The sequence below is a fragment of the Papio anubis genome, chromosome 4 (assembly GCF_008728515.1).
Source record: "Papio anubis isolate 15944 chromosome 4, Panubis1.0, whole genome shotgun sequence".
NCBI lineage: Eukaryota > Metazoa > Chordata > Mammalia > Primates > Cercopithecidae > Papio > Papio anubis.
The window spans coordinates 140723447-140783150 of record NC_044979.1 but is presented as its reverse complement, the minus strand read 5'-3'; the positions used below and the strand labels follow the sequence as shown (position 1 = coordinate 140783150).

The 59704-nt window shown below is 50.6% G+C and overlaps 2 protein-coding genes across 2 annotated transcripts; both read left to right on the top strand.

Moving 5' to 3' along the window:
* Window positions 1–10608: 10608 nt before the first annotated feature.
* On the top strand, window positions 10609–11671 carry LOC110742689 (myosin type-2 heavy chain 1-like). Its single transcript, XM_021935149.2, has one exon. The coding sequence runs from the start codon at window positions 10829–10831 to the stop codon at window positions 11282–11284; it is 456 nt and encodes a 151-aa protein (XP_021790841.2). The 5' UTR covers window positions 10609–10828; the 3' UTR covers window positions 11285–11671.
* An 18413-nt stretch (window positions 11672–30084) lies between these two features.
* LOC101018419 (myosin-16) lies at window positions 30085–58584 on the top strand. The gene is made up of 20 exons (XM_021935150.2): window positions 30085–30511; window positions 31666–31770; window positions 35795–35881; window positions 36103–36248; window positions 37058–37148; window positions 37602–37658; window positions 38644–38730; window positions 40115–40360; window positions 41526–41643; window positions 43872–43999; window positions 44855–45051; window positions 46572–46704; window positions 49133–49349; window positions 50089–50225; window positions 50321–50424; window positions 51722–51914; window positions 53837–54040; window positions 55349–55474; window positions 56821–56991; window positions 58086–58584. Exons 1-20 carry the CDS (start codon window positions 30299–30301, stop codon window positions 58410–58412), a joined length of 3087 nt encoding a protein of 1028 aa, XP_021790842.2. The 5' UTR covers window positions 30085–30298; the 3' UTR covers window positions 58413–58584.
* Window positions 58585–59704: the final 1120 nt, after the last annotated feature.

Here is a 59704-nt window from a genome sequence, read left to right as displayed (position 1 = left end):
AGATCGTGAAAATCAGTCTATGCTAATCACGTAAGTGTCTCTTCCATCTCTCAGTCTATACACATATAATTAGATCTGTGTCTTACACATATAATCAAGCCTTCCTAGAATTAATTGTGGGACTTTGTTTGGAACTCTGCAGGCAGTGAGTGGGCTTAGCAGGGCGGGTGAGGCTGCACCTGCTAAACTGATGGGGTGGCCTCCCTGTCTCCTGGACCTCCCCACCTGCCTGTCTGTCCTAGCTAGGGGGTGAAATGTGAACAGAAATGTGTACCTTTGAGGCCAGGTGTGGTGGCTCACACCTGTAATCCCAGGGTTTTGGGAGGCTGAGGCAGGAGGATCGTTTGAACCCATGAGTTTGAGACCACCCTGGGCAACATAGTGAGACCCCATCTCTACAAAAAATTAGCCAGTGTGGTGGTGCACACCTGTAGTCCCAGCTACTCAGGAGGCTGAGACAGGAGGATTGCTTGATCTCAGGAGGTTGAGGCTGCAGTGAGCTATGATCACACCACTGCACTCCACAGACGACAGAGCAAGACTCTCTCAAAAAAAAAAAAAGAGAGAGAGAGAGAGAAAGAAAAGAAAAGAGCACTTTTCCTTTCTTTGAGATGGAATCTCACTCTGTGGTCTAGGTTGGAGTGCAGTGGCACTATCTCGGCTCACTGCAAGCTCCGCCTCCTGGGTTCAAGCGATTCTCCTGCCTCAGCCTCCCGAGTAGCTGGGATTACAGGCACGTGCCACCATCTCTGGCTAATTTTTGTATTTTTAATAGAGACGGGGCTTCACCATGCTGGCCAGGCTGGTCTCGAACTCCTAACCTCAGGTGATCCTCCCACCTCGGCCTCCTGAAGTGCTAGAATTATAGGCATGAGCCTCTGTGCCTGGTTAACTTTTGTATTTTTAGTAGAGATGGGGTCTCACCTTGTTGGCCAGGCTGATCTTGCTTCTTTTCTCTGCAGCTGACCGCCCCCTCTTCCCGCTTCTCTTGTCCGCTCTTTTTTTCCACCTGCAGTGGAGAATCTGGTGCTGGTAAGACTGAGAACACGAAGAAGGTCATCCAGTACTTTGCCAACATCGGAGGAACTGGCAAACAGACCACAGATAAGAAGGTAGAGCTGACTGGGTGGGCCCAGGGTCTATTTTCCGTCTTCAGGCTTCTGAGACACACACAGTGGCGACCCTTCCATCTTCACAGCTGCTCACAGCTTAGGGCCATTTTACAGATGAGGAGACTGAGGCTTAGAGCGAAGTGACTTGGATGGGGTCACACAGGGAGAAGGTGGCCATAAATCAGGATCTTCTCCCCGAGGACTTGTTCTGCTGCCCCAGGCCATGTCTGTGTCCAGGGGGACAGGTAGCAGAGCCCCTTGTACTTGGCAGAGGAGAAACGGGAAAGTTCGCTGCCTGTTAAGTGGCTTCTGCAGGCCCTGGCTGCCCCAGGGGCACAAAGAGCCTTAGCTGGGCAGCCAGCTAAGGCAACTGTAAAAGTCCGACAGAGGCCAGGCACAGTGGCTCATGCCTATAATCCCAGTACTCTGGGAGGCTGAGGTGGGAGGTCACTTGAGTCCAGGAGTTAGAGACCAACCTGGGCAACATAGCAAGACACCATCTCTACAAAAAACTTTAAAAATTAGCTGGGAGTGGTGGCATGTACCTATAGTCCCAGCTACTCAGGAGGCTGAAGTGGGAGGATCACTTAAAACCAGAAGTTGGAGGCTGCAGTGAGCCAAGATAGTGCCACTGCACTCCAGCCTGGGCAACAGAGCAAAACCCTGTCAAAAAAGGGGCAGGGGGATGTGTAGGGAGGGGTTTCAGACTTGCTCAGAGGGCTCTCTGCCAACAGCAGAGTGAGGAAACAGTAGCTAGGGATCAAGTCCAAGTGGCTGCCCATGTCCCCAGGTGCCTGTCCCAGTGTCATGGAGCCACAGAGGGACAGACGCTGTCAGGCAGGGGCCCTCCTCCCAGGTTACTACATGCAGCCCCTCTGGCCCTGATTTTCTGGCCACCCCAAGGCCATTCTCCTCCTGGGTTCCCAGCACATGAGCCACTGTCATTTGCAAGCCCAGTCCCTCAGCCCTGGCCTCCCAGGCAGCGGCCAACTAACTTTGGGTTTCTTTCTGCGTCAGGGGTCTCTGGAGGATCAGATCATCCAGGCAAACCCCGTGCTGGAGGCCTTCGGGAACGCCAAGACCACCAGGAACAACAACTCCTCTCGCTTCGTAAGTGTGGGGGCTGCATGAGAGGCCCCCCGGGTGGTGAGACAGGTGTCACGACCCCGCCCCAGGTAAAGAAATGGAGGCTGGTTTAAATTAAGGTCAAACGGGTGGAGCAAGTGAAGACATCCCCTTCCCAGAGATGTTTAAGGCACAGCAATCAGAATCAAATTGGCAACGAGGCAAAACGAATTCAAAAGACAAATAATCCCTCGTGGAATTCAGTGCAAGATTTGAAGACTCTTCCTAACCGGTCCAATCAGCCTCAACACCGAGAACTACAAATTGCAAATTTCACAGGTCATTTTGTATCAAAACATCAATTATGAAGCACGTAGAATTTTTCAATGGTACGAAAACATTCTCTGGGTTCTGCAGAGACCCGGACAGGGTTAACTTTTTTTTGTTTTGATTTTTTTTGCCCCTCAGAAATTGGTTTTCTTTGATGTATCCAAGTCTTACATTTCTCAACAAAGAAAAAAACAAAATCTCTATTAGCATAAAAGAAGGAGGCTGGGCACAGTGGCACACTCCTGTAATCCCAGCACTTTGGGAAGCCAAGGCAGGAGGATCCCTTGAGCCCAGGCAGAGTTGCCAGGCCAGCCTCGGCAACATAGCAAGACCAGCCCCCATCTCTATAAAAAATAAAAATTAGCCAGGCATGGCCATGCATGCCTGTAGTCCCAGCTACTTGGGAGGCTAAGGTAGGAGGATCACCTGAGCCCAGGAAGTCGAGGTTGCAGTGAGCTAAGATTATGCCACTGCACTCCAGCCTGGGCAACAGAGCAAGACCGTGTCTCGGGGGGTGGGGGGTGGGGGGTAAAAAGTATCTAATCAGCAAACAGAACCCTCTTTAGTATTAATATTTAAGTCAAGTGGCTTTGATGCAGAACCTTGGCGACAATAAGGGTGGAGGCGCTGGGAGGTCACCTGGGGAGACAGATTAACAGCAGCAAGAAGCTGCAACCTCCTTCCACGCTGGAGGGACATAAGAGAGGTGCTGTCCTAGGGTCCTAGTGGGTTCTTAAACCAGTGCAGCTATCTGGCGGGAGCTGCAGTCACAGAGGCACCCTGAGACGCCAACTAGAGAGGAGCGATGCCCTGTCCTCGTCTCCCTCACTCCCGCGTCTCCTCTGGGGCTTCCCATCGGCAGAGCGCAGTGAGCTTGCACGAAGCCTGGGAAAACAGAGCTGGCAAGGGGGTGAGAGGAGGAACAGAGGTGAGTGCAGACAGGCCCAGGAGCAGCCGAGGTAGAGAGAGAGAGTCCTGTTTCCGGGAGAATTTACTGATGGCTCTGCCATGCAAGCCAGAGAGAGGAATGACACGGAAGTCTCCCCATAAAGAAGCATGGGAGGTGCTCCAAATTCGCATGGTGCCTGGTCTCTACACAGAATTCCAAAGGGTAGCAGCCCTCCTGCTGGCACTTCTCTCCCTGACAAATGCCCCAAACCACAGACCCTAGATTTAGCTCCGAGACCTGTCCGTGTGCTTCTCTGCCTATCTTCGTGGGAAATCCACTACTGCAATAGAGCCCGGTTACATCCCCGCAGGCCCCGATCAGCAACCCTTGGCCAACTCTGGGCCACTTATTGCTCTAAAGCTATGTCCGACCTCCCTCCTGATCCCTCCCCTCTCTTCCCTGCTCAGGGCAAGTTCATCCGAATCCACTTTGGAACCACAGGGAAACTGGCTGGAGCCGACATCGAGAGCTGTAAGTCACGCCCTCCTTGGAGGGTTTGTCTGGGCTGCTACATGATCTGTGAGGCCCAGTGCAGCATGAAAATGAAGGGCTCTTGTTAAAAAATACCAAGAATTTCAGGCCAGGCGAGGTGGCTTATGCCTGTAATCCTAGCACTTTGGGAGGCCGAGGCGGGAGGGCTGCTTGAACCTAGGAGTTCAAGACCAGCTGGGCAACATAGTAAGATCCCATCTCTACAAAACAATGTGAAAAATTAGCCTGGCATGGTGGTACATGCTTGTAGTCCCAGCTACTCAGGAGGCTAAGGCAAGTGGATCGCTTGAGCCCAGGAGTTAGAGGCTGCAGTGAACAGTCACCAGTGGTGACTGTTCTGGGCTTTAAGGAGAGGGGATTCCTGCTTTGAACCTGGGAGGTGGAGGTTGCAGTGAGCCGAGACCACTCCATTGCACTCCAGCCTGGGCAACAGAGCAAGACTCCATCTCAAAATAAATAAATAAATAATCACACCACTGCACTCCAGCCTGGGCAACGCAGCAAGACCTTGTCTCTAAAAATCGTAATAATAATACAGGAATTTCGAAACAGCAACAGAGGAGCATTAAACCAAGTGGGAGGTCCTTCTGATTGCAGCCTGTTAGTGCCCAGGAGGCTGGCCCCATTCCCAGGACGCCCTCCGTGACAGTCAGGTCCCTGGAGGCTGCCTGTCTGGGAAGAGCGAAACGTGGGGCTCACCACCACTGGTGCCTGTTCTGGGCTTTATGGAGAGGGGATTCCTGCTTTGTACGGAGCCCTGAACTCCAGGGAAACAGCTGTGTACTCACCAGGATCTTCACTTCTTTTTCAGATCTCTTAGAGAAATCTCGTGTCATCTCACAGCAAGCAGCTGAGAGAGGCTACCACATCTTCTACCAGATTCTCTCAAACAAGAAGCCTGAACTTGTTGGTAAAGACCTTTATGTCTATCCACCTGCCCCTGACCTTGCTTTTCTTCTTTTCCATAAGGAAAGAATTCCCATGTGTAGGGAGTCTCGTGTCACTCCTGGGGTTCTGTGATAATGTCTTCAGTTTAAAGTGATGTGAATGGGGCTGGGCGTGGTGGCTCATGCCTGTAACCCTAGGACTTTGGGAGGCAGAGGCAGGTGGATCACCTGAGGTCAGGAGTTCAGGACCAGCCTGGCCAACATGGTGAAACCCCGTCTCTACAAAAATACAAAAAAAATTAGCCGGGCATGATGGCAGGTGCCTGTAATCCCAGCTACTCAGGAGGCTGACGCAGGAGAATTGGTTGAACCTGGGAGGAGGAGGTTGCAGTGAGCCAAGATCACTCCATTGCACTCCAGCCTGGGCAACAGAGCAAGACTCCATCTCAAAAACAAACAAAGAAAGTCATGTGAATGGGTTACAGGGAACTTTCTCCAAGTTCTATTTGCACATCGCATCCTCATAGTAGCCAGATGAGGACCACTGTGGGCCCATTTCACAGATGAAGCTTTGAGTACCTGCAAAATCTGGGATATAAACAGGAGATGTGAGGCTTTAAACCATTTGTGTCTGCAACCTGCTGCCTCTGAGCCTGGCGCTCGGGCAGCAGCACGGGGATCAGCCCAAGACCACGATAGGCTCTGCCAGTGCTTGCATGCACAGTCCCAACAGGCCCTCCTCTTGGCAGACACAGCATACACCAGGCACACAGCTCAGAGAGTGGAGGACACTCACCCACTCAACTGGATGCCCTTGTGCAGGCGCCAACATGCTCAATGGTCCACGGCAGACCTCCCCAGACATAAAGTGGGAGGAGGGATGAAGGCTCAGTCTTACACACACACACACCTCCTAACCCAGCCAGAAATAAGGGCATTGAGTACCATTCCCCACCCACAGGTGGGCTTTATTTGTTTGGACAAAGTATACTTTTAAATTAACAGCATTTTGAGATTGGGAGACTTCACATAAAAATGCAATTTTCAGCCAGGTACAGTGGCTCATGTCTGTAATCCCAACACTTTGGGAGGCGAAGGCAGGAGGATTGCTTGAGCCCAGGAGTTTGAGACCAGCCTGGGCAACATAGCAAGACCCTGTCTCTACAAAAAATAAAAAATGGCTCACACCTGTAATCTCAGTACTTTGGGAGGCCAAGGCAGGCAGATCACCTGAGGTCAGGAGTTCAAAACCAGCCTGGCCAACATGGTGAAACCCCATCTCTACTAAAAATACAAAAACTAGCTAGGTGTGGTGGTGCGCACCTGTAATCCCAGCTACTTAGGAGACTGAGGCACGAGAATCGCTTGAACCCGAGAGGCAGAGGTTGCAGTGGGCCGAGATTGCTCCACCACACTCCAGCCTGGTGACAGAACAAGACTCGTCTCAAAAAAAATTTTTTTTATAAATAAATAACAAAAATTAGCCAGGTGTGGTGGTACCTGTGGTCTCAGCTACTCAGGAGGCTGAGGCAGGCAGGCCACTTAAGCCCAGGAATTCAAGGCTGCAGTGAGCTATGATTGTGCCACCACACTCTAGCCTGGGTGACAGAGCCAGACCCTGTTGAAAGACAGACAGAGAGAAAGAGAGAGAGAGAGGAAGGAAAGGAAGAAGGGACGGAGGGAGGGAGGGAGGAAGGGAGGAGAGGTTAGAGATGGCAGAGAAGAAAACCGCATGTCCGCCATTGGTTAACCTGCTTTGCTGCTCTTGGCAGAGAGTTTGCTGCTGGTCCCCAACCCTAAGGAATACCATTGGGTCAGCCAAGGCGTCACCATGGTGGACAACATGGACGACAAGGAGGAGCTGCAGATCACAGACGTGAGTGGGCAGGCAGAGCTGGAACAGGACGGGGAGAAGGCTTGGGACTCTGCGTGCATGGCCACTAGATCGGGGTGGCGGTGGGGACAGGAGCCCACTTAGAGTTGCCAGACAGCTGCCCAGATCTTCCCTGGAGATTTCTGGGGTTGCAGTCAGCGTTTTATTCCAAGCCCATTTTAGCAAGCTGAGTTTCTCTTTGCAGAGTCGAACTAGAATTCCGTGGGGACTTCAGGGGCCATCAACCCCATGCAACTTTTCCTCCTCCCCAGCCCAGCTAGAAGTGACTCTGTCATTCTTCCGGTCCCCACCACACCCTCTGGCTCCTCTTATGACACTCAGCACTCATGACTCCTGTTAGGATTATTTGTGTACTAGGTTCTCTCTCCTCTTGGACAACAGAATCAATTCCTGATTTATCTTTGCCTTCCCCTCACCTAGTACCTGGCATGAAGCCTTAACAATAATAATAGTGCCAGGCACGGTGGTTTACACCTTTAATCCCAGTGCTTTGGAAGGCTGAGGCAGGAGGATTGCTTGAGTCCAGGAGTTTGAGACCAGCCTGGGCAACATAGTAAGACCCCGTCTCTGCAAAAAAAATTTTAAAATTAGCTGGGTGTGGTGGCACGCACCTGTTATGATAACCAGCTACTCAGGAGGCTAAAGTGGGAGGATCACTTGAGCCCAGGAGTTCTAGGCTGCAATAAGCCATGATCATGCCACCACACTCTAGCCTGGGCAACAAAGTAAGACTCTATCTCAAAAAAATAAAATAAAATAACTGGCCGGGCACAGTGACTCACAGCTGTAATCCCAGCACTTTGGGAGGCCAAGACAGGGGTATCACTTGAGGTCAGGAGTTCAAGACCAGCCTGACCAACATGGTGAAACCCCGTCTGTACTAAAAGTTCAAAAAATTAGCCAGGCGTGGTGGTGCATGCCTGTAATCTCAGCCACTTGGGAGGCTGAGGAAGGAGAATCACTTGAACCCAGGAGGTGGAAGTTGCAGGGAGCAGAGATTGTGCCACTGCACTCCAGCCTGGGCAACAGAGGGAGGACTCCATCTATAAATAAATAAATAAATAAATAAATAAATAAAATTAGCCAGGTGTGGTGGCACGCACCTGTTATCCCAGGTACTCGGGAAGCTAAAGTGGGAGGATCACTTGAGCCCAGGAGTTCTAGGCTGCAGTGAACCATGATCGTGCCACTGTACCCTACTCTGGGCAAAAAGGTAAGACCCAATCTCAAAAAATAAAATAAAATAACAATAATAATACCTCCCTTTCTTGAGCACTTACTATGTACCAAGCACTGGACTAAACGTTGTCACATCATTCTGATCTATCCTTATCATCACCATCTTGCAGATGATGAAACAGAAGCCAGAGAGGTTATTGTAAATAAATAAAATGACTATATTGCAGAACATCTGATCTGGGCCCCTTGGAGGAAAACAGAACTCTCCCTGTTCAGGGGATGTCCAATTCCAGCGTCTATGCCTTGCCACAGTGGCCCTTTGGCGTGGCCCCACTGTGGCAGTCCTATGGCCTCCACTATGTAGAATGAGAGGCCAGGGGTCACGTGACTTCATCTCTCTGTTGCTTTGCAGGAAGCCTTTGATGTGCTGGGCTTCAGCGCCGAGGAGAAGATGGCCGTGTATAAGCTGACGGGAGGTATCATGCACTTTGGGAACATGAAGTTCAAGCAGAAGCCCAGAGAGGAGCAAGCTGAAGTGGACACCACTGAGGGTGGGTGCTGGGGCTGGGGCTGCTCAGAGACAAGGTGGCCAGTGTGGGGAGTTCCCTGCTTTCCAGGGCTTTGTGACCATTTCAGGGATACGCCAGCTCTATGTGGCTGCAAACCATGCATGTTCAGACATTGATATTTTCAGAAAGGCACAATTGAGAGTCAAGACGTGATTTTGGTTTTGTGTTGTCGTTGTTGTTTTAATTTGTATTTATTTTTTGAGACAAGGTCTCGGTTTGTTGCCTAGGTGGGAGTGCAGAGGTGCAGTCACGCAATTGTGGCTCACTGCAGTCTCAACCTTTTAGGCTCAAATGATCCTCCTGCTTCAACCTCCTCAGTAGCTGGGACTACAGGTGCACGCCACCACACCTGGCTGATTTTTTTTCTGTTTGTAGAAAGGGGTCTTGCTATATTGCCCAGGCTGGTCTCAAACTCCTACCTTAACCACCCAAAGTGCTGGAATCACAGGCATAAGCCACCTTGCCCAGCTGCCACCTGACCTTGAGCAAGTGTAGAAACTACCACGTCTTTGTTTTCTCATTGGCAAAATGGGATCTCCTCCACCCTGCCTTTCACCCCATCCCTGAACCACAAGAGATGTTGCCAGGTTTCTCCTGGACATGGCAACATCTTCCTTGCACTCACCTGATTTTTCCATCTCTACTCAGTGGCTGACAAAGTCGCCCATCTCATGGGTCTCAACTCTGGTGAACTGCAGAAGGGCATCACCAGGCCCCGGGTCAAAGTCGGCAATGAGTTTGTGCAAAAAGGTCAGAACATGGAACAGTGCCAAAACTCCATTGGGGCTCTGGGCAAGGCTGTCTACGACAAGATGTTCAAGTGGCTGGTGGCCAGGATTAACAAGACCCTGGACACCAAGATGCAGAGGCAGTTCTTCATTGGAGTTCTGGACATCGCTGGCTTTGAGATCTTTGAGGTGGGCTTGGCCTTGCATTTGGTTTTTGCTTTGGGGTGGCAGTCCTCCTTATGTAAGCTACTTTTTTGCTTATATAAGTTATAAAGTTCTCGTTTCTCACCTTGGACCTGGGGCAGACTAATCTCGGTTTGCCACTGGATCTCTGACTTTTGGACTCCAGAAATTTCCAGCTTCATTTGTGTGGTGCCAAGTCATAAAGAATGGTGTGAACTTTAAGGATGGGATGAGTGGTGTGCTGAAGCGAGCCTGTACTGGCTAACAAGATTGTGTTATTTTCAGGAATTCTGTGAGCCAGTTGACATCATGTTGATAGCTTGAAATTAGCCATGGCTTGAATATTTACACCATGGAAATTGGCAAACACTATAAATCAGGAGTTTGGTTTTTAAGAAGAGCTGATTTATCAGCTCACCACATAAAAAAAAAAAAAGCTTGTAAACCCCTTTTATTAGTCCATTTTCAAACTGCTATAAAGAACTACCTGAGACTGGGTAATTTATAAAGAAGAGAGGCTTAATTGACTCACAGTTCTGCATGGCTGCGGAGGCCTCAGGAAACTTACAATCACGGTGAAAGGCAAAGCGGAAGCAGACACGTCTTACATGGTGGCAGGAGAGAGAGAGCAAGGCAGGAGGTGCCAAATACTTTTAAACCATCAGATCTCATGAGAACTCCCTTACTATCACAAGAACAGCATGAGGGAAATCTGACCCTATGATACAATGTGGGGATTACAATTCGAGATGAGATTTGGGTGGGGACATAGAGCCAAACCATATCACCCCTTAAACTCCTTCATCTTACAGATGAGGAGGAGAAAAACTACAGAGAAAAAGACAAACTGCCCTCAGGCATACGGGGTTCAGATCCATAGGGCATTTCGAGTGATTTCCATCCCTGGAAAGAAAATGGTTCTTTCTTCAATGATTTCTATTCAGACTGGGGCCGCATGCAGTGGCTCATGTCTGTAATCCCAGCACTTTGGGAGGCAGAGGTGGGAGGATCACTTGAGCCCAGGAGTTTGAGACCAGCCTGGGCAACAGGGTGAGACCTCATCTCTTTTTTTTATTTTTATTTGTGTTTTTTGTTTTGTTTTGTTTTGTTTTTGAGACAGAGCTTCACACTTTTTGCCCAGGCTAGAGTACAGTGGAGCCATCTCAGCCCACTGCAACCTCCGCCTCCTGGGTGCAAGTGATTCTCCCGCCTCAGCCTTCCGAGTAGCTGGGATTAAAGGCATGTGCAACCATGCTCAGCTGATTTTGTATTTTTAGTAGAGACAGGGTTTTACCATCTACCTGTCTACCATCCAGGGCTGAAGTCTGGTTGCCTGGATTTTGGGTCTGAACATCATACTGTGTGGCCGGAGGCATATGTTAAACCACTTTGTGCCTCTGTAGAGGAGGGAACAGAGAGCTGCTTCTCATAGGGTGCTAAATGGCCATTGTTAGGCACTTAGGGCAGTGCCTGACACTAGTGGGCCCTCTGCAAAGTTTTGTGTTGCTTTTGGTCACTTCATTCAATCCTAGGAGAGGCTCTCTCTGTGCCTGTGCTGACAGCCCTCTTTCTGCCCTCCTGCCACCACAGTTCAACAGCTTTGAGCAGCTGTGCATCAACTTCACCAACGAGAAGCTGCAGCAGTTCTTCAACCACCACATGTTCGTGCTGGAGCAGGAGGAGTACAAGAGGGAAGGCATCGAGTGGGTCTTCATCGACTTTGGCCTCGACCTGCAGGCCTGCATCGACCTCCTGGAAAAGGTGACTTGCTTCTCAAAGGAGGGGCTTGGAGAGAGGCCAGGGCCAAGGGATGTCACTGGCACATGCAGGGAGGTGGCACTTGGCTTCAGGGAAGTCAGTGACACCACTGATGACCTTCCTTGGTATGACCTCTAGCTCCCTATCTGCAAAATGGGTACTGAAGTGACTGCAATGACTACTGTTCATTGGGCTATTGTATGCCACCATTCACTGGATCATCACAACCTATTGTATGTGGGGGAGGGGATACTTTCATTACACCCATTTCACAGATGGGAACATTGAGGCACAGAGAAGGGAACTCGCTTGTCCAAGGTCCCACAACCTGTGAGTGGCAGAGTCAGGCTCTGACCCAGGCAATACAATAGTTTTGCCTATAACCACATCCACATGGAAGGTCTCAGCAAATAGTCCCCTTCAAGAATGTGTATTGTGGGCCGGGCGCGGTGGCTCAAGCCTGTAATCCCAGCACTTTGGGAGGCCGAGACGGGCAGATCACGAGGTCAGGAGATCGAGACCATCCTGGCTAACACGGTGAAACCCCGTCTTTACTAAAAAATACAAAAAACTAGCCGGGTGAGGTGGCGGGCGCCTGTAGTCCCAGCTACTCGGGAGGCTGAGGCAGGAGAATGGCGTAAACCCGGGAGGCGGAGCTTGCAGTGAGCTGAGATCCGGCCACTGCACTCCAGCCTGGGCCACAGAGCGAGACTCTGTCTCAAAAAAGAAAAAAAAAAAAAAGAATGTTTATTGTGGCCAGGCATGGTGGCTCATGCCTGTAATCCCAGCACTTTGGGAGGCCAAGGCAGGTGGATCACCTGAGGTCAGGAGTTTTGAGACCAGCCTGGCCAACATGGTAAAACCTCATCTCTAATACAAAAATTAGCTGGGTGTGGTGGTGGGTACCTGTAATCCCAGCTACTTGGGAGGCTGAGGCAGGAGAATCACTTGAACCTGGAGGCGGAGGTTGCAGTGAGCCGAGCTCGCGCCACTGCACTCCAGCCTGGGTGACAGAGCGAGACTCTGTCTCAAAACAAATAAATTAAATAAAAAAACAAAAGCAAAGAGCACAGGTGGCATTGACGTCCCCATTTTTTAGAAGGCCAAGCTTGCCAGGGGCCACTGTTTAGTGGGATTAGCATTTGGGAAGCTATCTGGTCCCTTCAGATCTCAGTCTTCCCTTCTGTTGGACTCGATGAATTCAGCCTCTTTCAAGTCTTAATGGCCATGGTGTTTAATGACAAGGCCACAGAGCACCAGGCACTGTTCCCAGATGTCACCAGGCACTGTTTCCAGATGTCACTGCACAGAGTCCTGCTTCCTGGATGGCCACGTGGGTGTCTGATGCATCTCTACACTGGCCCTGGGCTCAGTGCCAGTTTGACCTCTTTTGGGACCTGCAACCTCCTCTAACATCACCCTGTTCCCTTCCCTCCCAGCCCATGGGCATCTTCTCCATCTTGGAGGAACAGTGTGTCTTCCCCAAAGCCACCGATGCCACGTTCAAGGCAGCCCTGTATGACAATCACCTGGGCAAGTCCAGCAACTTCCTGAAGCCCAAGGGGGGCAAGGGCAAGGGGCCCGAGGCCCACTTCGAGCTTGTTCACTACGCAGGCACCGTGAGTACTGGCCTCAGGGTCCCTCTGTGTTTCGGGTCCCAGCTGGCTGCCATCACTGCCACTATTGTAGGTACATGCTGACATACCTCTCCAGACACGTCCCGCTTCCACTAGCACAACCATGGTATAACAGGGTGATCAGCCAATTGAAATGAGTGCTGCTCACACCTCCTCATCACTTCTCTAAAGGAGATATCCACTGGGGAGCAGCTGTCAGACCTGTCCAGGCCACACCCTGCCCAGGCCCATCAGACTTGTCCGGGCCCTTGGTTTGACAGCTGAAGTTCAGTCTTGGCCAGAAATGACAATACTTGCAAAAAGAACAAAAAAGAATAAACAACAAAAAAATTCCACAAGCCCATTAATTACTCCCAACTGATAACTTGGCTATCTGACAGCTTGTAGCCACCAAACCAACAAGGTGACATTTATAGAGTGGTTTTTTCACTCGTGACAAACTTAGTCCTTGGGAAGTGGGGAAATTAAGTGCAGCCAGGACTCAGGTTGCATTTGCATAATTAATAGGGGAGGTGACATTCGTCCTGCCAGCTTATGAGAATGCATTTGGTTTCCTCGGGATTTTATTATCGCTGTAAGTGCCAATGTTCCTGTTACCCACAGAGGTTGCTGAGCCTCCATGGGCTTGACTGCCACAAAACAGCAGCCTTAAGACGGAGCTGTCGGGAAAGTCATGATGGCATTGGGCATCAGGGCCAAGGTTTTATGATACCATCAACCATAACCTTAATGCCAATTGCTTGTAAAATGGATTTGGCCGATACTTGGAGCAAACAGCAGGCTTGGGACCAAATTGCAGCTCTCCATCCCCTCTTCCCACACTGAACTGAGAAGAGTTCCTTATTTATAGCAATGGAACATTCAAAGTCAAGTGGGACCTGTGCATTTCCAAGAAGGCCCTAAAATAAGGCACAGAGATGACAAATGTCTTTGTGCTGCACAGGAGATGGCAAGCCCAGAAGTTCTGGCATCTCCTCTACTTACCTCACTTCTCTGTGCTCAATGGAAGGACCTGAAAGACTCCTTCCTCCTTACCCTTGCAATGGGGACCATGTGGCAAGATGGGAAGCAGAAATTAGTGGATGTCCAATTACCTGGATATATGCAGTCCCCAGTGCTGGATGGATGGAGCCCCCTTTCCACCAGCCAATGACCCTACAGTGGTATAAGAGAATGTGCATGCTCCCCTAGCAAGAAGAGACCCTACAGTGTTTCAGGAGGGGCTGCATGCTTCCAAGCGAAGAGATTTCTTCATGTAGCTCACGATTCTACAGCCACGGTCAGTCACTGACAGCAAACCACTAGGCAGAAAAAGACCCAAGGGTCAGGGAGGGTCAGTGTGGCCAGCAAAGTAAGCTGTGCAAGAGAAGGTCACACAGTCCAGGAGAGAGTAGCAGGGGAGTCTGGGTTTATGTGCAAAGCTCAGAGTTGGGGTATCCTAGATGGGCAAACTGCAAACGCCCAAGAAGGTAGATGATGGAGCCTCCAACTCAGATGGGGCTTCAGGGGCATCCCAGGACACAAGGCAAATTATCAGGACAAGAACTGGAGCCCCAGGACATGGGAGTGAAATTTGGTCCTGGGAGTTGAGAACGGGAGAGAGCTGTAAGAGGGGCTCTAGCTGTGGCACCTGAAAGGGGGAGGCTGGATCTCAAAGTTATGCACTCGTGTTTGCCCTCTCCAGGTGGGATATAACATCACAGGCTGGCTGGAGAAGAACAAAGACCCCCTGAATGAAACAGTGGTGGGCTTGTTCCAGAAATCGACTGTGGCAATCCTGGCCCTTCTCTTCAAAGAAGAGGAGGCTGCAGGTAGGGCTGACCCCTTGTTGTGTCCAGTCTCCCTGTGCTGATGCCATTTTGTGGCCAAAATGGAAAGAAGGAACCAAAACTCTTTGATTCAACTCTTGTGGAATGAGTGAGAGAGTGAACCAATGAATGAATGAATGAAAAGTGGCTGAGATAGGCCATGGATGATACTGCAAAAGAGGCATGTAGAGGCAACCTGGGAGCTTCCAATGACTGACCTGATTGCTGGGCACACCTCGCCTCTAGGTGGATGGATACTGCTTTGGAAAAGTTGACACCCAGATGTTCTGGGTTTCTTTCCTGTTTCCCTCTCCCTTGTCAGAAGCAAATGCCAAACTCAGCCCTGCCTCCCAATCAATAGAGGTCATGGAGCTCACAGAGTAATGCCCTGGTGGATGCTGCCCCACCCCATAGGGTTGCCAATTAGTGGGGCCAGAAACACCAGTCTCCCTGGTCTCACTACCAAAGTGCACCTTCTCCTGTGGTCTATGGGTGCTTCTTCCTCCCCAGGCAATGGGAGCTGTTTGTCACCTTGCACCAGAAATCACAAAAGGCTGCACCTTCCCAAGGAGCACAGCAGCTCTTTTGACAATTACGCTGTAGCCAGCCCATTTGACCACTCCCTGGTAGATCTCATTTTCCTCATGTGAGGGTCCCCCTTATCCAGCCCCAAGATAAGCCGTTTTGAATCCAAAGAATGGGTGTGCTTTGGTGCAGCGTGCTTAATGAGGCTGCCTTTCTCCACACTGGGTACTGACGTGAAACGTGCTTGTCCCTTCCTCAGCTGGAAGCAAGAAGCAGAAGAGAGGCTCCTCCTTCATGACAGTCTCCAACTTCTACAGGGTAAGCAGGGGTGCCCCCAACCCTCCCTTTCAATCTTGGGTGGTCTGGCTGCTGCTTCATGACCCGGGGCAGCCTGATTTCATTTCTCTGTCTATGATCACCTCTTTACCTGGAGGGGTCTGTTTCCTTCTGAAGAGGCCACAGAATCAAAGGACCATTGGGCAGAAGAGAGTTTTACAGAAGGCCCAGTCCAACTATATCATTTTTGGATTTAAACCTGGAGAGTAAAGGGATTTGTGCAGTGTGACCACGCGAGATAGCAATGCCCAAGATCTTGTGTCCTAGAGATGGCTGGCAGGTCTTGGGCTGGCTACAACTTCCATGAAGTTTGGGCATTACCTTCCAAAGTGCAGTCTACAAGGAGAGGCTGTCCCAAGGCAGAGTAGGCCACCTCATTGGAGATATCCAAGCAGAGGAGGAGGGAGCATCCATTAGGGAAGTTAACAGTGGACAGGGCTTTGCCCACATAGACCCTACAGTTCCTCCTGGTACTGAGATTCTACAATGAACCAGCTCTTAATCTGGAGGGGCCCCACTTCTTACAAACCACGGCCCCTTGAGCAAGTCATTGGACCTTGAGAGCGGTGCTGCCCAACGGCACTTTCTGCAATGATGAACCGTTCTCTTCTGCACTGCCCAATATGGTAGCCACTAACCACATGTGGCTGAGTTTTAATTCAGTTTTAAGTGAATAAATTCTAAATAAAATACCTCTCCTGGGTGCAGATGTCCTGCAACATCAATGCAAAGTTTCACTCACTCGTTCTCTGTCCTCCAACCCCAGGAGCAGCTGAACAAGCTGATGACCACCCTCCATAGCACCGCACCCCATTTTGTCCGCTGTATTGTCCCCAATGAGTTTAAGCAATCGGGTATGTTGTGGGGTCACGGCTCCCTGCTGGAAGTCCTGAGGTTCTATGAAGTTAGTTTTCATTCCAAATTAAGTCCACCTTTCATCACCAAGGCTGATGGGGGCAAAACAAGGCTCAGAGAGAAATCTCAACAATGGGTCATCCAAGAATCATATTCTAGCTGCTTTATAAAGCAGAATAGTGCCCAACCAGCTAGAAATCAAACTCAGGGGAGCTTTTGGGCATTGGTCAAATGGTGGGGGACCTGGGGCCTCCAGGACAGTGACAGGAGAAGCCTGGGGATGATGGCATAGATGCTCAGTTCAGCTTCCTTGAGTGGCCAGGACTGGCCTGTCCCACCCCAGAGGAGGGATTCTCCATCTTGCACCCTCCCCCTTGGCAGGTGTGGTGGATGCCCACCTGATCATGCACCAGCTAGCTTGCAATGGTGTCCTGGAAGGCATCCGAATCTGCAGGAAGGGCTTCCCAAACAGGCTGCAGTACCCGGAGTTCAAACAGAGGTGAGTGATGTCTCCCTCAGTGCAAGGCTTAGATGCCCAGGAGTTGACCAACTGATAAGTCACATCCCACTGCAGCAGACACAATGGTGCTCTGTCAATACCACCTCACTGTCAGTCACTACCTTAGTACACACTGGCCCAAATTTCAGATGAGATTGGGTATGTTCAGGGAGGTATGGCCATAGATGCTGGCCCAAATTTCAACTACCAGCCCTTGCATTTCTTGGCTGCTGGATGCTTCTTTACCCCTCCTTGGCAAGCTGTCCTGGGAATTAATGCCTCCCTGGAAGGAGCCCTCAATCAGTGACTGAGGAGAGCTGGTGTATAAATACCTCAGCTCCCTCACCCTTCAGGTAGCTAAGTCTGAGACATTTTCCACACATGTGCTCAGATAGCAGTGTGTTGGTAAATGTTTAACAAGGGCTCCCAGGTCCAAAAAAAGAAGCCCTGATTGCTAGTGTCTGCCCATTTCCTTGGTGTAAATACTCGCGCTGTGGCTCCCAGTGATCCCAAGCACCATTAAGCTTTGGTTGCTCGTTGTGCTAACTGCCTCCATAACGTGCTTTTCATTGGCTTTCTGCCCATTCCCCACTCTGCCACTTTCCAGGTAAACTACTTGCACTTGAATTCTTACCTCAGGGCTTCTGGAGGAACACTGGGTAACTAATACCTCCACCTTAGAAATGATCTTCTTCTACCTTCTCTAACTTCCTAGAACATAAGACCACAGATTGATGGATCAGAAAAAGTCACTAGAGGTCACCTTATCCAAGCCCCTCTGAAGTCCCCAGTTGGGGACTTTTGTGTCCAAGATCACAAAGGGGGCTGCTCACAGGTCAGGATAAAAAATAAATAAATAAAAAATAAATTTTTTATAAAAGCTGTTTTCTGATATCTGAGTCAATGCCCTTTTCTCAACTTCTGCCTCTATCAGGAAGGGATTTTGGTGTCTTCATTTCTAGAAACAGCTTCTCCCTATACCCCCAACCCACACCAATGTCCACTCCCAAGCTAGAGCCCTTATTCCAGAGCCTCCTATTGATCTCATCTCTCTGCCTCCCTGGGGCATCTGTCAAACAAGTCTAGTGCCTGTCCAAAGTCCATCCCAAAGACCAGCAGATAACCGCATGAATATGTTTTATGTGCTGTCGGCTTGGGCATAGTGATGACTGTCAATCATCTCTGTCCTGCCAGGTACCAAGTGCTGAACCCCAACGTGATTCCCCAGGGGTTCGTGGACAACAAAAAGGCCTCAGAGCTGCTTCTTGCAGCCATTGACCTGGATGCAAACGAATACAAAATTGGACACACCAAGGTAGGGTCTGGTGGGCGGTCTCCCCCTACACACCTCCCTCAGCCTTTTCCCAAGAAGGTGGGCTTTGGGGTATGGATTCCACCTGGTCACTGACCAATGGCCTGCTTTGGGCAAGTCTGCCAGTTGCTGAGAGCATCAGTTTCCTGAAAAATCAGGGTTGATCATGCAAGTCTCATAGAATTTGGGGAGATTAGAGACAACATGCATAGAACCCAGTTCAGCTCAGAGGGGAAGTCAATCATGGTAGAATATTTCTTAGAACCCTATGCTTTGTTTTGTTTGAGACAGGGTCTTCCTGGAGTGCAGTGGCACAATCATAGCTCACTACAACCTGAAACTCCCAGGCTCAAGTGATCCTCCTGCCTCAGCCTCCCAAGTAGCTGGGACTTAAGGCATACACCATCACACCCAGTTCATGTTTTAAATTATTTGTAGAGATGGGGTCTCACTCTGTTGCCCAGGCTGGTCTCAAACTCCTGGGCTCAAGCAATCCTCCTGCCTCAGCCTCCCAAAGCGCTGGGATTACAGGCATAAGCCACTGCACCTGGCCTGAGCCCTGAGTTTCCAAGAATAAAAAGGGCCAATCAGAATCAAGGTCCCGGATCTGACCCATGGGGAAGTTTGCTTGGGCGGAACCTGGACAATGAAGCACTGTAAGCCCAGCTCTGAGCCAGCGGCTGAGTCGGGACTGACTCAGACAGAGCAGCCTCCTGCTCCTGACTCATGGGGCCTGAGTTGCCTGGGTCTATCCCATTTCCTGGCCCTGCAGCATCCTGGTGGGGTTGTAAAGGCTGGCCAGGCCAGTGGTGCCAGATGTCCTTCCATAGCCGCCCCACCTGCCCCCCACCAACAGACTGTACCCCAACATGATCGCCCTGTGACACAGGAGATTCACTGGCTTTGTAGTCAGGAGAGCCGGCCTCAAAGCCTACCTCTGAGCTGCCTGGAGCAGATCATTTCTCCTTCCAAGTTCTCAAGCATGACGCAGGCTTGGCATGAGAGCTTCCAGCATGCCTGTGCCTTTAATGCATCTGGTCACTCAGCAAACACTTATGGTGCGCCTACTGTGTGCCAGGCACGGTTCCAGGCTCTAGGGACACACAGTGAAGAGAACAGAACGAGTCCCTCACTCCCTGGAGCTTGCTTTATAACACTGTGTGTGTGGAATTGTAACACTGCCCTAGAACCTGCCGGAACTGTTTGTTTTGGCCTCCTTCACAATTAAGATGTGCTGTAAATAGCTCGATTGACTTGCGGGGGACACTCGAGGTTTGGAGACAGGATCGTTGAATACTTGAGCTGGAAAGAATCTTAGAAACCAGCAGGCCCCTCCTTTCCCCACCCACCCTTGACAGATGGGGAACTTAAGAAAGCCTGGAGAGGGGGTGGAGATGGCATGCCCAACTTCACAGAACGAGGCGGGACACAGCTAGTCGGCATCGGGCCCACTGGCGCCGGTCGTGTGGCCAGGGAAGCCGGAGCTGGTATCTCAGAATCTGGCACAGCTCAGAATCTGGCCCATTTACCACCTGGCCAAACAGACAGCATCCTGCTGTTGTACAAGGGTTGCATGAGGCACGTCAGTTCCAGGGGAAGGCCCAGGGCTGCTGGGGACAGCTTTGCTCCCTGAGGACTAGGCAGACCGGCAGCAGGAGCAGAACAAAGAACAGGATGGTTCTGACTGCAAATGGTGTTCCTATGTTTGGAGGTGGCTCAGGTGGGCCCCACCCCCAGCCACATGCTTGTTTCAAAGACCAAACCTCAACGCCAATTAATTTTGAAATATCAGGAAACGTTTTATGACATCAAGCCCGATTTCTCTACCTTGCGATGTCCAGCTCCTTGGGGGCCTTTTAGGGGGCAGAGAGCATTCTTCCTCATCTTTTGCCCACAGTGGCTCAGCTGGGTGCTGTCCTCCCTGGCCCTGTGTGGCATCTTGGGCTCCTGCAGCTCAGAGGTCCCAGGGGCCCTGCAGGCGGCATTCTCCCCAGATAGGAGAGGAGGCCTAGGTCCCCCAAAGGGATAGTGACTTAACCACAGTCAGACACACAGCACATCCAAGGCAGGCTAAGGCCAGAATGCAGGTCTCCTGGCACCTTCTCTCCTTCTAAAAGTTTCTATTATGTCCTATTTGAAGCCTGTAAAAAGGTGTTACATTATGAAACATAATAATAAAACCAGCACCCTGTGAACCCACTGAAAAGCCCAGAATGTCAACCTTACATGTCTTTCCTCCCCCACCCGCTTCCCACCCCCAGGAGTAACCCTGTCTTGAATTCTGACATGAACCATTCTTTTTTTTGTTTTCTTAAGAGACATGGCCTTGCTCTGTCGCCCAGGCTGGAGTGCAGTGACATGATCACAGCTCACTGCAGCTTCAAACTGCTGGGCTCAAGCGATTCTCCCACCTCAGCCTCCCGAGTAGCTGGGACTACGGGTGCACACCTCCACACCTGGCTAATTTTTGTATTTTTTATAGAGATGCGGTCTCAGTATGTTGCCAAGGCTATTCTCCAACTCCTGGGTTCAAGCGATCCTCCCACCTTGGCCTCCCAAAGCGTTGGGATTACAGGCAGAAGCCACACCACCTGGCTCATTTCGTTACCTTTCAAAAATAGCTTGAGCACATATGCCTGCAGGTCGTGCTTGGTTTTGAGCTTCATGGAAGTATCATACTTGACACACCCTCTGTGACATTCCTCCATGACGTGCTTTTATCGCTTCGCCATGTTTCTAAGCTTCATCCTCACTGGTAGGTGACATTGTCACTGCCACACGGTACTGCAGTGCTGCTGTGAACATCCTTGCTCATGGTCCTGTGCAGGAGTTTCTCTAGAACAAAGTTCTCAACCTTGGCTATACATTAGACTCATCTGGGGAGTTTTGTTTGTTTGTTTGTTTGTTTATTTTTTTGAGACGGAATCTCACTCTGTTTCCCAGGCTAGAGTGCAGTGGCACTGTCTTGGCTCACTGCAACCTCTGCCTCCCGGGTTCAAGTGATTCTCCTGCCTCAGCCTCCCAAGTAGCTGGGATTACAGGCACCTGCCAGCACGCCTGGCTAATTTTTTGTATTTTTAATAGAGATGGGGTTTCACCATGTTGGCCAGGCTGGTCTCGAACTCCTGATCTCTTGATCTGCCCTCCTTGGCCTCCCAAGGCACTGGGATTACAGGTGTGAGTCATCGTGTCTGGCCTGGGGGGATTTTTAAAACATCAATAGGCGGGGCATGGTGGCTTATGTCTATAATTCCTGCCTTTTGGGAGGCTGAGGTAGGAAGGTCACTTGAGTCCAGGAGTTCAAGGCCAGCCTGGGCAACGTAGCCAGACTTCATCTCAGAAAAAAATTTTTTTAATTAGCTGGACATGGTGGCACATGCCTGTAATCCCAGTACTTTGGGAGGCCCAGTCTGGATACCGTATCTCTACAATAATAATAATAAATTTAGCCAGGCATGGTGGCATGTGCCTGTAGTTTCAGCTACTCGGGAGACTGAGATGGGAGGATTGCTTAAGCTCGGCAGGTCGAGGCTGCAGTGATCCATAGTGACGCCACTGCACTCCAGCCTGGATGAGAGACAGAGATCCTTTCTCAAAAACAAAAAGAAAACAAACAACAAAAACCAAAAACCCTTCTTTGATTTAAAGCTCCCCCAAGTGGCTGCCATTGGTGACAGCCGGGCTTTTTCAAAGACATGCCGTCTTTCCCCCAGGTGTTCTTCCGTGCGGGCATCCTGGCCAAGCTTGAGGACATGAGGGACGAGCGTCTGGCCAAGATCATGACGATGCTGCAGTGTCGCCTCCGGGGCTTCCTCATGAGGGTGGAGTTCAAGAAGATGCTGGAACGAAGGTAGCACTCACAAACACCGACACAAAGGCCCAGAGGAGCCACACGTACTCAGGGCCAGCTCCACTAGCCACACCGCGTGGTAGGCAAGGAGTGGATGCCAACATCTTTGATGGCACAAAGAACCCCGTGTGGCTGGCCAGGTGTGGTGGTTCATGCCTGTAATCCCAGCACATTGGGAGGCCAAGGTGGGAGGATAACCTGAGGTCAGGAGTTCGAGACCAGCCTGGCCAACATGGTGAAACCCCCGTCTCTACAAAAAATACAAAAATTAGCTGGGCATGGTGGTGGGTGCCTACAATTCCAGCTACTTGGGAGGTTGAGGCAGGAGAATCGCTTGAACCCGGGAGGCGGAGGTTGCAGTGAGCCAAGATCGTGCCATTGCACTCTAGCCTGGGCGACAGAAACAAAACTCTGTCTCAAAAAAAAAAAAAAAAAAAAAAGGAGCCCTGTCTTTCAGATCCCTGTCTCTCAGAGCTGCTGCAACCAAGTTCACACACTAGGTGGTTTCGAATGACAGGAATTTTGTAAACATTTTTTACTGATACCTAATAGATATGCATATTTTGGGTTGTATGTGATAACTTGATACATTCATATAACAAAATCAGGATAACTGGGATATCCATCGCCTTAAATTTTATTTTTGAGGGGGGATGGGGTCTTGCTCTGTGGCCCAGGCTGGAATACAGTGGTGTGATCATAGCTCACGGCAGCCTTAACCTCTTGGGCTTGATCTTCCCACCTCAGCCTCCTGAGTAGCTAGGACTACAGGTGCACAGTACCACACCTGGCTAATTTTTTTTTTTTTTTTGGTAGAGACAAGGTCTCCCTATGTTGCCCAGGCTCATCTCAAACTCCTGGGCTCAAGCAATCCACCTGCCTCAGCTTCTCAAAATGTTGCGATTATAGGTGTGAACCACTGCACCCAGCCCGTCTTCCCTCTTTTTATATGGACACCAGTCATTGAATTAGGGTCCACCTTACTCCAGTATGACCACCTCATCTTAACTAGTTACATTTGCTGAGACCCTATTCCCAAACAAGGTTCCCTTCCTAGGTATTGGCGGTTAGGATTTCAACATATCCTTTCAGAGGACACAGCTTAACCCCTAACAGGAAACAACTAATATAAACCCTCTCTTTACAGTTTCAAGTCACTTTCACAGCCTTCCTCTTACTTGATTCACGTAATGATGCTGTGAGAGGGGCATGGTAGGGCCAGCACCCCCACTTTACAGATGTGGAAACTGAGGTCTGAGAGGTTAAGGAACTGGGACAGGTTCATGCAGAGCCAGGATTAGAACTTAGCAATTCTCACTCCACATACCTGCTCTTCGAATCATGTTTTTCAGCCATCTCCCTAACCTGGTAATTTAAAAATGACCGGGTCCGGCCAGGTCTGGTAGCTCATACCTGTAATCCCAGCACTTTGAGAAGCCAAGGTGGGAGATCACTTGAGCTCAGGAGTTTGAGACCAGCCTGGGCAACAGTAGATAGGGAGACCCCATCTCTACAAAAAAAAAAAAAAAGATAGCGGGTGGTGGTGCATGCCTGTAGTCCCAGCTACTTTGGAGGCTGAGGCAGGAGGATCGCTTGAACCAGGGAGTACAAAGTTCCAGTAAGCCATAATTGCACCATTGCCCTCTAGCCTGGGCAACAGAGTGAGACCCTGTCTCAAAAACAAAAACAAAAAGTTAGGTCCATCCCAGATGACCTGTGATTCACTCTATTTCTTTGTGGCCATAGAATTAGTAATGAATTCCTGTTCCCATCAGCAGGCCACCTGCAGCCCTGGACTGAAGGCAGGGACATCAGTTAGGGGCTGATGTGAGGGATCTTGGCCTGATTCAGCCCAGGGCCTTGGTGCACAGGAGGTCCTCAATAAATGGCAGTTGAATGAAGCTGCAGGGAACAAGACATGGGTGGATTCCAGCATCTTTGCAGATCCGTGGTATTCAGAGACTAATGGGTGATTTCTGGTGGAGGAGGGAAAATGCAGGAGTCAATGACTGGTCTGTCTCAGCCTTGTGCCATCTGGGAGGGACCTGGTTCCATCAGATTTCACTTCAGTTCCTTTATCGTGCTGCTAAGCTCTGACCCCAACGTGAATCTCCCCGCCCCAGACCACATGGGCAATGCTGGGTCTTGAGAAAGCACTTTGGTGTCTGTACAAGATCTGCTGGCTTCTATTTCCAGGCCCTGCTCCTTCCCCAGGGAAGCCAGGTCCTAACACCTTCATTGTAACCCATTCAACCCTGGATTCTTTTCACAGAATGGGCCTGAAAGTCATTCAGCGGAATGTGCGCAAGTTCCTGCAGCTCCGTTTCTGGGGCTGGTGGAAGCTGTATAACAAGGTGAGGGCCAAGGGGCCAGGCCATTGGGGACTGCTACTGCCTGTGGGCTGGGGGAGGGCCCAATCCTGGACGGAGGTGCCCCTCAGGAGAGGCTGCAAGAACAGTTTGAAAATGAGGGCGCCTTAGAGACAAAATCTAGCCTCTGTCCAGATAGAGAGTGCCATACCACCCCCACCAAAAAAAGTGAGCTTGATTATTGACTCCTTGCCCCTGGGCATGTTGAGGTATCTTCAGCTCCAGTGAGGATTGCTTGAGTTTAGGAGCTGGAGGACCAGCCTCGGGAAATAAGGTCTGACCTCTCATCTCCTATTCTTCCGAAACAGCAGTGAGTGTGGTAAGTGAGTCAGCCAGCCGGTAGGACCCACAGAAGTCCCAAGCAGCCAGGCCACCCTCAACCAAGGCAGGAGGCCACCAGCCATGGCACTGCACGTGGGCCCAATCACACCTGTGCTGGGGCCACCATTAAGAGGGAACATGTCCCTGGGCACCAGAGGAGGGAGTCAGGCACCAGGCAGCTGTGTTCAGGAGAAAGGAGGACCCACAGAGGGTGGGGACAGGCTCTGAGTCATCTCGGGTGGCCCTGAGTCCTCCAAAGCTCACAAGGAAGTTTCTTTACACTCCTGTCAAAGAACCGGCTAACAATCAGCACCCACCACAAACGGAAAGGGAGGAATAGTAAGTTCTGCTTTCCCAAATGTATCCACACACAAGCCGGCCCTGGAGGACCTGGGATTGGAGAGGAATCTAGAAGAGCATGTCTCAAAGGCCAGGTGTTGCAGGTGCTGCCTGGCTTTCTCCGCCTGTTCCATGACTCACCTTTCTTTACATTCATTCACTTTTTTTTTTTTTTTTTTGAGACGGAGTCTCACTCTGTCACCTAGGCTGGAGTGCAGTGGCACAATCTCGGCTCACTGCAAACTCCGCCTCCAGGGTTCAAGTTATTTTCCTGCCTCAGCCTCCTATCTGGGATTACAAGCATCTGCCACCATACCTGGCTAATTTTTGTATTTTTAGTAGAGACAGGGTTTTACCATGTTGGCCAGGCCGGTCTCAAACTCCTGACCTCAGGTGATCCGCCTGCTTTGGCCTCCCAAAGTGCTGCTGGGATTACAGATGTGAGTCACTGCACCTGGCCTCGCTTTTCTATTTTGGAAAAAAAAAAAAAAATTCAGACAGGGTCTGACTCTGTTGCCCAGGCTGGAGTACAGTGATGCAATCATAGCTCACTGCAGCCTCAAACTCCTGGGCTCAAGCAATCCTTCCACCTCAGCCTCCCAAATAGCTGGGACTATAGGTGTGTGCCACCATGCCCAGCTAATTTTTAATTTTTGTTGTTGAAGAGACAGGGTCTTGCTATGTTGCCCAGGCTGGTCTCAAACTCCTGGCCTCAAGCAGTCCTCCCACCTCGCCCTCCCAAATGGCTGAGATTACAGGTGCACAGCGCCTACCCAGCTCATTTTTAAACTTTTTGTAGAGAGAGGGTCTTGCTACATTACCCCAGCCAGTTTTGAACTCCTGACCTCAAGTGATACTCCCCAGCCTCCTGGAATTACAGGTGTAAGCCACTGTTCCCAGCCACAAATTTTACTTTAAAAGGAAACTTTGCAGTCTTACCTGCTTTAACCTCATCCTAAGCAAAGATTATCCACAAAATTGTGGATTTGAGGAGTTCTTTTTCATTTTTTAAATTACCTATTAAAGTAACTATTTCACAACTCAAATCAAAGGGTGTCTATGCTTGAATGCATCTCACCAGATCCCTTGGTATACAATTAGACTCTGGGAAGACCCAGGCCAATGGCCTTTAAGGTTCCTTCTGAGCAAGACATGGTAGCAACAGCTGTGAACTCCCCTGCTCGTTACTAATTAGACCTGACAGAGCAAGGTCCTGTTCTAATTAGTTGTTGTCGTTGAGACAAAATCTTGCTCTGTTGCTCAGGCTGGAGTGCAGTGGCACGATCTGGCTCACTGCAACCTCTGCCTCCCGGGTTCAAGCGATTCTCCTGCCTCAGCCTCCTGAGTAGCTGGGACTACAGGCACTCACCACCACACCTGACTAATTTTTTTGTATATTTAGTAGACACGGGATTTCACCATGTTGGCCTGGCTGGTCTTGAACTCCTGACCTCAGGAGATCCGCCCGCCTCAGCCTCCCAAAGTGCTGGGATTACAGGCATGAACCATCGCGCCTGGCCTTTTTATTTTTATTTATTTTTTATTATTTTTTTAATCCTCTCCTCTTAGTATTCTAACTAAGTTCTAATCTTATTTAACAAAGCCGGATAGGCTGGGTCAATGAAAAAACACTTGTCGGCCGGGCGCGGTGGCTCAAGCCTGTAATCCCAGCACTTTGGGAGGCCGAGGCGGGTGGATCACGAGGTCAGGAGATCGAGACCATCCTGGCTAACATGGTGAAACCCCGTCTCTACTAAAAATACAAAAAACTAGCCGGGCGTGGTGGCGGGCGCCTGTGGTCCCAGCTACTCGGAGGCTGAGGCGGGAGAATGGTGTGAGCCCGGGAGGTGGAGCTTGCAGTGAGCCGAGATCGCGCCACTGCACTCCAGCCTGGGAGCACAGCGAGACTCCGTCTCAAAAAAAAAAAAAAAAAAAGAAAAAACACTTGTAGTAGGTTTCCATTGAATAAAAAGTGCTACACAGCGGCAAGGTATAGTGGTTACTGCAACCTTTTCATGCCAGCTTTGCCACTGTGACATTTCAGATTCTCAACAGCCAGGCTGGCAATGAACGAGGTTTATCTGTTATCTTTCAAAAGGGGCGCAGGCTGTCCCTCCTCCCAAATCCGTGTTTAGGTCATTTTCCCTCCTGGGAAATGTATCTATTGACTATGTATCTATTGTATCTATGGTATAATGTTTCTGTGGTTCCCAGGGGATCTGCCCCACCAGCTCTGCTAGGTGTTTTAGGAACCCTCAAGGGATGGGAGGGAGGTCTTTGAGGGGCTTGCAGATGCAGGGCAGAATACGGGTGGTGGGACTGGATGGAGCCTGGTGCTCCAGTGCAGGTGAGAAGGGTCAAGTGCACAGAGAGGTCCCGGTGGGTGTTGCGGGTGCAGAGTAGGAGCAGATGCTCCTGGCTAAATGGCAAAGAAGGTCTAGCCCTATAGACACAGGGGCAGGGTCACCGGCCAGGGTGGGAAGTGTCAGCCCTCCTCCTCCACACAGTGCAGGAGGAGGGCAGGGGCTACATTGTGGAAGGCCTGCAAGGCCAAGTCGAGAGGTAGGACTTCATGTTAGAGAGAAGATGAAATAAGTGAGAGACAGAGAGAGAGAGAGAGAAAGAGTAAGAGACAGAGAGAGAGATACACACGTAGAGAAAAACAAAGAGAACTACACAGAAAATGAGAGAGAGAGAAACAAAGAGAGAGACGGCACAACAGAGAGACAGGCAGAGAGAGAGACAAAGATAGAGACAGCATGAGACAGAGAAAGAGACACAGAGAAAGAGAGACAGGGAGAGAGAAAAACAGAGAGGGAGCAGAGCAACAGAGAGAGACTGAGAAGAGAGGCAGAGATAGGAATGGCATGAGAAAGACAGAGACACAGAGAGAGAGAGAAACAGTGGGTGAGAGAGAGACAGCAAACTGAGACAGACAGAGACAGAAACTGAGAGCGCCAGAGAGTGGGAGGATTCAGTAGGGAAGGAAGGAGGGAGGGGATCCCAAGGCTGTGATTTCACCGGGGCTCCTGGTGTCTACACAACATGCAGAACAGATGTAAGCCATGGGGCACCCAGATGCTGAGGATACCTGACTCCATGTCACTCAGGATTAAAGAGCATCCTAAGAATTGTCCTAGGTGAGGATGGGCCTTCTCTGTTGAGGCCAGGGATGCTTTACACAAGTTCAGCCTGGTGGCGTCTGTGGAGAGGGACCCCACCCCAGAGTTACAGCAAAGCTGCTTCCCACCACAGTGGTGCCGTGAGGTCACACCTGAGGCAGAGACTCCACCGCCCTCCGTCTACCCCCCGGCAAAGCCCATTCTCCTAACGCTCTTTGGTGTTGCTCATTGCCCAGGTCAAGCCGCTCCTGAATGTGGCTCGGCAAGAGGAGGAGATGAAGGCCAAGGAGGAGGAGCTCAGGCAAGCCATGGCCAAGACCCAGGAGCTGGTAAACAAGGTCAAGGAACTGGAGGAGAAGACAGCCACGCTCAGCCAGGAGAAGAATGACCTCACCATTCAGCTGCAGGCTGTACGTGGGGTCGCTGGGGAGAAGGGTGGGGAACCCAGTACAGCCTTGACCCTGGGAGGGAGGAAGGGCGAGCTCTTTTGAAAATCCGTGTCCCTCCAGACCACGGGAAATTCTCCAGGATACAAGGTCACCCTCGACCCAACTACCAAAAGGTCTCCATCCAATTTTTGTGTGTGTGTGTGTCAGAGAGAGAGAGAGAGAGACAGACAGACAGATAGACAGACAGACAGACAGGGACAGGGTCTTGCTCTGTTGCCCAGGTTGGAGTGAGGTGGCTTGATCACAGCTCACAGCAGCCTCCATCTCCTGGACACAAGTGATCCTCCCACCTCAGCCTCCCAAGTAGCTGGGACTATACCACCATGCCCAGCCAATTTTTTGTATTTTTTGTAGAGACAGGGTCTCACTGTTGCCCAGGCTGGTCTCAAACTCCCAGCCTCAAGTGATCCTCCCATTTCGGCCTCCCAAAGAGCTGGGATTACAGGTGTGAGCCCTTGTGCCTGGTCTCCATCAAACTCTTATTTGCATACAGCAGCAGGCTGGGCATACACAGCTACAGGACCTGCCTGCAGGGAAAGTCCAGGGATGGTGGCCACGAGATGGGGTGAGAACAGCGTCCCCTGGAGTCAGGGCTGGGCTTTGCCCTACGAACTTGGCAATTTACCCTCTCCAAGCCTCCTTTTCCTCACCTGTCCAGGGAAGAATAAACGATGTCATTTCTGAAGGATGCCTGACTAAATGTCCCGTGGTGAATTCACTGCTGGGGTCCTTCTGGTTTGCAAAGTTTTTCCTATTCCTTCCCTGATTTGATTCTCACCACCCCCCTGTTAAGACACCCGATTTTCACGTGCGTCATACAGGGTAGAAAAACTCAGTTTGGCAGACATTTAGAGATTTGATCAAAGTCCCAGGCCCCTTAGTAGAAAACCCAGGCCTGGAAGGGGCCCAGTTCCATCTTCAGTCCTCCCTGCTCTGCCATGGCTGTCTCTGCAGCCATGAGTATGTGTGGCACTTGCATTTTCTTTTCACCGTCCCCAAAGGCCTCCAACATCATTTCTCAGTATCCTCTTCAGACCCCTGAGAAGTTGCTTGAACTGATATCCCCATTTTGTTTGTGGAGGCTGAGGCTGGGCAAGACTAAAGTGATGGAAGAATCCTCCTGGGCCAGGTGCAATGGTTCATGCTCGTAAACCCAACACTCTGGGAGGCCAAGGCAGGAGGAATGCTTGAGCCCAGGAATTCCAGACCAGCCTGGGCAACATAGTGAAACCCCATCTCTACAAAAAAGTTTAAAAATTAGCTGAGTGTGGTGGCACATCTGTAGTCCCAGCTACTCAGGAGGCTTAAGTGGCAGGACTGCTTAAGCCTAGAAGGTCGAGACTGCAGTGAGCCATGATTGTGCCACTGCACCCCAGCCTGGGTGACAGAGCGAGACCCTGTTTCAAAAATAAAAATAAAAAACTTAGCTGGGCATTGCAGTGTGTACCCGTAGCCTCAGCTACTTGGAAAGATGAGGTGGGAGGATTGCTTGAGCCCAGGAGGTCAAGACTGCAGTGAGCTGTGATCACACCACTGCACTCCAGCCTGAACAACAAAGCAAAACCCTGACTCAAAAAAAACAAAAAAAAAACAAAAAAAAGGAGCTCAGAGATAGCCCGGCCCCTTGTCCAACCCCCAGGACACATTTGTTCAGCTCAAGGCTGTGTGGTCTTTGCCTGGACCCTGCCTGCCACTGGGGCTCTTTCTCCCAACAGGAGCAAGAGAACCTGATGGATGCAGAGGAGCGCCTGACACAGATGATGAAGACCAAGATGGATCTGGAGAGCCAGATCTCAGACATGCAGGAGCGGCTGGAGGAGGAAGAGGGCACAGCGGCCTCGCTGAGTGCTGCCAAGCGCAAGCTGGAGGGGGAGCTGAGTGACCTGAAGCGGGACCTGGAGGGCCTGGAAACCACACTGGCCAAGACAGAGAAGGAGAAGCAGGTGAGGAGAGGCCAGAGCCCTGCCACGCTTTTCTCAGGCCACCGTCAGGGGCCATACCTGAAGCCCCTATGGTGGCTACGCCCAGTGCCCTGACCACTGACCATATGCGGCGTTTTTTTGGGTTTTTTTGTTTCTTTGAGCTTTTTTGTTTGTTTTGAGACAGAGTCTCGCTCTCACTCTGTCACCCAGGCTGGAGTGCAATGGTGCGATCTCGGCTCACTGCAACCTCCCCCTCCCGGGTTCCAGTGATTCTCATACCTCCGCCTCCTAAGTAGCTGGAACTACAGGTGTGGCGCCACCATGCCCAGCTAATTTTTGTATTTTTAGTGGAGACAGGGTTTTGCCATGTTGGCCAGACTCATCTTGAACACCTGACCTCAGGTGATCTGCCCGCCTTGGCCTCCCAAAGTGCTGGGATTACAGGCATGAGCCACCGTACCCAGCCCACATGGGGCTATTGTCACATCCATTAATTTACAACTTAAAATGCAATTCCTCGGTTGCACAAGCCACATTACAGGTGCTCAGCAGCCATGTGCGGTTAAGTGTCACTGCATGGGACAGCAAAGGCAGAGAACATGACCGTTACTACAGACAGGTCTGCTGGGCAGGGCAGCTGACTAAGGGGACTGAGAGGTGTTCCCATCACTTTGAAGTGTCTACCTTCAGCTGTTGAATTTCTGCCCAAACAAGCAGTTGCTGCCCCTCTGAGCAGCTCCCTGGGGGAAGCCCTGGCTCCTGATGCCATCTGGCCGGCCCCTGGGCCCAAGGGCCCTACCTGCTATTGCAGGTAGGTGGGGTTCTCCAGCAGGGTAAGCGGGGGCTCTGCCTAAACTTGAGCTTCTCCTGCTCTGCTGCACACACAAACCACCAGGGATACTGTCAGGTGCAGACTCTGGCGGGCCCAGCGGAGTCCGAGAGTCTGTATTTCTAGCATGCTCCTAGGGGATGCCACTGCTGACATCCGGGGACCATGCTTTGAGAAGCCAAGGTTCTTGCTGCTCCCCTTCACCCCCACGGTTCTGACTTGGTTGGTCTGAGACATGCCCTGGGCACTGGCATTTCTGAAGCTCCCAGGAGACTCAAGAGTACACCCAAGCTGAGGATTCCCTCCAGCTTTAAGGCTCTACCTCTCTCCCTGCCCTGGTTTCTAGGCCCTGGATCACAAGGTCCGTACCCTGACCGGGGACCTCTCGCTCCGTGAAGACTCCATCGCCAAGCTCCAGAAGGAGAAGAGGGCCCTGGAGGAGCTGTACCAGGTAGGTTTCCCTTGCCTCTTCCTCGGCCCAGCAGCTGGAGCTTGGCACAGTGTGCTTTCCATTGGACATTGGAGCCCCGAGTTCAAATCCTGGCCCTGCTGCCCCCTCAGCTTGGAGCCTTAGGAAAGTTAAGGAATTCTTCGTATATCTCGGTTTCAAGAGTGACATGGGTGTGGCCCCCTTTTACTGCCTTCCTTCCAAGTTTGTTATAAGTGGGGTGACAATATAATTTGTCTTCCAAACTAGGACAGTTTTGAGAGCAAGAGGGGGAGCTATTAACAATTATGAATCAACTAGGCATGGCAGCTCACATCTTTAATCCCAGCACTTTGGGAGGCTGAGGCAGGAGGATCCCCTCAGTTTAGGAGTTTGAGACCAGCCCGGGCAACATGGCAAAACTTCCATCTCTACAAAAAATTACAAAAATTAGCCAGGTCTGGTGGCACGCACCTGTAGTCCCAGCTATTCAGGAGGCTGAGGCAGGAGGATAACTTGAGCCCAGGAGTTGCAGGTTGCAGTGAGCCAAGATTGCGCCATTTCTCTCCAGCCTGGGTGACAGCGAGACTCTGTCTCAAAACAAACAAACAACAAAACAATTATGAGTTAGGTTGGGCCCATGCACACCGGAGAAAGTATGCTCACTGGAGTGGTAGGGATGGAGTGGGGTGTATGGAAGTGCCCCGTGAGCTCAAAAGCCCCAGCAAAGCCTAAGACACTGTGGCAATAACAGGTCATGAGCTCTTGAGGCCATGGGGAGACCCACCGACTTTCCCAGGGCCACTGTCACAGGCTCAGGCTCCTGAATGCAGAGCTGGCTCTGACCGGCCACCAGTGCTGACCTCCAGAGAAACAGGAGCAAAGAGCCGGACAGTGGACCCCTCGTCCCTGTGTTTGCTGACACTGTGAATCCACATGTCCCCTGAGTGCCTCTCCCTGCCGCCTCAGGAACTGCCGCCCTTGCCCTGTGATTTTCAAGCATATCAGACCCAGAGCCTCCTTTCATAACAAACACAGTCGATGAGTGTTATTCACACTGGTTATGTTTTTGTTGTTCTGAGACTGAGGTTCGCTCTGCCACCCAGGCTGGAGTTCAGTGGTGTGGTCTCGGCTCACTGCAACCTCTGCCTCCCAGGTTCAAGTGATTCCCCTGCCTCAGCCTCCCGAGTAGCTGGGATTACAGGCACGCACCACCATGCCCAGCTAATTTTTTGTATTTTTAGTAGAGATGGGGGTTTCACCATATCGGCCAGGCTGGTCTCGAACTCCTGACCTCAAATGATCCTCCCACCTGAGCCTCCCAAAGTGCTGGGATTACAGGCGTGAGCTACCGCGCCCGGCCTCACAGCGGTTATGTTCTGTAAAGTTGCCATAAACACTGAATTAACCAATAATAATTCAATACTGAATTAGCAAATATGAACCACTGCTCCTGGGGAAAATACAGGGTTAGACTCTTACAAGCCTCTGGTCATAATACTTTTTTTTTTTGAGACACGGTCTCACTCTGTCACCAAGGCTGGAGTGCAGTGGTACAATCACAGCTCACTGTAGCCTTGACTTCCCAGGCTCAGGCAATCCTCCCACCTCAGCCTCCTGAGTAACTGGGATTATAGGCACGTACCACCGCACCCCGCAAATTTTTGTTTCTTCGTTTTTGAGACAGAGCCTCACACTGTCACCCGAGCTGGAGTGCAGTGGCGCTATTTTGGCTCATTGCAACCTCGGCCTCGCAGGTTCAAGCGATTCTCCTGCCTCAGCCTCCCGAGTAGCTGGGATTACAGGTGCATGCCACAATGCCTGGCTAATTTTTTTGTGTTTTTAGTAGAGACGGGCTTTCACTATGTTGGCCAAACTGGTCTCAAACTCCTGACCTTGTGATCCACCTGCCTCAGTCTCCCAAAGTGCTGGGATTATAGGTGTGAGCCACCACGCCCAGCCAATTTTTGTATTTCGTGTAGGGTTTCATCATGTTGCCCAGGCTGGTCTTGAATTCCTGGGCTCAAGTCATCTTCCCGCCTCGGCCTCCCAAAGTGCTGGGATTGCAGGCATGAGCCACCGCATGCCCCACCAACATTTTCATCAATCTATCAATACATAATGCATGCAACTATGGTCAATACATTACTTTGTTATGTATGTCTTATTTAAATTGTTGATTCGTTCACACTGAACTTAGGGCCAGCAGCACTATACCTTGCATCTGAATGAAGCTTCTCTCACACACATCACAGCCCTCTTGCACTTAGGGACACTCAACAGCCCTTCAGCACTGTGCTTGGGGGTCATTTTAAGCAGCAAAACCCCCCATAAAAAAAAAAAAGTAAAAAAAGCCATGGCATTAAATACAGCATAAAAATGACATTTGTTTACAGTATGAGGCTGAAACAAAAAGGCAGAGTGTCACTTTGTTCAACCTCAGCAGAGAATGTGCGCATCAAAGTTTCTCCCCACCCCACATGCGTGTTTGCAAATAACCATGAGAAAGTGTTGCGAGTAGTGATTTTGGATTGCAAATATGTTTTGGGGAGTGGGTAAATGGACAAATAGAGAATCTACAAATAGGCCGGGCACTGTGGCCCATGCCTGTAATCTCAGCACTTTGGGAAGCTGAGGCGGGCAGATCACCTGAGGTCAGGAGTTTGAGACCAGCCTGGCCAACATGGTGAAACCCTGTCTCTACTAAAAATACAAAAATTAGCCAGGTGTGGTGGCACACAGCTGTAGTCCCAGCTACTCAGGAGGCTGAGGTATGAGAATTGCTTGAACCCAGGAGGTAGAGGTTGCAGTGGGCCACGCCACTGCACTCCAGCCTTGGCAACAGAGCGAGACCCTGTCTCAAAATAAATAAATAAATAAAAATAAAATAAAATGTAGTACAGGCCAGTGCAGGCCGTGGATCATCCCTGTAATCTTAGCATGAGGATTACAGGAGGATCACTGAGCCAGGAGGATCACTTGAGCCTAGGAGTTTGAGACCAGCCTGGGAAACATAGCAAGACGTTGTCTCTACAAAAAATTAAAAAATTAGCCAGGTGTGCTGGCGTGCGCCTCTAGTCCCAGCTACTTGGGAGGCTGAGGCAGAAGGATTGCTTGAGCCCAGGAGTTCAAGACCAGCCTGGGCAACACAGCAAGACCCTGTTTCTACAAAAACTAGAAAAAAAAAATTAGCCAGGAGGCTGAGGCAAGAGGGTTGCTTGAGCCCAAGAGGTGGAGGCTGCAGTTAGCTATGATCATACCACCGTACTCCAGCCTGAGTGATGGAGTGAGATCCTATCTCAAAAAAACAAAAATTGTAGTGCATATGAAATGAAAAAGAACATTGAGTTACATGTAAAAGGGTGCTAGGCTCTAGGTTTAGAAGAGTAGAAATGGTTGTTTTACTGACGTGAGTGCCTGGGTGGGACATCAGGAATGTGTTCTAGAGAATTCTTCTTCATGGTACCAGATGGTCCAGAGCAAAATGGGATGTCCAGCATCGCTGGAGTCATCCACTAAATGTCAGAGGGGCCTCCAATCACTGTGACAACCAAAAGCACCCCACCTATTTCCCATATGCCCCCTGGGGAACCAGAGATAGGGTCCCACTGTTGCTCAGGCTGAAATGCAGTGGTGCCATCATAGCTCACTGCAGCCCCAACCTGCTGTGCTCGTGATCGTCCTGCCTCAGTCTCCTGAGTAGCTGGCACTACAGACGTGTGCCACCACACCTGGCTAATTTTTGCATTTTTTGTAGAGACAGGGTCTGACTCTGTCACCCAGGCTGGAGTGCAGTAGTATGATCATAGTTCACTGCAGCCTCAACTTTCCTGGTTCAAGCAATTGACCTCCCTGATGGGTGGCTCTGGTCCATCTGCTCGGGCCTCACCCACACCCAGGAGCAGGTGCTCAGTACCTACTCGCTAAAGTCAACTGAACTCCCCAAAGCCTGGGAGCTGCACGGCTCAGAAGTGATGACTGAGGATCAGGACTGTTCAGCTGCTCCCACTGGGCCTCATGGCACTCACGTGTGTATCTGTCCTTCTAGAAAACCCTGGATGACCTACAGGCTGAGGAGGACAAGGTGAACCACCTGACCAAGAATAACAGCAAGCTGAGCACGCAGATCCACGAGGTAATACCCGTTGCCATGGCCGCCTTTACAACTCCAAGGCCAGATCCCTCTGGGGCCACGGGGTCCGAAGATAAGTTTTGAGAACTGGACCAACACATCCCCCAGGGCGTGAGGGCCCTTCTGATGCCACAGCTAAAGGATCGGACCCAGTCTGGTTCCTTCTTGCCTTCTGACCTCAGTCTCTCCTCGTCTACCTTCTCTTGCTGTTCTTGTCTCCGTAGCTGGAGGATAACTGGGAGCAGGAAAAGAAAATCCGGGCGGAGGTGGAAAAGGCTCGTCGCAAAGCTGAGAGTGACCTGAAGATGACCATCGACAACCTCAATGAGATGGAGCGTTCCAAGCTGGATCTCGAGGAGGTGGTGAAAAAGTATGTCTTGTCATTCATTTGTTCTGTCCGTCACAATTGTAGCAATAGCTGGAGTTGCCTGGCGGGAGCCAGTCACTGTACGGAGGGCCTCACATACATTCATGCATGTCCCAAGCACCTGCCAGGCATGGAAGATATGCAGAGAGGTAGGGGCTGCCCTGTCCACAGGCAACACTCAACGTCACACAATACCTGGTGGGCACTGGAGAGGAGGCGAGCACCACTATCCCAGGGAACACTGAGGGAACACTGAGGACTCAGCAAGGCAGGGAGGCATCATAAAAGCCTGTGACCAGGTCGGGTACGGTGGCTCATGCCTGTAATCGCAGCACTTTGGGAGGCCAAGGCGGGAGGAGCTCAAGACCAGCCTGGGCAATGTAGCAAGACCTCGTCTCTACAAAAAAATACAAAAATTAACTGGGCACGATTGTGGCCCCAGCTACTAGAGAGGCTGAGGTGGGAGGATCACATAAGCCCAGGAGGTCAAGGCTGCAGTGAGCCATGATCATACCACTGCACTGCATTCTGGGTGACAGAGCAACACCCTGTCTCAAAAAAAAAGTGTCACATTAGTAAATGTGTGAATGAATGAATGAATGATGAAATGCTTGAGGAGCTCATTCAGGAGTCTAACTGTTCTGTAGCGTGGGACCTTCTGGGCTGTCACCACAGAAGGCCAGAAGGGGCTGGGAAGTGCGTGCGTTTCGGCAGGTTCAAGGCCTCCTCTGGCAGCCCAGGCGCCATTCCCTCACCAGCTCGCTGGTCTGCCCTCAGAGCCTTTCCTCAGGAGACCAACCCTTCCCTTGCAGGAGGGATTTGGAAATAAACTCTGTCAACTCGAAATATGAGGATGAGCAGTCTCTGAATTCCACGCTGCAGAGGAAACTGAAGGAGCACCAGGTATGTCTAGGACCAAGAAGCATGAGCTCTCTGTCAGAAATGCACTTCTCTGAACCCTTTGTTCGCATCAGCTACTTGGTGGCTGAGGTTTCCTGAGGAGCGAGAGTGCCATAGAGTCCTTGGAGATCGACCCATGTTCCCCTCACTAGGGGTGAAATCCAAAGTCCCTACCATGGTTATGAGGCCCTCCAACTGCTCCCCGCCTGACCTCATTACCGAGTGTTTCCCTCCACTCTATCCAGCCATGCTGGCTCCTGGCTGGGTGTCACGCATGCCAGGCCCCCTCCTGCCTGCCCCGGGGCCTTTGCGCGTGCTCTCTGGGATCTGCCTCTCTCTGCTTTTGACAGTGGCTCTCATATTCTCACATCCCTATTTTCCGTCCTAAAAGGCTAAGGGGCTAACTTACTAACTTTGCCTGGGAGAGATGAATCCCCTCCCTTCTCTGTCTGCTAGGCCCGAATTGAAGAGCTGGAGGAAGAATTAGAAGCTGAGAGGGCCATGAGAGCCAAGGTAAATGAAATATGTTTCCCCTTCTTGGGTCAAAAGACGTAATGGCAGCCATACATCCAACCATGGATAGAAACCTCCTCTAAGAAAACCAGTAGAGAAGGCAGGTGTTCAGTTAAAAAGTCTAGTTGCTTCTTGAGCACCTGCTGTGTGCCAGGGACTAAACTGCACATTCACATTAATCATTACGTGAAAGGCAGATGCTTTGTGTGGCTTGAGTCCAGAGAAGAGGCTGGTTCTACCCGGGAGAGATGGGGGAGGGAACACTTGACCTCAAAGATGGAATTCAACAGGTAGACGCAGGGAGGAAGGGCTGGGCAAAGGGAGTAAAATAGCACCTACCTTCATTGGGATGAAAGTGTAAACAGAGAAAGCACGTGTTCGCAAGAGCAGAGCATGGAGGGAGGCTTGAGGGTAGGGATCCTACACGGCATGAGCCCAGAAAGCTGGTGGGAGACAAATCACAGTGTACCTAATCCCAAATTCAGCCAAATTGGACAGGTGGTGGGTAGGACGGGCACTAATGCCCACCCAGTGTGGGGAAGACAGTGTCCTTCACTGATGACAGGCAGGGCACAAGGCCCCCAGGCACAGAATCCTGGCTTCTCAAAGGTGAAGCAGTCATCATGCTCTTTACTGGAGAAAAAGGAGCTCTGGGTGATTATCATTGGTATCATTAAATCTCATCCCATGGCCAGGCACAGTGGCTCATGCCTGTAACCCAGATACCTTGGGAGATCAAGGCAGGAGGATCAGTTGAGACCAGGAGACCAGCCTGGGCAACATGGTGAAAACCCATCTCAACAAAAACTTTAAAAATTAGCTGGGTGTGATGACATGTGTCTGTAGTCGCAGATACTCGGGGGGCGAGGTTAGAGGACTGTTTGAGCAAGGCAGGTGAAGGTTGCAGTGAGTCAAGATGGTCTGCTGCACTCCAGCCTGGGCCACAGAGGAAGGCTCTATCTCAAAACAAAAATTTTCATCCCAGGTGGAGAAACAACGCAGTGACCTGTCCCGGGATCTCGAAGACCTCAGTGACAGGCTGGAGGAAGCGGGTGGAGCCACATCGGCTCAGGTACCCATCCCAGGGGGCCCAGAAACCCCCAGCCCTGCCCGCATGTAGGGAGAAAAAATGCCGGACTGTAAGCAGTGGGATCAAGACCAGTTCATTCTTACTAGGTTCCTGAGACAGACTTGAGGAGAAACCAATTAATAATTTAAAAATGAGGCCTGGAGCAGTGGCTCACGCCTGTAATCCCAACACCTGGGGAGGCAAAGGCAGAAGGCTCACTTGAGCCCAGGGGTTTCTGACCAGCCTGGGCAACACAGCAAAAGCCCATCTCTCAAAAAGAAAAAAAAAGGTAGCTGGGCATGGTGGCACATTCCTGTAGTTCCAGATACTCAAGAGGCTAAAGAAGGAGGATCACTTGAGCCCAGGGAGGTTGAGGCTGTGGTGAGCCATGATGGCACCACTGCATTCCAGCCTGGGTGACAGAGCAAGACCCTGTCTCTTGAAAACAAACAGAAAGAGTTTGCTACTCACAGTTCCCAAGAAGCCAGGGCATAGCAGGCCACGCAGGGCCAGAGAGAGGCACTGAGGCTGGTTAGGAGGCAGATGGCCGGGGAGAAATGTAGGCACAGGCCTTTACTCTGGCTCCCATGGGAAGGAACAGGTGAAACAGGGTGAACAGGCTCCTGACTGGCCACTCTGGACAGTCTCAGTGGACTGTGGAGCTGATCCTAGTTGTCGGTACCTGGACCTGGAGTGATTAGGGCAGGAATATAGTGAGTAGAAATCTGAGAGCCCAGCCAGGTGCGGTGGCTCACGCCTGTACTCCCAACACTTTGGGAGGCTGAGCCAGGTGGATCACCTGAGGTCAGGAGTTCGAGACCAGCCTGGTCAACATGGTGAAACCCCATCTCTACTAAAAACACAAAAAATTAGCTGGGCATGGTGACAGGCACCTGTAATCCCAGCTACTTGGGAGGCTGAGGCAGGAGAATCACTTGAACTCAGGAGGCAGAGGTTGCAGCAAGCCGAGATCATGCCACTGCACTACAGCCTGGGCAACAAGAGTGAAACTGCTTCTCAAAAAAAAAAAAAAAAAAAAAAAAAAAAAAGGACATCAGTCGTTAGCTTAGGGCCCACCCTAATCCAGTATGACATCTTAACTAGCTCCCTCTGCAAAGACGCTATTTCCAAATCAGGTCCCATTCACAGGTACCCACGGTTAGGACTTGAGTATATCTTTTTGGAGGGTACAATTTAACACACAACACTCCTTAAACAATTCCTGTGGGCAACCCCCGCCCCCCAAAGGCTAAGCATTGGCATTTCAAGCAGGACTTCTTTTAGCGAGGTGCGGGAAAATCAGGGAACCACCAAGCAGCTGGGCGGTGTCCACCCCAAAAAGGCTGGCACTGGCCATTTCTGCTAAGCCACTCCTCTTCTACCCCAGATCGAGCAGAACCGCAAGCGGGAGGCTGAGCTGCTGAAGCTGCGGCGGGAGCTGGAAGAGGCCGCCCTGCAGAGTGAGGCGACGGCCTCCACACTGCGCAAGAAGCACATGGACTCCATGGCCGAGCTGACAGAGCATGTGGAGAGCCTGCAGAGGGTCAAGTCCAAGTTGGAGAAGGATAAACAGGTCATGAAGGCCGAGATTGACGACCTCAGTGCCAGTGTGGAGACGATACAGAAGTCCAAGGTGAATAACCTAACTGTGGGCCGGGCACAGTGGCTCACTCCTGTAATCCCAGCACTTTGGGAGGCTGAGGCAGGAGGATCGCTTTTGAGAGGCCAGGAGTTGGGGACCAACCTGGACAACATAGCCAGACCTTATCTCTTCAAAAAACAAAATTACCCAGGGATGGGAGCATGCGCCTATAGTCCTAGCTACTCAGGAGGCTGAGGCAGGAGGATTGCTTGAGCCCAGGAGGTTGAGACTGCAGTGAAATGAATATCATTGCGCCACTGCACTCCAGCCTAGGCAACAGAACGAGACCCTGTCTCTAAAATAAAATAAAATAAAATAACCTGCCGGTCACAATGGAGCTGCACTCCCAGCACTTTGGGAGACTGAGGCAAGCGGATTTCCTGAGGTCAGGAGTTCGAGACCAGCCTGGCCAACATGCTGAAACCCTGTCTCTACTAAAAATACAAAAATTGCTTAAACCTGGGAGGCAGAGGTTGCAGTGAGCCGAGATTGTGCCACTGCACTCCAGCCCGAGCGACAGTGCGAGACTCTGTCTCAAAAAATAAAAATAAAAAATAAAAATAACCTGTGCTTCAATTTCTTCATCTATAACATGAAGACAATTGTCATAATCCCCACCTTAGAGTGCTATTGTGAGGGCTGCAATAGTTTCTGGCACATAAGAAATACTCAGTAGGCCAGGCACAGTGGCTAATGCCTGTAATCCCAGCACTTTGAGAGGCTAAGGCAGGCAGATCACTTGAGCCCAGTTCAAGACCAGCCTGGGCAACGCAGTGAAACCTTGTCTCCACAAAAAATAAAAATAATTAGCCAGGTATGGTGGCATGCACCTGTGGTCCCAGTTACTCAGGAGGCTGTGGTGAGAGGATGGCTTGAGCCCAGGATGTCGAGGCTACAGTGAGCTATGATTGCATCTACGCACTCCAGCCTGGGTGATAGAGTGATACCCTGTCTCAAAAAAAAAAAAAGAAAAGAAAAGAAAAGAAAAGGCAATGGTGAGCCATTTGGGGTTTCTGAGACAGGGGCATTCTAGAAGGACTAGGCAGGTAGCCTGGGAGGCACACAGGAGGAACAGGGCAAAAATCAATGGGGAAGTAGGGAGGGCTTGGCCTCCCCCACCCGCAACTTCCCCACTGAGTTCATCCTTCCTGAGCAGATGAATGCCGAGGCCCACGTCAGAAAGCTGGAAGACAGCTTATCAGAAGCCAACGCGAAGGTGGCAGAGCTAGAGCGAAACCAGGCAGAAATCAATGCCATCAGGACCCGCCTCCAAGGTGAGCCCTCTCCGCCCTGAAGCTTGCTAAGGAGCAGTGCATGGAAAGGAACTGGGATGCTCAAGGAAACAGAGCTTTCTTGGCCTTGGAAGATTCCCATCCAAACCCCTCGTGATGAGACGAGGAGATTTTATTCCACCTGCTGAATATTCCAAGTAACATCTTTACAATGCAAAACAGGGAACACAATTCAATGCATTTTCATATCCGTTCTCTCACCTTCCCGGTGAGATCAGCAGGAGAGGCATTCATGCTGACAAAATACAATTTTCAAACATTTTTAAACATGACCCACATACCAATAGAAAGCGAACATGTGTCAAGGGTTTATTTAACTCCTTAATGAGGGAACCAGAAAAAATGGTAAAACTGCCTTCAAAGAGCATTTGAAAGGCAGAGATTTCAGCTGGGAAAAGAAATGCTAAAATAACTTTGCTGAGTTAGATGCAGAACTAGTTAATATCCTATAGGACAATAATACTGTAACCTCAGGTTTAGTTTAGGGTTTGTTTTCCCCCCTGCCGGAAGAAACACACCTTTGTCATAGAAATGCATCTTTGCATCTCTGTAACAAAAATAATTGGCAATTTATCAATGTATAAGTCGATTTCTAACTTTGCAGAAGCTGTGCTCTAATAACACAGGGGTAAACAGTAAGTCAAACAAAGGCACATTTCCGTAGAGAACTAAATAGTCTGCAGGTGGGCCTGTTAGTGCTCCAGTGTAACATCAAGAGAACTTGCAGGCACCCTTTCGCCTTATTTCTCACGTTTGGAATTCTTTGACAATATCCTGGCTGGGTGCGGTGGCTCACACTTGTAATTCCAGCACTTTGGGAGGCCAAAGCGGGAGGATTACTTGAGGCCAGGAGTTTGAGAACAGCCTGGACAACATAGCAAGAACCCTATCTCTACAAAACAAATTTTTTAAATAGCTGGGTGTGGTGGCGCACACTGGTGGTCCCAGCTACTTGGGAGGCTGAGGCAGGAGGATCGCTTGAGCCCAGGAGTTCAAGGTTGTGATGAGCTATGATTGTGCCACTGCACTCCAGCCTGGGCAACAGAGCAGGACTCTACTTCAAAAAAAAAAAAAAAATCAATATCAGGCTGTGCGCAGTGGCTCGTGCCTGTAATCCCAGCGCTTTTGGAGGCCAAGGTGGGCAGATCACTTGAGGTCAGGAGTTCGAGATCAGCCTGGCCAATGTGGTGAAACCAGGTCTCTACTAAAAATACAAAAAAAAATTAGCTGGGCATGGTGGTACATGCTTGTAATCCCAGTTACTTGGGATGCTGAGGTAGGAGAATCACTTGAACTCGGAAGGCAGAGGTGGCAGTGAGCCGAGAGCACGCCACTGCACTCCAGCCTGGGTGACAAGAGTGAAACTCAGTCTCAAAAAAAAAAAAAAAAAAAAAAAAAAGGCTGGGCGCGGTGGCTCACACCTGTAATCCCAGCACTTTGGGAGGCCGAGGTGGGCAGATCACGAGGTCAGGAGATCGAAACCATCCTAGCTAACACAGTGAAACCCCGTCTCTACTAAAAAAAAAAAAAATACAAAAAATTAGCCGGGTGTGGTGGTAGGCGTCTGTAGTCCCAGTGACTCAGGAGGCTGAGGCAGGAGAACAGTGTGAACCCAGGAGGCAGAGCTTGCAGTGAGCCGAGATCACGCCACTGCGCTCCAGCATGGGTGACAGAACGAGACTCCATCTCAAAAAAAAAAAAAAAAAATCAATATCCCCACTTGGTGGATAAGAAAAGTGAAGCTCAGTAAGCTCAGTGACTTACAGGGTAGAACTGGAAATCCTTTCTTTTTCTCGCGGGCTCATGAACTTCTTCCTGGCCTCTGGCTCCAGTGATCATCCCACAATTGACAGGAGTGTAGGTTCTGGAATGGACAAATACGTTTTACAAAGGAAATAGTCTCTGTCCCACTGTTTCTCCAAACTCCTCCACTGCATCTCCTGACATGTAGGAGATGGGGGTTTCATTATGTGAGGCCCCTAAGTCCATGCAGGTTACCTGGATCTCGGTAACCCTTGAGCACTTGTCTTTCTCCTGGGCTCACTTAATTTGGAGGCTAGAGTGGTGATCCACCATGCTCTCCATTCCAGTTCCATTGGCCAAGTCACCATATTTATTGGGTACTTTAGGAGCAATGCCCTGGGGAACTTAGGATCTGGCTGGGGAACCAGTTCTTCATCCAATATTTCTTCCATTCCCTTCTCACCCAGCTGAAAATAGTGAACTGAGCAGGGAATATGAGGAGTCCCAGAGCCGGCTCAATCAAATCCTACGGATAAAGACATCTCTGACGTCACAAGTGGATGATTACAAGAGGCAGCTGGATGAAGAGTCAAAGGTTTGTTTGGGGGTGGGGTTGTGGTGGAGACAGCTGCCTCCTTAAAGTTACAGGTTACAGCTGGGTTTGGTGGCGCATGGCTGTAATCCCAGCACTTTGGGAGGCCTAGGTGGGAGGTTCGCTTAAGGCCAGGAGTTCAAGACCAGCCTGAACAACACAGCAAGACCCCCCCCAACCCCCGCTAACCCCATCTCTACCAAAATAAAAAATAAAAATGTTGGCTGGGCGTGGTGGCTCACGCCTGTAATCCCAGCACTTTGAGAGGCGAGGGTGGGTGGATCAGCTGAGGTCAGGAGTTTGAGACCAGTCTGGCCAACATGGCAAAACCTGGTCTCTACTAAAAACATAAAAATTAGCTGGGTGTGGTGGTGAGTGTCTGTAATCCCAGCTACTCGGGAGGCTGAGACAGGCGGAGGCGGAGGTTGCAGGGAGCTGAGATCGCACCATTGCACTCCAGCCTGGGTGACAAGAGTGAAACTCAGTCTCAGAAAAAAAAAAAAAGTTTCCAGGTATGGTGGTGTACACCTATAGTCCCAGCTAAAGAAAGTTACAGATTATGAAGATGTCAAAGGAGCACAAAAAGCATTTGATATCGTAGCAAGTAAAAAAGCTAACTACAAAACTGTAGGATGTGATGTGTACAACTAAATGAAATTACATATCCTTGTGGACAATAATAGAATGAGAAGAAGTCACAGGATGAAAATTAAAACCCCAGTGGTTTGGATTGTGGGATTGTGTATCTTTTCCCCCTTTCACCTGCCATCACTGCTGCTCCAGTGTTATGTGTATCTAAGTGGTGGCCCTGTGGGCTGCGGAAAGCCCCCACGGCCCCTGACACGCGGGTCCCCACAGTCTCGCAGCACCGCCGTGGTGAGCCTGGCCAACACCAAACACGACCTGGACCTAGTAAAGGAGCAGCTGGAGGAGGAGCAGGGAGGCAAGTCGGAGCTGCAGCGCCTTGTATCCAAACTCAACACCGAGGTCACCACCTGGAGGACCAAATACGAGACCGACGCCATCCAGAGGACAGAGGAGCTGGAGGAGACCAAGTGAGTGTGGTCCTCCTGCTGGGAGAGCCAGGTGGGCTGGGCAGGTGGTGCTGGGGGCCTCACCACCATGTCAATCACTGCTACAGCCAGGGCCAAGCCCAGGAGAAGGACGTTCACAGGCTCCTTTAAGAGGAGGACAATGTGTGTGGACAAAGGAGCCTGCTCTGTGGGCCAGAAATGGTGGCTCAGGCCTGTAATCCCAGCACTGTGGGAGGCCAAGGTGGGAGGATTGCTTGAGCCCAGAAGTTCGAGGCCAGCCAGGGCAACATGGTGAGATCCTCATCTCTACAAAAAATTACAAAATTAGCCAGGCATGGTGGCACGTGCCTGTAGTCTCAGCTACTTGGGAGACTAAAGTGGGAGGATTGCTTGAGCCCAGGAATTGGAGGCTGCAGTGAGCAATGATCGAGCCACTGCACTTCAGCCTGGATAACAGAGAAGGATCCTGTCTCTAAAAAAAAAAAAAAAAAAAACTACAGAAGTGGACACCTGAGGAAATAAGGGGGGACATGGAAGTGGGCCTCTCTCTGGTGTAAAAGGAGGCTGGCCTGGATGCCCCTGGGCCCATGCACGCAGGGAAGCCCTGTGAGTGAGCCACCCTGGGTCAGGAAGCAGAGGGGATCCATGACAAGTTAAATCAAAGAACATGGTCAACTTAACAAACTCCTCTATAGACTTTTCTGGATTCTCTGAAAAAATAGTCAGATTTTTTCTTGTATAAAGCCAAATTAGACAGAAAATGGCACATGTGCTCTAAGTGTTTCCGGGATCCCAGCCTGCTGGCTGGTCCCGTCCATCCACTGAAATTTCTGCTAATATGATAGCAAATAAGGCATAGTGACTTCCAGCTGATGCAATACTTTCATCTAAAGCTCTAAGCTCTTTTTTACCTTGAGCCTAAATTTGCCTTCCTGTGACTTCCACCTCTGTCCTCCAGGTCTTTGCTATAGAGGCTGCTGGGTACTGCCTAGTGTTCCCCCAAGGCTCCCACTCCTGGGCTAAACCTAAATCTCAACCCCTAAGCTTGTCTCTGTCCCAGACACCCTCAGGGCCCCTCCATCCCCTGGCTTAGACCTTTGCTCCTGTGTCCCCTTCTCAGAGAGTCTCCCCTGAGTCTGTATTTGACACTATCACCCCCTCCCACCTGGACTGCCTGTCCTCTTCCTGGCTCTATTTGTCACTGCAGTGCTTATGTTCTATAGGGCATGTATTGCGTGCCCCGTCCCAGCTCCAGAACAAACATTTCATTTGTTAGGGCAGGTATCCTCGCCTGTTTTATTCAGTGCTGCATCCCTAACACCTGCAACAATCCTTGGCACAGAGTAGAGAAAGTGTTTGTTGAATGAATAAATGAGAGAGTGAATGGGCAGCTGTGGCTGTCCTGTAAACACTCTGCATCGTTTCCAATGTTGACACCAGAGCTTAGTACCATGCCCACCACACTCTGACCCTGGCAATGTGGAGGTGGTGCCTGTGAGCGCCTGTGTTTCCTTGACAGCCCCTCTGGCCCTCATTTGCAGGAGGAAGCTGGCCGCCAGGCTTCAGGAGGCAGAAGAAGCAGCTGAAACCGCCCAGGCCCGGGCCGCCTCCCTCGAGAAAAATAAACAGAGACTCCAGGCAGAAGTTGAGGACCTCACCATCGACTTGGAGAAGGTCAGAGGGTCAAATGCTTAAAGCTGCCTATTTACCGGGGCAGAGAGCCCACAGCAGGGCGAGGGCAAGGCTGTCACACGTCTGGGGTCATCAGGAAGAAACACATGGTTCAAGAAGTTGCAGCGCAGGGGTGCCTTCAGGAGCTTGCTGGACACGGCTGCTGCTTGAGCACGCGTTCATGAACTCTTCCGAGATCTAAGAGCACAGTGGCCCATGCCTCTAATCCCAACACACTGGGCGGCCAAGGCAGGAGGATCACTTGAGCCAAGGAGTTCAAGACCAGCCGAACAACACAGGGAGACCCTATCTCAAAAGAAAAAAAAAAAGAGATGGAGTTTGGTTCTTGTTGCCCAGGCTAGAGTATAGTGGCGCAATATTGGCTCACTGCAACCTCCGCCTCCTGGGTTCAAGCAATTCTCATTCCTCAGCCTCCTGAGAAGCTGGGATTACAGGTACCCATCAACGCTCCCAGCTAATTTTTTGTATTTTTAGTAGAGGCGGGGTTTCATCATGTGGACCAGGCTGGTCTCGAACTCCTGACCTCAGGTGATCCACCCGCCTCGGTCTCCCAAAGTGCCAGGATTACAGGTATGAGCCACTGTGCCCAGTCCCCCAAAATTTTTAAAATAAAAATTTAGCCAGGTGTGGTGGCATATGCCTGTGGTCCCAGCTACTTGGCAGGCTAAGGCATGAGGATCATTTGAACCAGGTGTTCAAGGCTGCAGTGAGCTATGCTTGCACCGCTGCACTCCAGCCTGGCAGACAGAGTAAGACACTGTCTCAAATAAATAGGGCCATAAGCAGGGTAAAATTTGCCCTGAAAGTTACACGATGCAGCCGGGCACAGTGGCTCATGCCTGTAATCCTAGCACTTTGGGAGGCCGAGGCAGGCGGATTGCCTGAGTTCAGGAGTTCGACACCAGCCTGGGCAACACGGTGAAACCCTGTCTGTACTAAAATACAAAAAATTAGCCAGGCGTGGCAGCAGGCACCTGTAGTCCCAGCTACTTGGGAGGCTGAGGCAGGAGAATCGCTTGAACCCAGGAGGCGGAAGTTGCAGTGAGCCAGATCGTGCCACTGCCCTCTAGCCTGGGCGACAGAGCAAGATTCTGGCTCCAAAAAAAAAAAGCAAGTTACATGATGCACCTTCCCTGTTCCCCTCTCTCTTCCACAAACTGTATCCCATATACTTTGCGTGGCTAACTATTCCTACTTGCATCCCTGGTTCAAACTGAGTTGCCAGTGTCTATGAGAATTAAATAAGATTTCCACTGGCCTACAGCTCCCTGGTCTTGGTCTAGATGGAACCATGATTCATGCTGGCTGTGAGGGGCCATATGCAGCCCAGTACAAGAATGTGCCGCATGAAGTGGCCTCATAGGTAGAAGGTCACATCCATATGAGAGGTTTCAGAAAAAAAGTTCTGGCAAGGTGGTTCACGCTTGTCATCCCAGGACTTTGGGAGGCTGAGGTAGGAAGATTGCTTAAGTCCAAGAGGCTGAGGCTACAGTTAGCTATGATTATGCCACTGTACTCCAGCCTGGGTGACAGAGTGAGACCTCATCTCTTGAAACAAAAAAAAAGGTTGGGCACTGTGACCCATGCCTGTAATCTCAGCACTTTGGGAAGCTGAGGCGGGCAGATCACCTGAGGTCAGGAGTTTGAGACCAGCCTGGCCAACATGGTGAAACCCCATCTCTACTAAAAATACAAAAAGTAGCCGGGTGTGGTGGCACATGCCTGTGTAATCCCAACTACTCAGGAGGCTGAGGCAGGAGAATCGCTTGAACCCAGAAGACAGAGGTTGCGGTGAGCCGAGATCACGCCACTGCACTCCAGCCTGGGTGACAGAGTGAGACTCCGTCTCAATTAAAAAAAAAAAAAAAAAAAGTCCTGAAACTCAAAAAGGTTTTGCTACCCCACAAAAGAAACAAAGCAAAACTTTACAAAAGCTAATATAGCACAACAGCAAATAGTTGCCAGGGAGTTATGAGAAAGATGAACTCTATAGAAAAATAAAGTCTAAGAATAGTCTGTTTTGAGTTTCTGTGTAATGTATATTACTACATTACAGTGAAATATATCAAGAGGAGTTAGGCCAAATGTCATAAATCTGGGAAGGCCGCTGTGGCCCAAACTCCTCATTTGACACCTGAGAGAATTCTAACCTGGGAAAATAAGGTGGAACGCCCCAGGCCACACACCTCTCGGGGTGGGGGAAGTTTTAGAACTGGCATGCAGCTCTTTGCAGACTCTCTGTTCTGTGCTTCTGCCATAGGTGTTGAATTACATTCCAATTCCCAAGGAGTCCGTAGTCTCAGGAGTTACTGGAGAAAGGGAAGGAAGGAAGAGAGGTTGGTGGGGGGTGGGAGGAGGGGACAGAGGCAGGGAGTTCGGACCCCTAGAGGCCATTTCCAACTTTCCTTAGGCCAATGCGGCAGCCGCTGCCCTGGACAAGAAGCAGAGGCTCTTTGACAAGATGCTGGCTGAGTGGCAGCAGAAGTGTGAGGAGCTGCAGGTGGAACTGGATAACTCACAGAAGGAGTGCCGCATGTACATGACGGAGAGCTTCAAGATCAAGACTGCCTACGAGGAGTCTCTGGAGCATCTAGAGTCCGTGAAGAAGGAGAATAAGACCCTGCAGGGTGAGTCTGAGGGCAGGTGGACGGGATGGGCCTGTAGGGATGGGGACACAGCCAGAGTCCCCTTCGTCCTGACCACATCATCAGTTGAGTACCTGGCACATAGTAGGTGCTCAATAAATGTTTGTTGACTGACTAGCAAGTGCTTTGCAGAAGCACTTCAGCATTCAGCAGTATAACTTTAGGCGAGTTGCTCAATCTTTCTGTGCCTCACTTTCCTCATCTATAAAATGAGGAAATAGCTGGGCATGGTGGCTCATGCCTGTAATCCCAGCACTTCGGGAGGCCGAGGCAGGAGGATCACTTGAGGTCAGGAGTTCGAGACCAGCCTGACCAACATGGTAAAACCCTGTCTCTACTGAAAATACAAAAAATTAGCTGGGCATGGTGGCAGGTGCCTGTAGTCCCAGCTACTTGGGAGGCTGAGGCAGAAGAATCGCTTGGACCCAGGATGTGGAGGTTGCAGTGAGCCAAGATCATGCCACTGTACTCCAGCTTGGGCAATAGAGCAACACTATGTCCCAAAAATAAATAAATAAATAAAATAAAATGAGGAAATAATTCTACCCTCCTTAAAAGGTTGTCATGACAATGAAATAAGATTATAGCCAGGCGTGATGGTTCATGTCTGCAATCCTGGCACTTTGGGAGACCTGCTTCTTACCCCAATGGAGGAATGATGGTGCCACCTGCCATGACCCTGGAATGCTGAGTCTTATTAACATGAATATTTCTATCTCAGAGGAGATAAAGGATCTCATTGATCAGCTGGGTGAGGGAGGAAGGAGTGTGCATGAGCTGCAGAAGTTGAAGAAAAAACTGGAGATGGAAAAGGAAGAACTCCAGGTGGCCCTGGAAGAAGCTGAGTCTTCCCTGGAGGTAACCACAGGGCCATCACCTTGGGGACTGTGGACCCTTGGCCAGGCACTGCACACCTTCTTGGCCAGAAAGACTCATGTTTATATTCCTGGTAGGTTGAAGAGAGCAAAGTGATTCGAATTCAATTGGAACTGGCTCAGGTTAAAGCTGACATCGACCGGAGAATCCATGAGAAAGAAGAAGAATTTGAGGCTACCAGGTACAGAGCTGGTGGGATGGGAGGCTGACTCTTGGGCAGCGTGATGGAGCAGAGTCCAGAAACCCGGGTCTCTTTCACCTACTAGTTGCATGATGTTGGGCAATTCAGGTGAACCTCGCTGAACCTGTTTCCTCATCTATGAAATGGAAATAAAGACGGTACCTCACACTACTGTGTCTAGTTTATGAACACTTTGTTTTTGGGGGTTTTGGTTTTTTGGTGTTTTTTTTCGGAGTCATAGTCTTGCTCTGTAGCCTAGGCCACAGTGTAGTAGTGCAATCCAAGCTCACTGCAACCTCTACCTCCTGGGTTCAAGCAATTCTCCTGCCTTAGCCTCCCAAGTAGCTAGGATCACAGGCATGTGCCACCGTGCCAAGCTAATTTTTGTATTTTTACTAGAGACAGGGTTTCGCCATGTTGGCCAGGCTGGTCTTGAACTCCTGACCTCAAGTGATCTGCCCACCTTGGCCTCCCAAAGTGCTGGGATTACAGGCGTGAGCCACCGTGCCCGGCCTATGAACACTTTAGATGTAGTATTTTAGCCATGATGGTTAATGAAGCAGAGAATCTATTATGTGCTTACTGGCTGTTTGTATATCTTCTTCGGAGAAATGTCTGTTCTTTGCCCCTTTCAAAAATTGGATTGCTTCTTTTTATTGTTGAGTTGTAAGAGTTCTTTATATATTCTGAACACTAGACTTATCAGTAATGATTTGCAAATATTTTTTTCCCATTCTATGGGTTGTCTTGTCACTTTCTTAAAGGTATCCATTCAAACATAAAGGTTATTTCATTTTGGCTGGGCGCAGTGGCTCACGCCTGTAATCCTAGCACTCTGGAAGGCTGAGATGGGAGGATCCCTTGAGCTCAGGAGTTTGAGACCAGCCTGGGCAACACAGCAAAACCCCCACTCTACCAAAAAAAAAAAAAAAAAACGCTGGGTGTGGTGGCATGGCCTGTAGTCCCAGTTACTGGGGAGGCTGAGATGGGAAGATCACTCGAGCCGCAGAGTTCAAGGCTGCAGTGAGCTATCATCACACTACTACACCATCACAGAATGTGATGGTTTTTCCATTACAGCCTGAGCCAGAGAGTGACTCTAAATCAACAAAATGAACTTCCTTTAATTTCCCCAAAGCATGAAACCCTCATCCCTGTCTTGTACCTTTTTAAGGGTTTAATTTCACAACATGGTGCCTGGACTCATGCTGATGCTGAGACCTCTTCTCTAGGGAGGCCTAGCACAGACTGAACAGCTAGCCCAGTATGCCAAGGTCTTCTCTGCTTGGACTTACAGGAAGAACCACCAGCGAGCAATCGAGTCCTTGCAGGCCAGCCTGGAGGCAGAGGCCAAGGGCCGGGCAGAGGCACTTCGGCTCAAGAAGAAGATGGAGACGGACCTCAATGAGATGGAAATCCAGCTGGACCATGCCAACAAGAACAACAGCGAACTTGTAAAGACACTGAAAAGGCTGCAACAGCAAATCAAGGTAGCGATCTGGGAGGAGGAGAAACGAGGTACAAGGCACACTATCATCGGTTGAGTCTGAAGGCCTAAAGGGGGCTAACTTAATGCATGTCTTCAGCCAGCATAAAGGCATAAGAGTGAGAATGTGGGGTGGCTGTCAGTCCAGGGAGCAGGAGGCTTGGGGACTATATAAAGAAGAGGCCCTCAACCACCAAAAGTCCCAATTATGGACAACTGGAAAGATGGACCAAAGGAGGGAAACAGGAAGTTAAGCTCATCTTGATCCCTCCCTCCCTCCCTCCCTCCCTCCCTTCCTCCCTTCCTTCCTTCCTTCCTTCCTGAGATGGAGTTTTGCTCTTGTCACTCAGGCTGGAGTGCAGTGGTGCAATCTCGGCTCACTGCAACCTCCACCTCCCGGGTTCAAACAATTCTCCTGCCTCAGCCTCCTGAGCAGCTGGGATTACAGGTGACCACCACCACGCCCAGCTAATTTTTGTATTTTTAATAGAGACGGGGTTTCACCATGCTGGCCAGGCTGATCTCCAACGCCTGACCTCAGGTGATCTGCCCACCTCAGCCTCCCAAAGTACTGGGATTACAGGCGTGAGCCACCACACCCAGTCCTGTCTTGATTTGTAAAATCATTTTTTACTTATTATAAACCATTTCAGACATAGAGAAATGAAGAACACAACAAAACTCATATACCCACTACTTGCCTTAAAAAATAAACACAAACAGAGCTGAAGATCCCTTTACAATCATTCTATTATGAGACTGTTCTTTACAGCATACAGAGCTGGAACCACACTTGCTAACTGGAGACGTGCCCTAACCAGGTACTGTTTTGGGTGTCCAAGAGTGGACAAGACAATGCTGGACACAGTTGGTGTTCACATGTAGTCCCAGCTACTCAGGAGGCTGAAGAGAAAGGATTGCCCGAGGCCAGGCTTGAGTTTGTGACCAGTCTGGGCATCATAGCAATACCCCATCTCCACAAAAAATAAAATGAGCCAGGCATGGTGGTGTGTGCCTGTAGTTCCAGCTACTCAGGAGGCTGAGGTGGGAGGATCACTTGAGCCCAGAAGTTGGAGGCTGCTGTGAGCTATGACTACACCACTGCATTCCAGCCTGGGTGACAGAGTGAGACTCTGTCTCGAAAACAAAACAAAGAGTGGACAAAACAGACAAACATCCCCATGCAGACAGCAACAAAAATAAAACTGTATTGTTAAAACTGGTGATAAGTCCTATGGAGAAATAAGAGGACAGCCTGGGCGCAGTGGCTCACGCCTGTAATCCCAGCACTTTGGGAGGCTGAGGTGGGCAGATTGCTTGAGGTCAGGAGTTTGAGACCAGCCTGAGCAACATGGCAAAAACCCATCTCTACTAAAAATAAAAAAATTAGCCAGGTGTGGTGGCAGGCACCTGTAATCCCAGCTACTTGGGAAGGTGAGGCAGGAGACTCACTTGAACCTGGGAGGCGGAGATTGCAGTGAGCCGAGATCATGCCATTGCACTCCAGCCTAGGGGACAGAGCAAGACTCCATCTCAAAAAAAAAAAAAAAAAAAGAAATAAGAGGACAGAAGAAAGCTGGGGATCAGCCTAGGCAGGATTAGAATATGATTGGCTGAGGTCACTGGGGAGGCCTCCTGGAGAAGGCTGTGCTGGGAACACCAGGTGCTCTATCATCGGGAAAGGTTTGACTTCACGTTGACCTCATGTTAGATAACTTCCTGGGTCCTGGCCCTGCTGGAGCTCCACCACACCATAAGCTCCCCAAGCCCAGGTCTGTTCCTCACTCTTCTTCTGTGACCTCCCCGCCTGCCCAGTTTCCTGCTGAACCCAGTCGATAAAGGTCACGGCGCCCTCAGGTCTGGCCACCCCTAAAGTCATACCATGGCCCAGTGTATGGGCTCAGGCTGGGTCCCTGTGCCCCCCAGGACTTGCAGGTCCAGATGGACGAGGATGCCAGGCAGCACGAGGAGCTGCGGGAGCAGTACAACCTGCAGGAGCGGCGCCTGAGCCTGCTGCAGACGGAGCTGGAGGAGGTGCGTTCTGCCCTGGAGGGCAGCGAGCGTTCACGCAAGCTGCTGGAGCAGGAAATGGTGGAGATCACCGAACGGCACAATGAGATCAACATCCAGGTAGGACAGGGCTCCTGGGTCAGTGCCACTTGCACCCACACTCTGGGGGTTAGGGGGTGCTGGGGTGAGGCCAGGATGGTGCCCAAACCATGTGAGCCCCCATCAAAACTCAGAGGAAGGCAGTGCACCCCACTCAGCAAATCCTCAAAACTCATCTGCAGAGCTTTTTGTAAAATTGTGACTTTAAAGTCCAGGATATAAAAGATATCCCAGCCTGGGCCGGGCACGGTGGCTCACACCTGTAATCCCAGCACTTTGGGAGGCCGAGGCAGGCGGATCACCTAAGGTCAGGAGTTTGAGACCAGCCTGGTCAACATGATGAAACCCCATCTCTACTAAAAATACAAAAATTAGCCAGGTGTGGTGGCAGGCACCTGTAATCCCAGGTACTCAGGAGGCTGAGGCAGGAGAATTGCTTGAACCCAGGAGGCAGAAATTGCGCTGAGCCAAGATCATGCCACTGCATTCCAGCCTGGGTGACAGAGTGACCATCTAAAAAAAAATGTGTGTGTGTGTGTGTATATATATATTTATTTTTATATATATAAATATTTATATATTTTATATATATTTATTTAAATATATATTTATATATATATTTACTTAAATAGATATCTATCCCAGCCTGACCAACATGATGAAACCCTATCTCTACTAAAAATACAATAATTAGCCAGGCGTAGTCATGCATGCCATAATCTTAGCTGCTACTTGGGAAGCTGAGGCACAAGAATCACTTGAACCCTGGAGGTCGAGGTTGCAGTGAGCCAAGATCATGCTACTGCACTCCAGCCTGGGCGACACAGTAAGACTCTGACTCAAAAATAAAAATAAAATAAAATATATAACCTTGGCCAGGCACAGTGGCTCACGTCTGTAATCCCAGCACTATGGGAGGCAGAGGTGGGAGGATTGCTTGAGGCCAAGAATTCAAGACCAACCTAGGCAACATAGCCAGACCCTGTCTCTAAAAACATGAAAAATTAGTTGGGCGTAGTGGTGCTCATCTGTAGTCCCAGGTACTTGGAAGGCTGAGGTGGGAGGATTGCTTGAGCCTAAGAGGTTGAGGCTGCAGTGAGCTGTGATTGCATGACTGCACAATCCAGCCTGAGTGACACAGCAAGATCCTGCCTAAAATAAAATAAAATAAGAATGCAGGAGAGGGACCCATACCCCACGCAGAGGGCCCAGGGCCATTTCCTGTTGGGGTTGGGCAAGCATGTCTGGCAGAGGTTGTGTTCTTTCCTGGACACAGGAAGGCCCATGCAGACTCCTGGCTCATGGTGAGATCTCCATTTCTTCCTCCAGAACCAGAGCCTCCTCGTGGTCAAACGCAAGCTGGAGTCAGATGTCCAACGCATCTCCAACGAGCACGAGGAGCTCATCAGTGAGTTCCGCTCGGCCGACGAGAGGGCCAAGAAGGCCATGACGGACGTAAGTGCGTGTGCCCCTTGCTGCTGGCAGGCAGGGTTTCGGTGCCTGCTGAGGACCAGGCTGTCTGGGCGGGAAGGCCACTCCTGCCATCGTGGGCCACTGTGGACCCAAGCGTGGTTCCCTGCCAGGGAGAATGTGGCCCTGCTCTGGAGGAGCCCAAGGCTTTTCTAAAAAGCCACACACATGAAAGTAAGAAAGATTTACAAGCTCTAGGTGATCATGTGAAAGATTATAGCACAACGCCCTGGGTCTTGCATCAAAGAAGCCATCAAAGTGGGTTCATCTGGGCAGGCTTTTTGGCAATGGGATGCATTAAAACAGCCTTGGGCTAGGCATGGTGGCTCACACTTGTAATCCCAGCACTTTGGGAGGCCAAGGCAGCAGGATTGCTTGAGGCCAGGAGTTCAAGACCAGCCTGGGCAATATAGCAACTACTAAAAATGTTAAAAATTAGCCTGGCATCGTGGCATGTGCCTGTAGTCTCAACTACTCACAAGGCTGAGATGGGAGGATCACCTAAACCCAGGAGTTTGAGGTTGCCGTGAGTCATGATCCCGCCACTGCACTGCAGCCTGGGTGACAGAACAAGACCTTGTCTCAAAACATGAAATAATAACAAAAACAATAAAATGAAACAGCCTTGAGGGAAGGGCTAGTAAAAGGAAGAGAGATGAGCCCAGGGACGCAGAGGAGGACGTTGGCAGGATGTGCCCCCAAGTGCTCTCAGCCCAGTATCCCTTCGGGTGTTCACACCAGCCTCGAGTGGTGGGTTCTGTTTACTCCCTACTTGGAAGATGAAGGAATACAGATTCTCATCATCAGGCTCCTCTCACTTGATGGAAATCCCAGGAGTTCAGGAACATTGCTGGTCTTACTTGTTGCTACCTCCCAAGAGCACAGGCCCATGCCTGGCCCACCATAGACCCTCATGAACATCTGTGGAATGAATGTAAGGAGAAAGGGACTGAGAGGGGACAAGCAACATGCTGAAGGTCACTCAGGGCTGGACACAGTCCTGGGTCTTCCAACTCCAGAGGCTGTGCTTTTCCCACCCTCCATGCTATGCCCCTCATGGAGAGGGCAGTCAGTAGGGTTTGGCTTGAGTGTGCCCGGCTGGTGGGAGTCTGTGAAGATGGGGGGCATGAGTTTGGCTCCCCCTCCCCTCTCGGGGGCAAAGGGGAGCACAGGGCACCCCTTCCACCAAACCCCAGCGGCATGTCAGCGGGGCTCCCCCTGTCAACCAGTTGGTTTCCTAGAGACCGGGAGACAAGTTCTCACATCTCTCAAAGGAGCTACGAGCCTGGGTAGCACCCAGCTCCAACTCCTGCTCTTCTCCCCACTTGCAGGCCACCCGCATGGCAGAAGAACTCCGGCAAGAGCAGGACCACTGCATGCACCTGGAGAAGATCAAGAAGAACTATGAGGTCACCATCAAAGACCTGCAGGCCAAGATGGAGGAGGCCGAGCAGCTGGCTCTGAAAGGCGGGAAGCGCACAATCATGAAGCTGGAGGCCAGGGTGAGGGCGATGCAGGGCTCAGCTAAGGGAGGAATGGGGATCTGGTGGGGTGGGGGGGGTGTGTGTGAGACGCCTGTCTTTTGCCAAAAAACATGTCCTGGGTTTGATGAAGAATCGGGTTATGCAAGTGCTAGGAAAGAAGAGGAAATTGAAAGGACCAGGTGCAGCGGCTCACGCCTGTAATCCTAATATTTTAGGAGGCTGAGGCGGGAGGATCGCTTGAGGCCAGGAGTTTGAGACCAGCTGAGGCAACATAATGAGCCCTCCATCTCTACAAAAAAAAAAAAAAAAAAAAAAGTTAAATTAGCTGGGTGTAGTGGCACATGCCTGTAGTCCCAGCTACTCAGGAGGCTGAGTTGGGAGGCTAGCTTGAGCCCAGGAGATTGAGGCTACAGTGAGCTATGACAGCACTACTGCACTTCAGCCTGGGTGACAGAGCCAGACCCTGTCTCAGAAAAAAAGAGAAAAGAAGGAAAGAAAGAAAGAAGGGAGGGAGGGTAAGAAAGAGAAAAGGAAATTGAGAAAAGAGCTCTAATTTCTCTCAAGTTCTCCTCCTTCCCTGCCTGTCACCTTCCTCCCCGGAATGTCCTTAGCCTCGAGCAGAGTAATCCCCAATATTCTCCTTGCCTTTTTTTACTCACTGAAAGAAAACAAGGCTTAGTCTTTGCCCCATGAAATGTCAGAGCTGGAAGGGCCCGGAAAGTTCTATCATTTTGTCTGACTCCCTGACACCCCCATTTTCCAGAGGAGGGAATTTGAGGCTCAAGAGAAAGTGTTTGACAACCGCAGCATGGCCTGTAAAAGGCAGAGCCCACCCGACCCTCCTGTCCAGGGTCCATCCCCTCACCTCTGGGCAGAAGGCGGATACTGCAGCCACAAGGCCCCTGTCTGAGGCCACTGAGCTCTGAAGCTCAAAACCATGCGTTCCAGGAGGCTGAGGCAGGAGGATCGCTTGAGCGCAGGAGGTCAAGGCTGCAGTAAGCCATGATCACGCCACTGCCCTCCAGCCTGGGCAACAGAGCGGGACCCCATCAAAAAAACAAAAAACAAAACACACGTGTTCGCTCAGCTGCATTCCTCTCTTCCTCCCACAGATCAAGGAACTAGAGACCGAGCTGGACGGGGAACAGAAACAGCACGCGGAGACGGTCAAGACGCTGCGTAAGAACGAGCGTCGCCTCAAAGAGCTGATCTTCCAGACAGAGGAGGACAACAAGACCAACCAGCGCATGCAGGAGCTGGTGGAGAAGCTACAGAACAAGCTGAAGATCTACAAGAGGCAGATCGAGGAGGCGGTGGGTGCCTATGCGCCTCCCTGCTCCTCCTTCCCTGACGCTTGTTTTCTCAGTGCGGGTCCCCAGCCTTTCTGGGAATTAACCACAGGGAAAGAAGCAAGCATAGGCCCTAAGATGATTCTGTGAGGCTCATGTCCATGGCGTCTCCTCCTTGGAATCCAGTGGGAGGGGCAACCAGACACTACACACCAGAGATAAGAACTTGTAAAGAGGCCAGGCATGGTGGTGGCTCATGCCTGTAATCCCAGCACTTTGGAAGGTTGAGGTGGGTGGATCCCCTGAGATCAGGAGTACGAGACCAGCCTGGCCAAAATGGTGAAACCCATCTCTACTAAAAATACAAAAATTAGTCAGGCATGGTGGGGGGCACCTTAACCCCAGCTACTTGGGAGGCTGAGGCAGGAGAATCGCTTGAACCCTGGAGGTGGAGGTTGCAGTGAGCCAAGATCGTGCCCCTGCACTCCAGCCTGGGCGACAGAGTGAGACTGTCTCTCAAAAAAAAAAAAAAAAATGCACATTTAACCAGAACCAGCCATGTTTATGCCCCGTTTCCTGCCGTGCCTTTGTCACAGGAGGACCAGGCCAACCAGACCCTGGCTCGATACAGGAAGACAGTGCACGAGCTGGACGACGCTGAGGAGCGAGCGGGCATGGCAGAGACCGCCCTAAACAAGCTGCGCACCAGACACCGCGTGGCCGGCAAGGGCATCACCTCTGTGGAGATCATCCAGGTGTCTAAGACAGGCACCTCGAAAACCCTTTCTGAGGAGTGAAGCCCTCCGTGTCCTAGGCCACAGCCGGTAGGTGTGGACTCTGCTCTGGACGACCTCGCTCAGAGCGCTCCTTCCCTGCACTGGCTTTGCTCCTAGCAGTGGTACTATGTGACCCAGCCATATTCCCCCTGCTCCCCAGCTCTAGTCTTTGTCACACCCAGTCTCATGCAACAGGAAGCACAAAGCTCTTCCCCTCCCTCTTTAGCTGCAAAACCCCTTTAGATGCTCACAGCCCTCGGGTGGGGCGTTGTTCACCTGTATCACAGGTGCTGGCCGACCTGATGTTCCCCCATCTGCATGGAAGGGCGGTTCCCAAGTGTGATGCCACTTGACGCTAGCCTTGGTACCTAGTGCTTAGTACACAGTCACTGGGACATCCACAAGCTTATGGCAATGTGTGTTCATCTTTCATGTTCCCCACAATATCATTCTTCACTGGATATTTCATCAATCCTGGTTGAGTTCAGGTCTCTAATGCTAAGAAAATGATAATTATCATCACAGCTGCCATTTCTCGAACACCGAGTGCAGGTAGGATTTTGAGGAAACAATGGAAAGTAGTCTTTATTCCTCTTAATTCAGAACTAATCAAGGATGAAAAATATTGGAGATAAATATATAAAAGTTAAAATAGGCTGGGCACAG

Bases quoted from the DNA above. Each gene is read 5' to 3' on its own strand.
- LOC110742689 (XM_021935149.2), top strand. From the start codon at position 10,829: ATGGCCATTGTTAGGCACTTAGGGCAGTGCCTGACACTAGTGGGCCCT.
- LOC101018419 (XM_021935150.2), top strand. From the start codon at position 30,299: ATGGATGCAGAGGAGCGCCTGACACAGATGATGAAGACCAAGATGGAT. The intron at 41,644-43,871 runs GTGAGCCCTCTC...CTTCTCACCCAG, and splicing joins CATCAGGACCCGCCTCCAAG to CTGAAAATAGTGAACTGAGC. The intron at 56,992-58,085 runs GTGAGGGCGATG...TTCCTCCCACAG, and splicing joins TCATGAAGCTGGAGGCCAGG to ATCAAGGAACTAGAGACCGA.